The 71303-nt window shown below is 49.7% G+C and overlaps 2 protein-coding genes across 3 annotated transcripts; both read left to right on the top strand.

Annotated features, from left to right (window-relative positions):
* Positions 1-2847: 2847 nt before the first annotated feature.
* LOC134343055 (cyclin-dependent kinases regulatory subunit 1-like) lies at positions 2848-15517 on the top strand. Its single transcript, XM_063041898.1, has 3 exons — positions 2848-2967; positions 7902-8029; positions 10942-15517. The coding sequence occupies exons 1-3, from the start codon at positions 2909-2911 to the stop codon at positions 10998-11000; spliced, it is 246 nt and encodes an 81-aa protein (XP_062897968.1). The 5' UTR covers positions 2848-2908; the 3' UTR covers positions 11001-15517.
* A 1392-nt stretch (positions 15518-16909) lies between these two features.
* Positions 16910-57756, top strand: flad1 (flavin adenine dinucleotide synthetase 1). 2 transcript variants are annotated; one of them, XM_063041900.1, is made up of 9 exons: positions 16910-17145; positions 32086-32380; positions 34801-35581; positions 37083-37230; positions 39176-39274; positions 40117-40306; positions 43361-43434; positions 43874-44005; positions 57571-57756. In XM_063041900.1, the coding sequence occupies exons 2-9, from the start codon at positions 32216-32218 to the stop codon at positions 57623-57625; spliced, it is 1644 nt and encodes a 547-aa protein (XP_062897970.1). In that variant the 5' UTR covers positions 16910-17145; positions 32086-32215; the 3' UTR covers positions 57626-57756. The 2 variants fall into 2 exon arrangements, 1 of the variants encoding a protein (XP_062897970.1); XR_010017147.1 differs by lacking the exon at positions 16910-17145 and adding an exon at positions 23018-23079 and having other exon boundaries at positions 43874-49036; positions 57571-57697.
* The last annotated feature ends 13547 nt before the right edge of the window (positions 57757-71303 follow it).

The following is a 71303-nucleotide window of genomic DNA, read 5'->3' on the forward strand; positions in this document are numbered from 1 at the left end:
TTGCTGGTGAATGCAGCAGGCCAGGCAGCATCTCTAGGGAGAGGTACAGTCGACGTTTCGGGCTGAGACTCCGGGAAAGCTCTCACACATCGCTTTACACTGGTAGCACAACAGTGGAAATTACAAGCAGTTTCAAACTCCTGGGGAGCGCACATCTCATGGTCCCAGAACACATCCTACACAATCAGGAAAGCTCACCAATGCCTCTATATTCTGGACTATGTCATTCTACAGATGTGAAGGAGAGCGCCTTCTACTGCATGGTATAGTGCTGGAAAAAGGCCAGAAATATCCATGAAGGATTGCACACACCTTGCTCATGGACTGTTTGTCCCACTCCCTTCAGGGAAGGACCATGTAGCACCCACACCAGACTCAAAAACAGTTACTTTCCCCAAGCAGTAAGGCTGATCAACACCTCCACCCACTAACCCAGGGGTCGGCAGCCTCTTTGCCTCTGTGGGCCGGATCGCATATTAATGAGTGAATGGTGGGCCAGATAAATGCCATAAAAATCTTGAAATATGGGAATTATCCATTTAAATACATCTAGTTATGTTTTGCCTCAGATTAATGAATAACGCATGCTAGAAAATCATTTGTGCTTAACCAATTAGTAATCAAAGAACTCAGTTTAGTTGCAATTTATTTCAATCAAGGCATCTTTTGAATCTATTAAAAGGACACAAAGAATCTTTAAACATAAAACGTATGAACATGATGCATTGAATGGTGGTAAATTAAGTATAATAAAAAAAGAAAATTTTAATGCAAACAGTGGATAAATCACTGTGAAACTTGATGCTGTTTGTTGCTTGAAAGCTTCTCAATGTTGGGTGTCAGACTTGTTGATGCCAAGAGCAAGATGGGCATCAGTCAATCTTGTTCTCAAATGGTTCTTGGTGTGCTTCATTTTGAAAATAATTGCTCACACAGATAAGTGCTGCCAAATAATGATGCCATTACATGTAAATACCTGGATATTTAAAGTGGATTTCTTGTTAAAACACAGTAACGCTGTTTCTGTTTACACATTTGAACGATCCCATCTGAAAACCTGCACGTGCACGGAGACTAATCTAATACATATTAATAAGGTAGTCTGCCTTCCCGTTTGGAACAAAACGGAACCTGGGGCCAGTGTAGCAAGACACCATGCATGTCCATCAGAGTGGTCGCGTGAAACACTCAGAATAAGGAAAAATCACTCGCGGGCCGGATAAGCATCATCATCATCAGGTGCTTTGTTTGAGCTCAGTTTGAACTTTGACTGCCATGGTCCACACACTCCTGTTTCGGGTCAAGTGGATCAATTCATTGGTATTCATTTCCAGTTCTCTGGCTGCTGTCTCCATCATCATTTGTCTTTGTCTTCCTCTTGCTTTCTTCCCTTCAATCTTTCCCATAATTATAAGCATAGTATCCCAATATTTGCTCCTGGGCCGGTCAAAATACCTTTGCGGGCCAGATCTGGCCCACGGGCCATAGGTTGCCTACCCCTGCACAAACCCACTCTACAACACACCTCAACAATCTTCCGTCCGTTGACTCACTTTACACCGCACGCTGTCAGAGCAGTGCTGCCAGGATAATCAAGGACACGACCCACCCAGCCAATACACTTTTCATCCCTCTTCCCTCCTGGAGCTTGAAGACTCATATGGCCAGATTTGAGAATAGCTTCTTTCCAACTGTGACAAGACTGCTGAACGGATCCTGACCTGGATCTGGGCCATACCCTCCAAATATCTGGACCTACCTCTCTGTTTCTTTGCACTACCTTACTTTCCCTTTTCTATTTTCTATTTATGATTTATAATTTAAATTTTTAATATTTACTATCGATTTGTACTCCAGGGAGCGGGAAGCACAGAATCAAATATCACTGTGATGATTGTACGCTCTAGTATCATTTGTTTGGTGACAATAAAGTAAAGTATAAAGTATAACTACCACTAATTTATCATTTCCTGTCAGTCACCCTATGAACAGAAACCCCTGTACTAGATGTCAATTTAAGTACATACAATCAGTCTATGGATATAAACTATCTTCTGTATTTATATTTGTGTTTTATTGTGTGCTGCATAAGAGTAAACATTATTTTGTTCTCCTTTATACTTGTCTACTGGAAATAACATGAAACAATCTTGAATCTCATCCCAACATATTTTCAAAAATTTCTCTATAAACTTGGAGGCCAAACTTCCTCTGCCCAATGAGAGTGCCCAAATAATGGTCAGCTGATCTCTGGCCATTGACCAATGAGGAAGTAACGGGTACCTTTCTTAGGCCAATGACATGCCAGAAATAAAGAGCGCGGGCAAGGCGGGAAAATAGCGCAGTTGACCAATCAGAAGTAAGGGGTGTGAAAAGCGCTAACTTGATTGGCAGGTGAATTCGGGGGCCGCCAATGGCAAATCAGCTGACAGGAAAACGCCAATCGGAGAGAATTTACCCATAATAACAAATTAGCTGTCGTTTACGACCCATAGGTGTAGTCTCTCCTGCTCGTGATGGTCACCTGGAGGAACTCTGTGATTTGGAGCAGGCGGGCTCGATGAAGGGACTCCAGGCCACTAGGAGTCGCCGCCTTGGCAACGTGTAGAGGCGGATATATGGGCGAGGAATTCCAACCATCCGACCAATGGAAATGGTAGGGCGGGGGGGGGGAAGAGAAGCGGAAGGTTGTGTTTGACCAATGGTTGTGCGCCGCCAGTCAACCGCCTTGCCATCGGGAAGCCAATGGGAATGGGAGGAGGGCGGGTCCACATTGCGGAGGTGCCGGTGAGCCAATGAGAACGGGAAAGAGGCCAGGTCAGCTGACGGGCCGCGGGCCAATGAGGGGAGAGCGCGCGCTCGTTTGGTACCGCCGGAGCCGAGAGTGAGCGCGGGGCTGTTGGAAGTGATGGATCGCAGTGAGATCTATTACTCGGACCGATACAACGACGGCGAGTACGAGTACCGGTGAGCGTGCGGCAGTGCGGGGATTCTGGCCTAACCTATCTGACTGGCCGATTGCTTTCCGGTTCGTTTGTGATCCAGGTCCCTCACCCTCCTGGTGGCTCGATAATCGGAACTACCCCCCGTCAACTCGCCAACTTCCGGTCTTACACCGGAAACCAAAGCTTGCATAGAGCGGTTTCTGGGGCGCATTGTTTTCTGGGAGATTGGGTGAAGAGGCGGCCCTGTCCCTCTACGACAAAAATGTGTGTTGGCGTTCGCTCGTTCTTGGGATGACCAATGTCCCAGATAGGGCATCCTTCCCCTACCACCTTGTTTCGGAGCTTGGTTATTTTGAGTGTGTACCCTGTCCTACTCCCTTCCCTCCCCCCACTATTTGTTAAGCTAACTCCGGCTGATCGTTGCTCAACGTCCAGCCTAGAGGATCTGAATGCAAAATCTTCTTGCCCTGCTCTGAGAGAAGGCTGCGCTGACTTGAGGTCGTGTCTGACTCTTGAGGATGTAAATGGTGACCTAGTTGGATATCGAGCCGTGAAGCTCTGTTTCAGATTAACGATGTGGTCTCTGCAGCCTTATCAGAATCAGGATTATTGTCACAGTATATCATGAAATTTATTGTTTGGCGGCAGCTGTACAGTACAATACATTTCAAAAAGTTGCAGTAAGAGAAGTAAGTAAGTAGTGCACAAAGAGAACAAAGTAGCAAGTTAGTGTTCATGGACCATTCAGAAATCTTATGGTGGAGGAAGGGAAGCTGTTCTTAAAATGTTGGTCTTGGGCTCATGTATAGGAATGAGAAGAGGGTGTGTCCTTTGACGCCCTGACTAATCAAAAACCTGTCAACCTCTGCCTTAAGTATACCCAATGGCTTGGCACATTTCCACAGATTTACCACCCTCTACATAAAGAGATATTTCCTCATCTCTGTTCTGAATGGATTTGCCTCAGTTCTGAGGCTGTGTCCTCTAGTCCTAGACTGCCCCGCTATAGGAAACATCCTCTCCTTGTCTGCTGTATCCAGGCCTTAATATTCAATAAGTTACAATGAGATCCCCCCTCATTCTATTAAACTCCAAAAAGTACAGGCCCAGAGCCATCAAACACTCCCCATGTGTTAACTCTTTCATTCCTGAGGTCATTCTGCTGAACTTCCTCCACACCCTCTCCAATGCCTGCTCATCTTCGACAAGCTGCTCACAGTTCTCCAAAGCTGTTTGACCAATACCTTATAAAGCCTCAGCATTACATCCTCGCTTTTGTATTCTAGTCCTCTGGAAATGAATGCTAAAATTGCATTTGCCGCCTTTACCGCTGACTTGACCTGCAAGTTAGCCTTTAGGGAATCCTGCAGTAGGATTCTCAAGTCCCTCTGCATCTTGGATTTTTGAGTTTTCTCCCCATTTAGACCACACCTTTATTCCTTTTGCTGAAGTGCATGACTGTGCAATTCCTTACAACTGCCTTTTCTTTGCCCATCTTTCCAATATAAGACCTATCGCAGGCACCCTGCTTCCTCAACACTACCTGCCCCTCCAGCATCTGCAAATTTGGTCACAAAGACGTCAATCCCTTCATCCAAATCACTGACATATAACGTGAAAAGAAGCGGTCCTAGCACTGACCCCTGCCGTACACCGCTAATCACCGGCAGCCAAAAAAGCCTTTTTTATCCCAGTCTTTCCCTCCTACCAGTCAGCTAATCTTCTATCCATGCTACGGCCTTTCCCATGGACTCTTGTTAAGCAGCCTCATGTGGACTTCTGAAAAGCCAAATAAACAATATCCACTGCCTCTCCTTTGTCTTTCATGCTTGTTATTTTCTCTCAGAATTCTCATCAGATTTGTCAGGCAAGATTTCCCCTTAAGGAAATTATTCTGACTGACTGTGGCCTACTTTATCATGTGCCTTCAAATACCCCCAAACCTCATCCTTAACAATCGACTCCAACATCTTTCCAGCTACTAAAGTCAGACTGACTAATTTCCTTTCTTCTGCCATCCTCCCTTCTTAAAGTGTGGAGTGACATTTGTAATTTACCATTCCAGAATCTAGTGATGCTTGAAATATCATTACGAATGCTTCCAAAGTCTCTTCAGCCACCTCTTTCAGAACCCTTAATGCATGCGTTACTAAATGACAATAAAAGAGGACTGCGTGTCCTCGTATTCTAATCTAATCCTGGTGTGTCATCCAACTGGTCCGGGTGACTTATCGACCTTCAGACGTTTAAGCTTCCCAAATACCTTCTTAGTAATAGCAACAACACTCCCGCCTTCCCCCTGACACTGTTGCATACTTATCAAGTTCACCCGCAATTTCTTTGTCCTGTATTGCTGCCTCTCCAGCGTCCTTTTCTAGTGGTCTGATAGCCACACTCGTCGTTCTTTTTCTCTACATATCTGAAAAAAAATTGTATTCTCTTTTATATTGTTGGCCAGCTCATATCTCATCTTTATGGGTTTTTTTAGTTGCCTTCTGTTGAAGATTTCCCAATCTTCTGCCTTCCCACTAATTTTTGCTATATTATATGCTCTCTCTTTAGCTTTTATGTTGTCTTTGACTTTCCTTATTGAATTGAATTGACTTTATTTCTTTCAACCTTCACATATATGAAGAGTAAAAATTTTTACATTACATCTCCATCTAAATATGCAATGAGCAATCATAGTAATTTATAATAAATGGAACAGTCAATATAAGTACACTCAAATCAGCGTGAGTTCATCAGTCTAATGGCCTGGTGGAAGAAGCTGTCCTGGAACCTGTTGGTCCTGGCTTTTATGCTGCGGTACCGTTTCCTGGATGGTAGCAGCTGGAATAGATTGTGGTCGGGACGGTTTGGGTCCCCAGTGATCCTACGGGCCCTTTTTACACACCTGTTCTTGTAAATGTCCTGAATCATGGGAAGCTCTCAACTACAGATGCGCTGGGCTGTCCTTACCACTTTCTGCAGAGTCCTGCGATTAAGGGAGGTGCAGTTCCCATACCATTTATCTCATCTTCCTTTTAGAATGCTTCTTCATTCGATTTAGAAATAAACTTGGTTGCTTAAGTTTGTCATAATGTCTGTCTCATACAGCCTCTAACAACCAAGTACACTCCTGGAATTCACTTGTCACTTAGCTGCTAAGCCCAGCCAAACCAGTTCTGACAGAAGGGGGTCTCTGGCGCTGTAAAACCAGTCGCTTTGGGCATATTGCTCTCGTGAGCGGTGGTTGGCAGCTCATCTAGGAGAAGGAAAACTCTGATCTCAATCCTCTGCTGCCTTGTGACTGTACCCACTCCTGGGGAGGGCTTCGGGAGTAAACCCTGAGCAAAAATCTGAGTTCAATGCTGACTGGCAACTTCCGTGATGCCGCTGGTGCCAAACTGTATCGGTCTCTGCCGTTCTTTTAGATTCATCAGCCGTGTGGAGAGGGGCAGCCTGCTGCGTGGGCAACAGCTTGCTCTCCGTATCAGACAGCCCTGGTTTTTGTATTGACCTCAACGGCTACTACACAACATTCATGATGAGCAGATGACTGGCAGTGCAAAAGGGGAAAAATCATATCGTAATCTGCTCATTAAGTTTGTAAGTCAGGTTACCGTCGTGAAAGTATGGTTTGTGATGGTTGACTGTCACTGTTGTGTTCTATATTCTTTTTGAAGTTTAGAAGTGGAGGAGGTTGAGAGCGCACAATGAAACATACAAGTTCCAGAAAGGACATGCAGGTGAATGTTTCCACCAGGGAAGGGTGTTGCTTCAAGAGTCGGGCAGCCATTGAACACGGGTGTGTGAGGTGGGTCATTGTGTGCATTCAGTGAGGAAGTAGATAACTATCTCCACCAGCTCCATCGAGAGCACTAGCCTCTCTACCATTGAGGACATCTTCAAACAGCAATGCCTCAAAAAGATGGCATCCATTATTGAGGAGCCTGAAGGCATACATTTATCATTTTAGTATCAGCTTGTTCTCCTCCACCATCGTGTTTCTGAATGGGCCATGAACTCGCGTACACTACCTCACTATATTTCCACTATTTATTTAATCTAAATCTATATATGTCTTACTGTAATTTAGTTGTTTATGTATTGCTCTGTACTGCTGATATGAAAAAAAAACAATAACTTCCGCCAGTTATATGAATTCTGGTTCTGAGAGGTCAGGGTATTTCAGGCGACGGAGAGCTGCCACAGAAGAGATGAGGAGTGTGGTAGATCAGTCATGGGGCTCAGTAGATTATACCTTTATGATCTGGATGGGAACCTTGAATGCTGAAAGCTGCTGGTTAATCTATACAAAGTTCACCTTCCAATTTTAACACGACTGTCTCCACCCCAGGTTGTTTGGATTCCGTGCAGTCTGATGCACAATATGATTGTTGATTCGAAGCTTCCTGCCAACTCCCTACGCCGATAGAGTGGTAGGGAGCTGGCTGGCTTTGGAGGTGGTGCAGAGAAGGTCCACCATACTGATTCTGGAAAAGTGGGGTCAGCCTATGGGGAGAGATTGAGTTGCCTGTGACTATACTCGCTGGAATTCAGGGGAATGAGATGGGATCTCCCTGTGACTGTGTGCGTTTCCTCCCACATTCCAAAGACGTTCTGGCTAGGATTAGTAAGTTGTGGGTGTAATATGTTGTTACTGGAAGCAACGTTGTCCTTGTGGGCTGCTCCCAGCACACCTTGGAGCTTCTTGGCGCAATCAATTTATTTCCATACAACATTTGACAAATAAAGCTTCTCTGTTGGGGCAGTGACTACCCTGCCCGGGCACTTTACTTTGGTTGTGGGCAGAGGTGAAGAAGACATGGGATGAGAAATCGCATCTTTCGTTGGCTTGCATCTTCTTGGAGCAGCCCCCCCCCCCCCACCCCCACTGTGGTTGGCTTGGTTGTCTTCCAAGTGGCTGTCTCTACCAGGAGATGAGTAACGAAACTGGCTTTCTCTCCCCAGCCACGTCATGCTGCCGAAGAAGATCGCAAAGATGGTGCCGAAGTCTCACCTGATGTCGGAGACGGAATGGAGGAACCTGGGTGTCCAACAGAGCCCGGGCTGGATACATTACATGATCCATGAGCCAGGTAATCACTCACTCACTCACTCACTCCGACTGTTAAACTGCCCCTCCCACCCTTCCACCTGAGTCACGAGCAGCCGGGAAGACTCCAGTCCCCCATGCCCCCACCACCATTACACATTGTTCCTCTTCCTTAGAGTGTTGCAGCAAAGGAACCGACCCTTCAGCACCTCAAGAGCAATTCCAGATAGCTTAATGCCATTTCAGTTCACAGGTGTAAAGGAGAACAAACTAATTGTTACTCTGGATCTGATGCAGCACACGGAAGTAAAAAAGGAACACTAATAATAAAAACAATCAATATAAATGCATAAGATAGCTTATAGGCATCCGTTAGTCTCGTGAGACCATGGATTTGTGCCTTGGAAGGTTTCCAGGGCACAGGCCTGGGCAAGGTTGTATGGAAGACCAGCAGTTGCCCATGCTGCAAGTCTCCCCTCTCCACAACACCGATGTTGTCCAAGGGAAGGGCACTAGGACCCATACAGCTTGGCACCGGTGTCGTCGCAGAGCAATGTGTGCTTAAGTGCCTTGCTCAAGGACACAACACGCTGCCTCGGCTGAGGCTCAAACTCGCGACCTTCAGATCACTAGACCGACGCCTTAACCACCTGGCCACGCGCCGACACAGCTCATACACATAGACTGATTATATGTCCACAAACTGACACCAGGCACTGGCAGGAAATGATAAAGCAGTGGTGGTTAGGGATGCAGAGGGGTGGGTTGGTGGCTGGAGGTGTTGATCAGCTTTTACTGCTTGGGGGAAGTAACTGTTTTTGAGTCTGGTGGTCCTGGTGTGAACACTGCGTAGTTTCACTGATGGGAGTGGGACAGACGGTCCATGGGCAGGGTGGAGGGATGCTTCATGATATTACTAGCCCTTTTCTGGCACCTTCCTGTATTCAGTACGTATAAGAAGTATTCACCCCCTTGGAAGTTTTCATGTTTTATTGTTTTACAAATTTGAATCACAGTGGATTTAATTTGATTTTATTAACACTGACCAACAGAAAAAGACTCTTTTTGTGTCAAGGTGAAAACATCTTTACAAAGTGATCTAAATTAGTTACAAATATAAAACACAAAGTAATTGATTACTGAAGTATTCACTGCCTTGAATATGACACCAAATCATCACTGGTGCAGCCAATTGGTTTTAGAAATCACATAATTAGTTAAAACAGATCTCTGTTTTGGAGACCTATGCAGTCAAGGTACTTCAACTGATTTTATTAAAAATACAATCTGGAAGGTCCAACTGATGGTGAGTCAGTATCCTGGCAAAAGCTATGCTATGAAGACAAAAGAACACTCCAAGCAATTCCACGTAAAGGTTATTGAAAAGCCAATCTCAAAAACTGAGTGATCATGCGAGAAGGGGACTCGTGAGGGGGGCACTAAGAGACCTATGACAACTCTGGAGGAGTTACAAGCTTCAGTGGCTGAGATGGGAGAGACTGTGCAAACAACTGTTGCCTGTTTGCTTCACCAGTCACAGCTTTATGGGAGGAAGGCAAAGAGAAATAAATAAAACTCGTTTGAAATCTTGGCTGGAGTTTGCCAGAAGGCATGTGGGAGACTCTGAAGTCAGCTGGAAGAAGGTTCTATGATCTGATGAAACCAAAATTGAGCTTTCTGGCCTTCAGTCTGAGCGCCATGTTTGGCATAAGCCAAACACCGCACAACATCAAAAACACACCATCCCCACCGTGAAGCATGGTGGTGGCTGCGTCATGCTGTGGGGATGCTTCACTGCAGCAGACTCTGGAAAGCTTGTGAAGGTAGAGGGTTAAATGAATGCAGCAAAATATTACAAGAGAACTGTGACTTGGGAGATTTGTTTTCCAGCAAAATAGTGACCCCAAGCATAAAGCCAGAGTTACAACAAAGTCAATGTCCTGAAGTGACCAAGTCAGAGTCCAGACCTCAATTCAATTGAGAACTTGTGGCTGGACTTGAAAACGGCTGTTCACTCGTGATCCCCATGCAGTCTGTCGAAGACTGAGCTGTTTTGTAAAGAAGAAATGGGGAAAATTGATGGAGACCTATCCACACAGACTCAAGGCTGCAATTGCTGCCAAAGGTGCATCTACTAAATACTGACTTGAAGAAGGTGAGTAGTTATGTAATCAATTATTTTGTGATTAATAATTGTCATAAATTTAGATCACTTTGTAGAGATCTGTCTTTTTCTATAGATTAGTGTAAAAAGACCAAATTAAATCCACTGTGATTCAATGTTGTAAAACAATACAAATGAAAACTTCCGAGGGGGGTGAATACTTTCTATAGGCACTTGATTCTGGGTAGGCTGGTGCCAGTGATGAGTCACCAGCTGCCAGGAAGGGTTCTATCCCCCAAGCCCAACCAACATCATACCTTCCTCTTCCCTCCCACCCCCAAGTTCCTGTTGTCGATTCCTGTAACCCATTGTGTAAAAGGCTCGCTGCGGTTGACTGACCCTTTCTGTAGAGCCGGTGTTTAGAGTGGTGTAGCAAGGGATCAGGCCCTCTGGCCCTTTGAGAGCATTCTGTCAGTCAGTCAAGCTCAGACACTTATATGGATCCCATTTTATTATCTTTCATTATCTCCACGTGTCTGTATGCTCTTTGGGATGTGCAAGGAAGGAGAAATACCTGGGGTGGGGGGAGAGAATTCACATATGGTCACAGGAAGAACGCGCAACAGGTGGGTGAGGGTCAGGACCCGCAAGTCTGTGTCTCTTTCCACTGGGGCACCTTTGCTCTATGGGGATTACAATTGCATTTGGGTAGATGTCTATGAGGTGTGAGTACGTGATCTCTCTGCTTCGTACCTTCCCCACCTCTCCCTCCTTGCTGCGCGGTGCCTCCCCCTGTGTCGTCCCCTGCAGCCCTGGGTGTAAAAATGGCTGTTGTCTCTCTTCTTCCCCAGAGCCTCACATCTTGCTGTTCAGGAGGCCGCTGCCAAAGAAGGAGCCTGAAGGAATCTGACCCACCCCAAGCCCCACCCCTCCCTAACCTACCCGACACCCTCGAACCAGCAGCAAGTCTCCACATTCCTCCCTGAATCCACTGACCCCCCCCCCACCTCCACCCACTCCTTCGTCGCACTTTGTCGCCTCGTATACTTGGAAGTGTTTGCTGCAAAAATGGGATTATGGACATTGTTTCCTCTGTGTTCTACTTCACCCTTGTGGAGGAACTGTTTGCGCAGGTAGCCTTCGAGTCTCACCAACCCATCATTCTGTTTCTAGTCGCGGGAACCATGAACCACCCTTGTCCATCAGAATGTGAACCTGGTGTTCCTCCTAACAGGCAGGCTGCTGGCTGTAGTTTGGTGGGGACAGCACTGTCATAATCAACTCCTAACCCACCACGTTCCTTCACTTTCTCCCACGTCCCTTCTCCCTTTCGCCGTGTCAGCTGTGTTCAAGATGCTCCCTGTAATGTCTTCACAAAGATCTCCCTTCATCTGTCAGAGCTTTTGGAACAGTGCAGATCGAGATGGAGAGGTTAGAAAGGTGGGTGGGTGACAGTCAACTGGAGGCACCTCGCTTCAGTCCTCGCCCTTTGACATTGACCGCAGGGCTTCTCCAAGACCTTTGGCCACATGCGTTTGGACGTGTGGCTGTGCTTGCTCAGGCTGGGCGGCATCTGTGGTACCAGAATCATTTCAGGCTGCTGATGCTTCTGAAGGGCGGGTGGGGGGGGTGGTGCAAGTGGTTTGAAGTAGAGCAAGGAAGGGAAAAGGGCGGGGGATCCAAGATTGGAGATGGATTGGGCAGAAGGGTAGAGTTGATGTTTGAGGTTAATTGTCTTGATTTTTGTTTTTGGGTGGGGGGCAAGAAGAGAAGGGGTGGCAGATATCAACGGTAACTCCATTCCTCCCTCCATAGCTGCTGCCTGACCTACTGCCTGTTTCCATAGTTTTCTGGCTGTGTTTTCGGGTTTTCCAGCGACTGCCTTGCGTTGTTTTCCTGCTGTGATGGGCTGGTTGGTGGGGGATGGGGGTCTGGAATGGAGAGGGAGAAAGAAGTAGACCCCAAAACACTGCTCGTCGCATCGCGCTTCGGAAGCCTCGTGCGTGCATCTCGTAACCAACAGTCTTGTTGTTATATCCTGCAATGTTCTCACTGTTTGGATCAGGATGTTCTGGTGCGGCAGCATTCACTGTCCGGGCAAGCAGAGCTGGAGCAGTGTGACCCTGTCCCTTGGACCTGGGCTTCAGAAAGTCCCAAAGCCAAGCAGGCTGCTCCTCTGTCTATTCCCCTCCACTACTGGGTGGGGAAGAGCATCGGGGGCGGGGGGGAATGCTGGAAGATCAGCTGCAGTGATAAATGGGGAATGACACTAAGAGAAACGTACTGTGGCCCGCACAATCTCTGCACCAGTGCCAAAGGCAATGGAGGAAGATGCAAACAGGAGAGATTTAAAATAATTTTCAAATACTCCTCATGGGAAAACTGTGAAACCCTCCCTAACATAAACACAAGAAATTCTGCAGAGGCTGGAAATCCGGAGTAACACACACGAAATACTGGAGGAACTCAGCAGGTCAGTCAGCGTCCAGAAAGAGGAATAACCAGTCGAGGTGTCGGGCTGCAACCCTTTATCAGGATTGGAAAGGAAGGGGGGTGTGGAGGGGAAGGAGTACAAGCTGGCGGTGGCTACTCGAGACCAGGTGAAGGGGGAGGTGCCGAGGATGAAGTTAGAAGCTGGAGAGTGATAGATAGAAGAGGTAAAGGGGTGAAGAAGGAATCTGATGGGAGAGAAGAGTGGGCTACAGGAGGAGGGGCACCAGAGGGAGGTGAGGAGAGGAGAAAAGGGGTGGGTTGTGAAACAGAATGGGGAATAGAAAAAGAAGGGAGAGGGGAAGAAATTACCGGTAACCAGAAAGACCATCCCTATAAGAGTAACAGATGGTATTACAGTGCTTAGCTAATGGAGCCAGAGGCCATGGGCAGAGAGGGAAGATTATTAAAGTGGCCAGGATCTCATGGGTCTCCGTAGCAGGCCACGTTTCCCAGCGTATGCTTGATCCTCTTGGTCACAGCCTTCTCTCGGCACCACAGCCACCCAGATTGGAAGGCGTGATGCTAGGTGGCTGATCCATTTGGAAGGGGTGTGTGCGGGGAAGGCCACCTCTCCGTTCTCGGCGGGCGAGTTGAGCTGGCAGCAGGTGTATTTTGCACGGGCTTTGCTGAAGGTGCAGTGTCTGTGTGTGTGTGTGTGTATTTGTGAGACGGAAACCCCTTTATCCTACAGCTTGATGGGATCCCTGTGTCAACCTTCCCTTAGAGGACCGGGAGGAATGAGGGAACCGGTAGCTGCTTAGCCAGGAGGCAAAGCATACTGGGGATTGAACAGTTTGCGCTTAGATCAAATTTCTCTTGAAGAACGCGGGGCAGAGAGGTTCCCCGAGTTACTTCCACGCAACCTGTGGCTCACTGTCTCTTGCTCATCAACAAACCCCAGACGGGCCGTTTATCCCCTCGTCTCTGGAAAGGATTGACACCCTGAAGGACTGTTTCCGAACCTCAGTGCTGCTATAACCTGCGCAGCCAGTTCAATCCGCTCTCGTAACCCTGTGGTCTGTTCGCTGGGTGCCAATGGCTCTGTGGGGCTTCGAATGTTGTTACATCATCTTCGTGCTGCCAGTTTATTGAGTCTTGTTGATGAATGGTTGTGCTCAGATGTCTGTCTTACATGTAGAGAAATACTTCATTTTGTTAGACTCCATTATCTGTAGCACGTTCATGCATATTGATCATGTAAACCTTTCTGGCATGTTTATTACAGTTTGTACTTGATTTTAATACACTTTTTTTAATATTATCCATAATGCCTGTGTACTGTTTCTTGTGTAATCATCAGTGAAAATATCTACTTGGTTCTCATCTCACACATGAACACTCAGGGTCCCAAACAGTCCTTTCATGTGAGACAACACTTCACCTGCCAGTCTGTTGGGGTGTCATCTATTGTATGTACTGCTCTACATCAGTGAGACCCAATGTAGGTTGGGAACCACTTTGTCCAGCATTTTTGCTCCATCCGCTGCAAGAGGCAGGAACTCCCAGTGGCCGCCGTTTCAATTCAACTTCCCGTTCCCATTCTGACGTGCCAGACCATGGCCTCCTCTGCCGCTCTGATGAGGCCACACTCCGGTTGGAGGAGCAACACCTCCTATTCTGTCCTGAGTTTGCCTCTAACCTGATGGCATGAACATTGATTCCTCTAAATTGTCATAATTCCTCCCTCCTCTCACCTTTCTATTCCCCATTCTGGTTCCCTTCTCACCCCTCTGATACTTTTCCTCCCTTCCCTTTCTGTCAACTGTCCCCTCCTGTTAGATCCCTTCTTCACCCCTTTACCTCTTACCCCTATCACCTGCCAGTATCTTTCTTCATTCCACTCCTCTCCTCCACCCATACACCTCCCTCACCTGATTACACCTATCACCAGCCAGCTCGTATCCCTTCCACCACCACCCCCCTCCCCAAACACACAGCACATTGAGCTACATTTTCTGAGGAGAAACACAGATGTGAAAAAGCTTCATCCGGAGGTCACTGGGACCAGAGGTCTTGATTTATAGTGAGAGATGGGATGGGCTACAACTGTTTCCCTGGCTGGGAGGTTCAGAAGCAACGCACACAAAGAACACTGAGGCTGTCTACAAGAAGGGTCAGAGCCGTCTCTATTCCCTGAGGAGACTGAGGTCCTTTAACATCTGCTGGACGATGCTGAGGATGTTCTACGAGTCTGTGGTGGCCAGTGCGATCATGTTTGCTGTTGTGTGCTGGGGCAGCAGGCTGAGGGTAGCAGACACCAACAGAATCAACAAACTCATTCTTGAGGCCAGTGATGTTTTGGGGATGGAACTGGACTCTCTGACGGTGGTGTCTGAAAAGAGGATGCTGTCTAAGTTGCATGCCATCTTGGTCAATGTCTCCCATCCACTACATAATGGACTGGTTGGGCACAGGAGTACATTCAGCCAGAGACTCATTCCACCGGGATGCAACACAGAGCGTCATAGGAAGTCATTCCTGCCTGTGGCCATCAAACTTTACAACTCCTCCCTTGGAGGGTCAGACACCCTGAGCCAATAGGCTGGTTCTGGACTTATTTCCTGGCATAATTTACATATTACTATTTACTATTTATGGTTTTATTACTATTTAATTATTTATGGTGCAACTGTAACAAAAACCAATTTCCCCAGCATCAATAAGGTATGATTATGACACAAAAATGCTGGGGGAAGTCAGCAAATCGGCCAGGGTCTATGGAGGGAATAAAACAGTCAATGTTTCTGGTCAGGAAGGGGCAGAAGCCAAAATAAGAAGGTGGGGGTTGAAGGAGTACAAGCAGGTGAGCGGGGGGAGAGTGGGGATAGGCAGAAGAGGGAGAGGGCAGTGGACTGTGGAAGGAGGAGGGGAACCAGTGGGAGGTGATGGGCAGACAAGGGTTAAAGTGGAACTGGAATGGGGAATTGAAAATAAAAAGAGAATGGGAGGGGGGAGAAATTAATGCAGAGAGGTTTATAAAATCACAAGGGGTGTGGATGAGGTGGGTAGCCTTTTCCCAAGGGCTAAAACTAGAGGGTATAGGTACATGGGGGTCCTGAGGAGAGGGTGATAGGCATATGGAATGACATGCGCCTGTCGTGCATGCAGCCTGGTACAGCCGTTCCGATCTAATCTTACTTTCTTCTTACTTTTTAATTTACGTTTTTTTTCTCACGGTAACACGTTGAAGCCGCACCCTCTCTAACATGCTGGTAGAGAGAGTTTTATTTGGGTTTTCTTTAGCGCTGGAAATGGTTACATCCCGACACGCGGGACAGAAGCAAGGTCGCATTGTGTATTTCACGGACCAGCAAATACCGGCCGGTTTAGCGAGCAGAGCAGCAGACACCCCTGCTGAAATCTGGAGGAAAACACACAGAGGATGCAGATGGGGATCACAAAGCCGAGGAAAAAGGACCGGGTCGAGACAACAGAGACTTATGGAGAAGAGGAGTTCGGTGGGTAATACCGTTCCGGCTGACCGGAAGTGCACTGAGAGCGCTAAGCGTAAACGAGTTGGGTGCTTACTGATCTGGCTAACAACGGATGGTGCAATCTGGGGCATATTACGATCGAGGAACGTGTTTGCAGACTGGATATTGCACTTTTTACTGTTGGACTTCGGCCACATTCCACCGTGATACAACACTTGGCGGCACGGGAGGTCGTTCCTGCCTGTGGCCATCGAACGTGCAGCTCCTCCCGTGGAGGGTCAGACACCCTGAGCCAATAGACTGGTCCTGGACTTATTTTCCATCTGGCATAGTTTGCATTTTGTTGTTTGACTGTTGGGGTTTTTTTTGTGTTGCTATATTTACGCTCTATTCTTGGTTGGTGCGGCTGTAACGAAACCAAATTTCCCTCAGGATTAATGAAGTATATCTATCTATCTATCTATCTGAGAAAGTAAAGGCAGCTACAACAAGGTTTAAAAGGACTTTGGGAAGGGTAGACAGCGGCACAGGAGAGTGAGTGCCGGAAATCTGGAGTTCCAATCAAACCCAGTATTCCTCAGCAGGTCAGGCAGTGCAAACACGAGAAAACCTGGAAATCCAGATAAACACACACACGATGCTGGAGGAACTCAGCAGGCCAGGCAGCGTCCATGGAAATGTGTGGACAGTTGACATTTCGGTCTGAGACCCTTCATCGGGACTGGAGAAAAGGTTGAGAAGCCAGAGGAATAGGGTGGGGGGGAGGGGAGGAAGTACAGGGTGGTGGGTGAAAGGTGAAACTGAGGGAGGGGGGTGAAGTACAGTGCTGGGAAGTTGATGGGTGAAAGAGATCAGGGCTGGAGAAGGAGGACAGAAGACCATGGAGGAAAGGGAAGGGGGAGGAACACCAGAGGGAGGTGTTAGGCAGGTAAAGAGATATGGTGAGAGAGGAAACGGGAAATGGTGAAGTGGCGGGGGGCAATAACTGGAAGTTTGAGAGGTTGGAGGCTACCCAGACTGAATATAAGCTGTTGCTCCTCCAATCTAGGTGGCGTCTAGGGAAGGAAATGGACGGTCGAGTCCTGATTTTCCTTTTTATACTGAACACTGAAGGCAGGACTGTAGAAGGTGAAGTGAATTTTATTTGTGTTTATTTGTGATTTTCAGGAAAAGGGCCCATGGCAAATCAACAGAGGGCAATAGGCCATCCAACTCATGAACGACTCTCTTGGTAGTGCTGTCCAGTTATGTTCATAGTGTCATTCTGACAGTAAACAAACCTTTCCGGCCCACTGAGTCCAGGCCGTCCACCCATTTTCTTTACTCACGCTCCCTCCCTCCACCCACCCCACAATACAATCAGAATCAGGTTTATTATCACCGGCATGTGACGTGAAATTAGTCAACTTAGCAGCAGTTCAATGCAATACATAATCCAGCAGAGACAGAGAAAAAAATAATATTAATACATAAAACGAAACATCATAAATAAACAAGTAAATCAATTACGTATATCGAATAGATTTTTTAAAAATGTGCAAAAACAGAAATACTGTATATTAAAAAAAGTGAGGTAGTGTCCAAAGATTCAATGTCCATTCAGGAATCGGATGGCAGAGGGGAAGAAGCTGTTCCTGAATCGCTGAGTGTGTGCCTTCAGGCTTCTGTACCTCCTACCTGATGGTAACAGTGAGAAAAGGGCATGCCCTGGGTGCTGGGGTCCTTAATAATGGACACTGCCTTTTTGAGACACCGCTCCCTAAAGATGTCCTGGGTACTTTGTAGGCTGGTGCCCAAGATGGAGCTGACTAGATTTACAACCTTCTGCAGCTTCTTTCGGTCCTGTGCAGTAGCCCCTCCATACCAGACAGTGATGCAGCCTGTCAGAATGCTCTCCACGGTACAACTATAGAAGCTTTTGAGTGTATTTGTTGACATACCATTGACTTTCCCCCGATTCTACCCCTCACACACACACTCGGGACAATTCAGAGCAGCTGGTTAACCCACTGACTGTACATCTTTCAGGACGTGGAAGGGGACCGGAGTACCTTGGGGAATTCCACTCAGACACAGGGACCAGTGCAAACTCCACACACATCCAGACAGTGCTGGAGGCTGGGACTGAACCGAGCACTCTGGAATCGGCAGCTATGGTAGCTGTGCTGTCCACTGCCCTGACCTCCTACTTCACCCTGTCCTAGGGAGTGTGGATGATTTATAAAGGTTTTGGCAGAGACACAGGGTCAAAAGTAGTCACCCAGGGGAGCTAACTGTCTGAAGAGGAGGTGGAGGCAGAAACCTCCACAATACCTCAAGAACATGCGCAGAGTTTTGATGAGATGTTGCCTACAGGACCAAGGACTGAGATATGGGAGTAGTCCCCAAGCTCTATTTTTGGACATTGTGAACCAAGTAAATTTGTTATCAAAGTACATACACAGCCCTGAGATTCATTTTCTTGTAGGCATACTCAATAAATCCAATAACCATTATAGAATCGATGACGAACTGTGCAAAAGACAAGAAACTGGGCAAATAGAAAAATGAAGAAAAAACAACTAACTGCTCGCAGCGGCCACTCCAGTGGTGATGTCTGTTATCTGTCAAGTAGGGTGCCGTGCACAATCCTGGGTTGATGGAGACAGACGCGAGAGCACGGAGGAACATCTGGTGAAACTTCTGAAATGCCCGCTTCGCTGCCGCTGCCTCTGTGTGGTCCAGAATCTCCGGAGGGGAAGGCCCCGAGTCCTCGGCTTTGCTTGTTGCTCGGCGGCCGGGGCGGGGTTGAAGCGCTCGGCAGAGGATGGTGCTCGGTGCTCGGTGTCGAAGGGCTGGTCGGAGGCTCGAATTTTTCGGACGGACTCAGAGTCCGCTGTGGTCGGGTGCTTCCAATGCATCGGCGAGTTGGCGGCGCTTGAAGGTTCATGGCAGGGAGAGTTTCTTCCTTCTACCGTCTGAGTGAGATGGTGGGGCTATCGGGACTTTGAGACTTTTGTTTACCGTGCCCATGGTCTGCTCTTCATCAAATTATGGTATTGCTTTGTACTGTTGTAACTATATGTTACAATTATGTGGTTTTAAGCAACACACATCAAAGTTGCTGATGAACGCAGCAGGCCAAGCAGCATCTATAGGAAGAGGCTCAGTCGACGTTTCAGGCCGAGACCCTTCGTCAGGACTAACTGAAGGAAGAGTTAGTAAGAGATTTGAAAGTGGGACGGGGAGGGGGAGGGATGGAACCAAGAGCTGGACAGTTGATTGGCAAAAGGGATATGAGAGGATCATGGGACAGGAGGCTCAGGGAGAAGGAAAAGGAGGAGGGGGGAAAAAACCCAGAGGATGGGCAAGGGGTATAGTCAGAGGGACAGAGGCAGAAAAAGGAGAGAGAGAGAGAAAGAATGTGTGTATATAAATAAATAACGGATGGGGTACGAGGGGGAGCTGGGGCATTAGCGGAAGTTAGAGAAGTCAATGTTCATTAGCGGAAGTTAGAGACCCTACTATTATGTGGTTTTATCAGTTTTAGTCCTATGTTTCTTGTGATATCATTGTGGAGGAACATTGTATCATTTTTTAATACATGCATTTCTAAATGACAATAAACGAGGACTGAGTGTCCTCATAATCTAATCTAATAATAAATAAATAAGCAATAAATATTGAGAACAGGAGGTGAAGAGTCCTTGAAACTGAATCCATAGGTTGTGGGAACTGTTCAGTGATGGGGCGAGTGAAGTTAAGTCCCTTTGGTTCAAGAGCCTGATGGTTGAGGGGTAATAACTTCCTAAACCTGGTGGTGTGAGTCCTGAGGCTCCTGTACCACCTTCCAGGTGGTGGGGGTCCCTGATGATGGATGTTACTTACCTGCGACAATGCTCCGTGTAGATGTATTCAGTGGTGGGGAGGGCTTTACCCAGGATGGACTGGGCCGAATCGACTACTTTTTGTAGGATTTTCCAGTCAAGGGCATTGGTGTTTCCATACCAGGCCATGTCGCATTGTACTCTGCACCACACATCATTAGGAGTTTGTCAGAGTTTTACACGTCAGCTGAATCTTTGCAAACTTCTAAGGAAGTAGAGGCACTGCTGTGCTTATTTCGTGATTTCTGTGCTGGGCCCAGGACAAATCCTCTGAAGTGAAAGTACTGAGGAATTTAAAGTTGCTGCCACTCTCCTCTGATACCCCAATGAGGACTGGTTCATGGACCTCCGGTTTCCTCCCCGTGAAGTCACCTCCTTGGTCTTGCTGGCACCACTCAGCCAGATTTTCAACCCTCCCTCAGATATGCTGATTCCTCGCCACCTTTGATTCGGCCGACGACAGTGGTGCCATCAGCAAGCTTGAAATTGGCATTGGAGTTGGGCTTAGCCTCACAGTCATAAGTATAAAGCGTGTAGAGCAGGGGGCAAAGCACGCAGTTCTGTGGTGCACCTGTGCTGAGGGAGATGGTGGAGGAGATACTGTTACCAATCCGAACTGACTGGGGTCTGCAAGTGAGGAAATTGAAGACCAAATTGTATAAGGTGGTATTGAGGCCAAGGTCTTGGAAGCTTATTGATTAGTTTTGAGGGGATGATAGTATTAAATGCCAAGCTGTAGTATGCTTCTGTGCTGTCAAGCTGTTCCAGAGTTGAATGGAGAGCCAACAAAATGGCATCTGCTGTGGTCCTGTTCTGCCGTTAGGCAAATTGGAGCGGATCCAAGCCGCTTCTGAGGCAGGAGTTGATAAGTTTCATCTCCAGCCTCTCGAAATACCTCATCCCGGTGGATGTCAGTGCTACTGGACAATGTCATCGAGGTAGGTTAAACCCTGCTTAAAGCAGGCGGGAACCTCAGACTGCCAAAGCGAGAAGTTAAAGATCTCAGTGAACACTCCAGCCAGTTGATCAGCCAGGCGTCCCATCTGGGCCGGATGCTTTCTGTGGGTTCACACTCCTGAAGGGTGCTCTCACACAGGCCTCGGAGACTGAAATCACAGGATCATCAAGGGCCTTGGGAGTTTGTGATGGTTCCTCCACGTGCAGACAGTAAAAGCGAGCTTAGTAGACATTGAGCTCAATTGGAAGTGAGGCCTTGTTATCACCTATGTTGCCTGAGATGATAGCATTTAAGTCCTGTCACACCTTTCGATCATCCTTCATTGATTCAGGCTTGTTGTGGAATTGCCACCACCCGTGAGGTAGCTTTCCCGAGATCATACCTGTGGTAACAACTGGTTTGAGATTTAATATGATTTAAAGTTTAAAGTAAATTTATTATCAAAGTACGTATAGTACCCTCAGATTCATTTTCTTACAGGCATTCACAGTAGAACAAAAAGTGCAATAGAATTTATGAAAAACTACATACAAAGATTAACAGAATGACAAAAATGTCACATCTTCTCTATATGTGAGAACACACCAAACTCATCGTGGCTATCCCTCGAGGTCGAAGATGATAGTCTTCGTTCTGTTGATCTGCTTATGGGCTCTCAATTGGCTCATGAGTCCAATCTTGGCTTTGAAAGTTCTTCTGCATTCAGGACAAGTAGTTCCAGATGGCAGATCGGGCTTTGGTTGTTGCTGCCTCTCTTTCCAGTTTCTTCTCTTTTCTTCTAATTCTACACATCTGTTGGCTTCGAAAGTTGCTGTTCCTTCTCGGATGACGGCTTGCCAGAGTTTCCTGTCCTTGACATTGGTTTCCCAATTGTTGATGTCGATGATACATTTCTTCATGTTGGCTTTTTTAAGATGTCTTTGAATCTCTTCTGTTGTCTGCCTCTTTTACGTTTGCCTTCTTTAAGCTGGGAGTAGAAGATTTGTTTCGGCAGACGCTTGTCTTTCATCTGAACAACATGACTGCTCCATCTTAGTTGGTTCTTGATGACGTAGGCTTTAATACTTGTTGTTTTTGCTTCATTTAGCACACTGGCGTTGGTTCTTCTATCTTCCCAGCTGATATTTAAGATGTTTCGAAGACAGCATTGATGGAACTTTTCAAGTGCCTTCAGATGTCGTCAGTATGTTGTCCAGGTTTCTGATGCATACAGGAGCGTTGGGATTACCACTGCTTTGTACACTAACATTTTGGTGTCTGTTCGGATGTCACGATCATGAATGACTCTTGTTTGGAGATGTCCAAAAACTGTTCCAGCGCATTTAAGACGATATTGGATCTCGTCGTTAAGGTCGACATTGGAGGAGAGGTGACTTCCAAGATACGGAAAGTGGTCCACGTTTTCCAGGGTTGTTTCGCCAAGTTGAATTGTCGGTTCTATCTGATTTTTCTCAATTGGTGACGGTTGATAGATGATCTAAGTCTTCTTGGAAGTGATGGTAAGTCCAAGTTTCGTGTATGCACGGTTGAAGGCAGTCAGAATCTGTTGTGGGTGGTTTTCTGAAAGAGCTGCGACACTGTTATCATCTGCGTATTGGAACTCGATGAGGGAACCCGTGGATGTCTTATTTTTGGATTTGAGACGGGCAAGATTGAAAAGTCTGCCATCTGTTCTGTAGACAATTTCGATTCCTGGGGGTAGGTCGTCCTTGATAATGTGGATGATTGTCGCCATGAAGATGGTGAACAAAGATGGGGTAATCACGCATCCCTGTTTTACTCCTGATCTAACTTGAAAAGGCTCACAGTAACTGTTGCTGACCGTGACTGTGGCAAGCATGCCACCAAACTATGAGGTACACTGATAGGTACTGCATCGTAAATTCCATCTTTGAAAGATAACACAAATGTTCAGCGTTCTTCTTCGCAGAAAAAAACGAAAAGAAAAACATTTCTTTGGGTCTTTCTCTAAATAACAAATTTGGGACTCCCAGGTTGGCTCTCGGAACTAGAAGCAAACGCGCCGCGGATCCACACGGCGCACTTTCAGCGTAACACTGCTCGTCGGATGAATGGGGGTCGTCATCTAAACTGCTGGTCGCCGCTGCGGTGACGTCAGACCAATCGCGCAGCGGCAGAGGGCGAATTGACTGGCGGATCGGCCAATGGCGGTAGAGAAGGTGGCCCTGGTGGGAGGGGAGAGGAAGGAGCAAGTTAGAGTGAGGGGCAGCTCTGCAGGTGAGTGGAGGCACTGGAGGGGAATGGTGGGTGTGAGGCGGTGCATGCGTCCACAGTATTTATTACAAATAGGCAAACCTGGTAACAGGCTGCAATATAGTACAGCACATTTAAAATGGAGAAGAGTCCAAAGATGCTTTCAGAAAGAATTAGAAAAGTAAATCTCTTTAAATAGGGTAGTGAAGGTCTGAGGAGTATTTCCGATGAGAGAGAGGGTCAGGGAAGTTTGCGGGATTCGGGGTCGGGTCATCTGAAGACGGATCAGAGTGTAGAGAGATATTTGAGGCTAGAGACACGGAAGGGTGTAGGGATCGGAGGGCTGTGGGGGAGGGGGAGGGGCTGGAGAGAGTCACAGACGGGAGAAGGATGGAGGGACCGGAGGGAGGAACAGAGACGGGGAGAGATGGAGGTGGGTCACAGAGAATGGGAGGGGTGTAGGACCCAGAGGGGGTCACAGAGATGGGGAGGGGTGTAGGGCCCAGAGGGGGTCACAGAGATGGGGAGGGGTGTAGGAGCCAGAGGGGGTCACAGAGATGGGGAGGGGTGTAGGAGCCAGAGGGGGTCACAGAGATGGGGAGGGGTGTAGGAGCCAGAGGGGGTCACAGAGATGGGGAGGGGTGTAGGAGCCAGAGGGGGTCACAGAGATGGGGAGGGGTGTAGGAGCCAGAGGGGGTCACAGAGAATGGGAGGGGTGTAGGACCCAGAGGGGGTCACAGAGATGGGGAGGGGTGTAGGGCCCAGAGGGGGTCACAGAGATGGGGAGGGGTGTAGGAGCCAGAGGGGGTCACAGAGATGGGGAGGGGTGTAGGAGCCAGAGGGGGTCACAGAGATGGGGAGGGGTGTAGGAGCCAAAGGGCTGTAGAGGCTGGTCGAGTCACAGAGGTGAGGATGGTAGATTTACATTCACAGGAATTCGTGAGTTCACTTTACTGGAGTATAAACGATGCCCAGCTTTTGCCACAGGGTGGCTCTGTAGGTGAGCTGTGCACTTGTCAGGGATTCCATTTTCTCTAACAGCAGTAGAAAGCAGCTATTTGGTCCATCTAGTTGAAACAATCCTACCCTGCACTAGTTTTCCCTGTAAACTGTTCCCATGTGTGTCTCAGAGAGAGAGAGAAACAGACATACAGATACACACACACACACACACACACACACAGACACAAGGAGCTGGATGAACAGGGTCTCTGGGGCTGTGAGGCATCACTTTACCCACTGTGCTACCCCATTGGTTATCAATGGTGGTGCTGCCGAACCTGTGAGAGAACAAGTACGTACAGTGTTATCTGTACAGGCAACAAGGCCTGGTGAGGAATGCAGAGCAACAGGCCCTTCAGCCAGTGAGCTTTGCGCTGACCCTCCTGCCAGTCCTAATGAATCCCATTGGCTTGCACGTTGTCCATATCCCTCTGCTCCCCACCTGGTCATCTGTATCGGGAAATTATGTGATCACAGTGAAAATATGCAAACCTCAGAGACAGTCACACACACACACACACAGTTATGGAGATTCATTTGGAGGCTTCCGGAGTCTGGCACTACACAACACATACCTTGTAATCACACAAAACGCTGGAGGAGCTCAGCAGGTCAGGAAGGGAATGAACCCATCAACTTCCACAGATGTTGCCTGACCTGCTGAGTTCTTTAGAGCATCGTGTATGTGACTTGCTCTAGACTCTCAGCATCTGCAGAATCTCTTGTGTTTACATATCTTGTCATCATCTCAAAAGTTTCAGAGTCATACAGCACGGAAACAAGCCACGTGGCCCACAAAGTTGTACTGAACTAATTAAACTAGTAGTCAAATGTCCAACTGAACAAATCCCTTCTATCTACACAATACACATATCCTTCAATTTGCTGCGCATTAATGTTCTCTCTAAGACCCCCTTGAACGCCTCTGTCATATTTGCCTGTACCACCATCCCTGACAGCACATTCCAGCACCCACCACTCTATGTGGAAAAAGCTTGCCACTCACATCGCCTTTAAACTTGCCACTTCTCACCTTAAACGCATGCCCTCTGGTGTTTGACATTTCAACCCTGGGTAAAAGGCAAAGGCTGTTTACTTGTAATCTTACAAACCTCTGTCAGGTCTCCCGTCAGCCTCCACCACGCCAGAAAAAATCAGCCCAAGTTCGTCCAACTTCTCCTAGCTCACGCCCTCTAATCCAGGCAGTGTCCTGGTGACCTGTTCTGCGTCCTCTCCAAAGCCCCCACATCCTTCCTGTGACAGGGAGACCAGAACTGAATGAAACACTCCAGACATGACCTAACCAGAGTTTTATAGAGCTGCAACATAACTTCCAACTGCTGTGCACCTGCTCGTTAATGCAAATATCTAATCAGCCAATCATGTGGCAGCAACTCAATGCATAAAAGCACACAGACATGGTCAAGAGGTTCAGTTGTTGTTCACACCAAACATCAGAATGGGGAAGAAATGTGATCTAATTGACTTTGACTGTGGAATGATTGTTGGTGCCAGACGTGGTGGCTTGAGTATCTGGGACATCTCCTGGGAGTTTCACACTGGAGTTTACTGAGAATGGTGCGAGAAACAAGCATCCAATCAGCAACAGATAGGGTGTTTAAAGGAGGAGGAAGTGTTGGGCCTCCTAATGAATATTAGGTGGATAAGTCCCCATGGCCTGACAGGATTTATCCCAGGTTATTGAGGGAGGCAAGATACGAGATTGCTGAGTCCTTCACCAGTGTCTTTGTGTCCTCGTTAGCTCGGTGAGTGGCTAATGTTACACCTCTATTCAAAAAGGGAACAAGGAAAAATCCTGGAAACTATAGACCGGTGAGTTTCACACCAGTCGTAGGGAAATTGCTGAAGAAGATTCTTAGGGATAGGATATACATGCATTTGGAAACCCATGGCTTTGTGCCTGTGAGTTTTTTGACAAGGTGACGAGTGAGATTGATTAAGGTAGGTTACTGGATGTTGTCTACATGGATTGTAGTAAGGTGTTTGACAAAGACCCTCATGGGAGGCTAATCCAGAAGATTAAGATGCATGGGGTCCACGGCGAATTGGCTGTTAGGGTTCAGAACTGGCTTATGCATAGCAGACAGAGGGTAGTGGTCTGCAATTAATGGGGTTCCACAGGGATCTGTGCTGAGACCTCTGCTGTTTGTGATTTTTAATACAGGATGCTGCCTGGATGAAAACGTAGGTGAGTGGGTTAGTAAATTTGCGGATGATACCAAGATTGGTGGAGTTGTGGATAGAATACAGCACAAAATAGATCAGTTTTAAATATGGGCTGAGAAATGGCAGATGGAGTTTAACCCAGAGAAATGTGAGGTGTTGCACCTTGGCAGGGCAAATGCAAGGAGACAGTACACTCTGAAGGGCAAGATCCTTAACAGTAAACACAAAATACTCTGCAGCTGCTGGCGTCAAAGCAACACTCACAACACGCTGAAGGAACTCAGCAGGTCGGGCAGCGTCCGTGGAAACGATCGATCGACGTTTCGGGCCGGAACCCTTCGTCAGGACTGTAGGGGGAAGGGGCAGAGGCCCTATAAAGAAGGTGGGGGGAGGGTGGGAAGGAGAACCTTAACAGTGTTGCTGAGCAGAGAGATCTTGAGATTGAAGTTCATGGCTCCTTGAAAGCGGCTACACAGATCGATAAGGTGGTTCAGAAGGCTTGTAGAATACTTGCTTTTATTAGTCGAGGCATTGAGTTCAAAAGTCAAGGAGTTATGTTGCAACTTTATAAAACTCAGGTTAGGCCACATCTGGAGTATTGCATACAGTTCTGGTCACCCTGCTGCAGGAAGGATGTTGAGGCTTTGAAGAAGTTCTCCAGGATGCTGTCTAGTTTAGAGCACAAGTGCTATCACAAGAGGCTGGGTAAACCTAGATGGTTTTCTCTGGAGCTGCGTAGGGTGAGGGGAGATCTGATAGAGGTTTACATGATTATGAGGGGCTTAGATAGATTGGACAGGGAGTATCTGTTTCCCAGGGTTGAAATGTCTAACACCAGAGGACAGGCATTGAAGGTGAGAGGGGGCAGGTTCAAGGGGGATGTGAGGGGTAAGTTTTTGCTCAGAGTCACGAATGTCCGGAATGTGCTGCCTGATGTGGTGGTGGAAGCAAATACATTAGAGGTCTTTATAAGAGACGTTTGGATAGACAGATGGACGTCTGGAAGATGGAGAGATATGGACATCGTGTAGGTAGGATGGATTAGAGTTTGGGTGTTTTTGATTTGCTTTTTAGCTGGGTTGGCACAACACTGAGGGCTGAATGGCCTGTCCCTGTGCTGTACTGGTCTATGTTCTGTTTACATCACAAACAGCAGAGGTCCCAGCTCAGATCCCTGTGGAACCCCACTGATCACAGACCTCCAGTGGAATATGTCCCTTTGACCACTACCCTCTGTCTGCTATGCGTAAACCAGTTCTGAATCCAAACAGCCAACACTCCACACCTGGAGTATTGTGTGCAGTTTTGGTCCCCTAATCTGAGGAAAGACATTCTTGCCATAGAGGGAGTACGAAGAAGGTTCACCAGATTGATTCCTGGGATGGCAGGACTTTCATATGATGAAAGACTGGATCGACTAGGCTTGTACTCTCTGGAATTCAGAAGATTGAGGGGGGATCTGATTGAAACGTATAAAATTCTAAAGGGATTGGACAGGCTAGATGCAGGAAGATTGTTCCTGATGTTGGGGAAGTCCAGAACGAGGGGTCACAGTTTGAGGATAAAGGGGAAGCCTTTTAGGACGGAGATTAGGAAAAACCTCTTTACACAGAGAGTGGTGAATCTGTGGAATTCTCTGCCACAGGAAACAGTTGAGGTCAGTTCATTGGCTATATTTAAGAGGGAGTTAGATATGGCCCTTGTGGCTAAAGGGATCAGGGGGTATGGAGAGAAGGCAGGTACAGGGTTCTGAGTTGGATGATCAGCCATGGTCATACTGAATGGCGGTGCAGGCTGGAAGGGCCGAATGGCCTACTCTTGCACCTATATTCTATGTTTCTATTTGCCACAGACCCCATGCATCTTAATCTTCTGGATTAGCCTCCCATGGGGGATTTTGTCACAGGCCTTACTACAATCCACGCAGACAACGTCCAGTAATCTACCTTAATCAATCTCTCTCGTCACCTTGTCAAAAAACTCAGTCAAGTTGCTGGCTCTTCCTAATCAGGCCATGGATTTCCAAATGCTGATATATCCTATCCCTAAGAATTTTCTCCAGCAATTTCCCCACAACTGACGTGAGACTCACCGGTCTACAGTTCCCAGGAATTTCCCTTCTTAAAGAGAGATGTTGAAGAGTGGGTTAGTGACTTTGCAGATGATGCAGCATTGGGCTAAAGGCCTGTTACTGTGCTGTGCTCTTCTGTATTCTGTCGGCAGTTCTGTGGGTGAAAACTCCTTGTTAATGAGAGAGCTCAGTGGAGAAGGCCAGACTGGTTCAAGCTGACAGGAAGGCAGCAACAACTAAAATAACCACACATTACAACAGTGGTGTGCAGAGGAGCATCTCTGAATGCACAACATGTCGAACCTTGAATTGGATGGGCTACAGCAGCAGAAGACCACGACACATGCAGAGGCCACTTTATTAGGTATTGGAAGTACCAGTAAAGTGGCCACTTAGTGTAATTCACGTTATGAATAAAACAATGTGTTTGATCGCACACAGATGCTCCCTGCAATGTTTTTTCTCAGTCCCTGGACCATGTTAATCGAGAACTAGGGCGGAAACGAGGTAAACTTTTTTTTTGCTCTGCCTGTGAGACTTTGGACTGCTTTTCCTTCATGGCAGCAGCGTTTTGAAGGACGAAGGGGTGAAATGTTGCAAATCATGCCGTTATCTTATGGGATAGCAGGACAGGGGAGGGGCCGAGTGTCCTGCTGTTCTTCATTGGCAGTGTGGTGGTGCAGTGAGGGAGCAGTGGGATAGAACGAAGCAAGTGGCCTGAGTTAGATACATTTGATATATCCCTCTAAACCTTTCCTATCCGTGTACCTGTCCGTATCCCTCTAAACCTTTCCTATCCTTGTACCTGTCCGTATCCCTCTAAACCTTTCCTATCCGTGTACCTGTCCGTATCCCTCTAAACCTTTCCTATCCGTGTACCTGTCCGTATCCCTCTAAACCTTTCCTATCCGTGTACCTGTCCGTATCCCTCTAAACCTTTCCTATCCGTGTACCTGTCCGTATCCCTCTAAACCTTTCCTATCCGTGTACCTGTCCGTATCCCTCTAAACCTTTCCTGTCCGTGTACCTGTCCGTATCCCTCTAAACCTTTCCTATCCGTGTACCTGTCCGTATCCCTCTAAACCTTTCCTATCCGTGTACCTGTCCGTATCCCTCTAAACCTTTCCTATCAGTGCACCTGTCCGTATCCCTCTAAACCTTTCCTATCCGTGTACCTGTCCGTATCCCTCTAAACCTTTCCTATCCGTGTACCTGTCCGTATCCCTCTAAACCTTTCCTATCCGTGTACCTGTCCGTATCCCTCTAAACCTTTCCTATCCGTGTACCCGTCCATATCCCTCTGAACCTTCCCTATCCGTGTCCCTGTCCAAGAGCCTTTAAACATTGTTAAAGTATTTGCCTCAACCACTTTGTCCGGCAGCTCGCTCCACGGACCGACCACCCTCTGGGTGTAAAAAGGTTGCCCCTCAGATTCGTATGAAACCTCTCCCCTTTCACCTTCCAGATTACTTGCAGGCTTTTTCCCTCAGATTGGGTGAGGCTAGAAGCAGAAGTCAGTGGTTTAAGGGGAACGGTGAAATGATTCAGGGGGACCAACGGAGAACTTACTTTCTCAGAAGGTGGTGTAAGTCTGGAACTAGGAGTTTGCATAGGTGCAGGAAGATGGGACTACAGGCTGGCATGGACTAGATGGGCTGAAGGGCCTGTTTTGGGGCTGTTGTATTTCATGAGTCCATATGACAGAGTTGTTGAAGACTTGAATATGCAGGAAATGAAAGGATTAGACAGAAGATCATGCCAACACGGACAAGATGGGCCAAATGGCTTGTTTTTTTCCTGTGGCTGTAGTGTTCTATGACACTGTAGGATAGAGGTATTAAAGGCCATTCGGCCCACGTAGTCTGCTCCACCATTTTATCGTGGCTGATCCATTTTCCCTCTCAACCCCATTCTCCTGCTTTTTCCCCGTAACCTTTCACACGCTGACTAATCAAGAACCTATCAACCTCTGCTTTAAATGCACCCAATGACCTGGCCTGCACAGCCGCCTGTGGCAAAGAATTCCACAGATTCACCACTCTCTGGCTGAAGAAATTCCTCCTCATCTCACTTCTAACTGGATGTCCCTCTACCTTGAGTCTGTTGGGGTCACCTACTGTATCCGATGCTCCCAGTGTGGCCTCCTGTATATCGGTGAGACCCAAAGCAGGAGGAGAGACCACTTTGCCAAGCACCTATGCTCCGTCTGCCAGAAGAACTGGGATCTCCCAGTGGCCATCCATTTTAATTCCACTCCCCAATCCCGTTCTGATATGTTGTTCCACGGCCTCCTCTACCGTCGTGATGAGGCCACACTCAGGTTGGAGGAGCGACACCTTATATTCTGTCCGGGTAGCTTCCAACCTGATGGCATGAATATCGATTTCTCAAACTTCCAGTAATGCCCCCCCCCCCAAGTGTTCCCCATTCCCATTTCCCTCTCACCTTGTCTCCTTACCTCCCTCCTTTCAGTGCTCTTCCCCCTTTTCTTTCTTCCATGGCCTTCCATTCTCTCCTATTAGATTCCCCTTCTCCAGCCCCATATCTCTCACCAATCAACTTCCCAGCTCTTTCCTTCACCCCTCTCCCCCCTCCCAGTTTCACTGTGTGTTTCTTCCTCCCCTCCCCCTGCCTTCTTACTCTGACTCTTCATCTTCTCCTCCAGCCCTGATGAAGGGTCGACTGTGCTCTTTTCCGTAGCTGCTGCCCGTCCTGCTGAATTTCTCCAGCGATTTGTGTGTGTTGCCTGACTCTGGCCTATTTCACCATGTGTCTCCAACTACCCTGAAGCCTCATCCTTAACAATCAACTCCAACGTCTTCCCAGCCACTGAGGTCAGGCTAACTGGCCTATAATTTCCTTTCTTCTGCCTCCCTCTCTTCTTGAAAAGTAGAGTTAACACTTGCAATTTTCCAGTCCTCCGGAACCATTCCAGAATCTATTGATTCTGAAAGATCAGTACTCATGCCTCCACAATCTCTCCAGCCACTTCTTTCAGACCTGCGGTGTGGTCCATGTGACTTATCCACCTTCAGATCTTCCAGCTTCCCAAACACCTTCTCCTTTATAGTAGCAACTTCACTCACTTCTGCCCTCTGACACTCTCGAACTTCTGACACACTGCTAGTGTCTTCCACGGTGAAGACTGATGCAAAATATTTATTCAGTTCGTCCGCCATTTCCTTGAACCCATTGCTATCTCACCAGTGTTATTTTCCAGCGATCTGATATCTATTCTCGCCTCTCTTTTACTCTTTTATTAAATAGGCTCTTTGATAGGAACGTGAATGTGCAGGGTATGGAAGGATATGGACGTTGTGCAGGCAGAAGGGATTCATTTCGTTAAAAGTTAAAGATCTTAAAGGTTAGCTTTATTTGTCACACATACATCCAAACATGAAAACATACAGTGAAAGGCATGTGCCAACAACCAGCACAGTTTGAGGTTGTGCTGGGGGCAGCCTGCAAGTGTTCAGGTGTCAGTGTAGCAGGCCCACAACTCCCTGACCCTAACCCGGACGTCTTTGGAATGTGGGAGGAAACCAGAGCACCTGGAGAAAATCCATACGGTCACAGAGAGAACGCGCAGGCTCCTTGCTGACCGTGGCGGGAATTGAATCTGAGGGGCGATGGCTGGCTCTGTCGAGCATTATACTAACCACTACATCACAGTGCTGTCCAGCAGTACTTCTACTGGTTGGATAGCATAGTGTTGTGGGCCGAAGGGCCTGTTCCTGTGCTGTACTCTGTTCTGTTCAACCCCTCTGTAGACTTTGCAGTTACGCAGCAGACGGTGCAGACGGACACCGGCGGACAGTCCCTCGCTGGCCAGCGCGGTGACCCCCACGCCAGAGGCCAAAGTGAATCCCAGCAGACCTGCCCCACCTCCCCCCGGGATTGATGCATCGTGGTTCCAGGGTGCTGCGGAACGTCGTCCGACTGGAGAGACTGCGTCATCACCTGCTGGCAATGGAGGGCAGCACTGCGGCCGCTGACACCTTGGGAGACCGGGAACGCCGCACCGTCACAGCCGGGATCATCATCATTGGAGATGAGATCTTAAAGGTACAGATGCTGCCCCCACCCCATCCCCACCCTCTGCTCCACCTTCCTCCTCTTCTTCCCTCCTCTCCTCCCTCTGCCCCTCCCTCCAGGGAGATGTCATGGGATGATTAACATCTCCTGGAGAGCCTCCTCCTCCCCTACCTGTTCCCACATTCATCTCCCCATCTTCATCACACTTCCCCACTATCCTCCCCTCCCAGTATCCCCTTCCCCTAGCTCTCCCAGGACCCATCCACATCCTCCCCCTCTCAATCCCTCTCCCTGCCCTCCAACCAATCCTTCCTTCCAGCCCCTTCACCCCTCCCTGTCTCTGTGACCCCCTCCAACCCCTACACCCCTCCCTGTCTCTCTAACCCCCTCCAGTCCCTACATCCCTCCCTGTCTCTGTAAACCCCTCCATCCCCTACACCCCTCCCTGTCTCTGTAACCCCCTCCAGCCCCTACACCCCTCGCTGTCTCTGTAACCCCCTCCAGCCCCTACACCCCCCTGTCTCTGCGACCCCCTCCAGACCCCACACCCCTCCCTGTCTCTGTGACCCCCTCCAACCCCTACACCCCTCCCTGTCTCTGTGACCCCCTCCAGACCCCACACCCCTCCCCATCTCTGTGACCCTCCATCTGGGCACAACATATTTCTCTGTTGCTGTAACTTTCCCCCACATCCCAACTTGAAGGGAGGTCACTGTTCCCGAACCTGGTGGTGTGGGACTTCAGGCTTCTGTACCTCCTGCCCGATGGGAGCTGTGAGAAGATGGCCTGGCCCAGGTGGTGGTAATCTCTGATGATGGACGTTGCCTTCCTGAGACAGCGGCTCCTGTAGATACGACCGATGGTGGGGAGGGAGCTCGTGATGTGTTGAGCTGAATCCACATGGTGGCCAGAACCATCCCGGACATTCTCTCCCATCGGGCAGTAAAAGGCTGAAAGCACAATCCCACAGGCTCAGGGCATCTTCCCTCGCACTGTTATCAGAGTCTTCAGCTGTCTCTAGTGCGACAAGATAGACTGCTGACCTCACAATCTCCCTTGTTGTGGCCCCTGCACATTTTGGTCTGCCTGCACTGCACCTTCTCTAGCTGTGACACTTTATCCTGCAGTCTTTTATTGTTTTCCCTTGTACTACCTCAAAACACTGAAGGACAGTTTCTACCGTGTTGTTATCTGAATGGCTCCCGAGTCCGATCAGATAGACTCTTGACCTCACAATCTACCTTGCACCTTTTCGTCTGCCTGCACTCTCTGTAGCTGTGACACGGATTCCTCATTCTGTTATTGTTTTCCCTCGATGTACCGGTGTGATGAAATGATCTGTACAGGTGGCATGCAGAGAAATTCTCCTCTGTAGCTCTATACATGTGAGAATGGGGCTCCGCAGTCACGTGGCGGTTAATGCAACGCTATTACAGCTCGGGGCGTCGGAGTTCACTCAGTCCCAACGCCCTCGATAAGGAGTTTGTACGTTCTCCCTGTGCAATGCCTGGGTTTCCTCCCACAGTCCAAAGACGTATGGGTTAGTAGGTTAATTGGTCATTTTTCATTACCTCTTAATTTTGTGTCATCCACCGCCAAGATTCACCAACAGATTTCAGATTTATTTGCTGGTCGTGTCTACGTTGAAACTTACAGTGAAATGCATGGTTTGCGTCTGTGACTGACACAGCCAAGGGTGTGGTGGGGGCAGCCCATAGAGCCATGGAATAACATGACCGGATCTGTAAATCACCAATCTGACTGGCGATGCAGAGTTAACGATTAGCCCTGTTATATTTAAAATATATTATTGCAACCAGGACTGCCTCACAGATTTGGTCTTTTCAATTTTTGAGCACCATTCCCTTATTGAATTGTTTGTTATTGTCACATGTACTGTGATACAGTGAAAAGCTTCTCTTGCACACGGTTCACACAGATCAGATCATCACACAGAGCATCGAGATAGAACAAGGGAAAACAATAACTACACAGAATAAAGTGCAGCAGCTACAGAGAAAGTGCAGTGCAGGCAGACAATAAGGTTCAGGATCGTAACGAGGTGGATTGTGAAGTCAGGACGTCTTGTATTAGGGAGCAGTAGGGCTGCAGCCACAGTGCAGTACATACAGACAATAAGGTGCAAGTTTATACCAGGTAGATTGAGTGGTCGACAATCCATCTTACTGTACTGGGGATCCATTTAATAGTCTTATATCATGCCATACAGGCCCTTCGGCCCAACGAGTCTGCCGATCTTGTACTATCATGGGTCGTTGTTGTGCTGAATGATTTATGACTGAACAGGACTGTTTATGCACTGTGCATTGGTACACAAGACGCTAATAAACCGGTTTAGGAAGTTACGGGGTGAGGGAGGAGAGCTATCTCTTTGTTTCCCCCCCACCAATGGTCTCTCTCTCTCTCTCTCTCTCTCTCCCCCACGGCAGGGCTACACCCAGGACACCAACTCGTTCTTCCTCTGCCGGAGGTTACGGTCGCTAGGGGTGAAGGTGGAACGGGTATCGGTGGTGCCCGATGAGGTGGAGTCCATCGCTGGCGAGGTGTCTGCCTTCTCTGGCCGCTTCCGCTACGTGCTGACCTCGGGCGGCATTGGGCCCACCCACGACGACGTCACCTTTGAGGGGGTGGCCCGAGCCTTCGGCGAGACCACCTACCCCCACCCGGAGCTGGTGGCCCTGGTGAGGCGGCTGTCCGGCGAGGACGAGGAGGGGGGCGCAGAGACGGAAAGCGCGGCGCCCCGGATGAAGCTGGCCCTTGTCCCCCGCTCCTCCCGGCTCCACTACGGCGCAGACCGCTCGACGGGAGCCCCCCTCCGCTACCCGCTGGTCAGCGTGCGCAACGTCTACCTCTTTCCCGGCGTGCCCGAGCTGCTGGAGCGAGCCATGGGTGGCCTGGAGGACCTGTTCCGTAACCACGCGCTGCGGTACGCCACCCGGGAGCTCTTCGTGGACGCCGAGGAGACCCGGATCGCACCCGTGCTGCAGGAGGCGCACCAGCAATTTGGCCACCAGGTCGGGCTGGGCTCCTACCCCGCCTGGGGCAGCAACTTCTACCGGGTGAAGGTGACCCTGGACTCGGACCGTGAGGAGCCACTGGAGGAGGCGCATCGCTTCCTGGCCGCGCACCTGCCCCCTGGCTCCATCGTCCCCCTGGAGAAGGACCCCGTGGCCGTGTCGGCTCACAACGTCTATCAGCTGGCTCAGTCAGGTACCCGTCCCACTGCAGGTGGGGGGCAGTGGGGCAACATCCCATCACCTACCGTCACTTCCACTCCCCCTTTGCGCGAGTGTGAGGGGTGAGATCCAGAGGGATTTGGGGAACGTGAGGGGCTGGGGAATAAAAAGTGAATGGCAGGGCCTCGGTTGTCGAAGGGCGCTTGCTGGCCGGCTCTGAGACTCTCTTCAGTACATTTGGTGTCTCTTCTCCTTGAGCTGTATTTGAAATAGACTGTAGACTGTTAGCTAACTTTCTCAGGGTTTTATTTTGAAACGGACCCTAGACTGTTGGCTTTTTGTCTCATTTATGTAAAATAGACTCTGTAGATGGTTTGATATTTTTCTCCAAGGTTGTATTTTAAAATAGATTTCTGTAGACTGCTTGGAATTTTTCTCGTTAGCTATAAATAACATAGTCTCTGTAGTAGGCTCTGAAATAGGCTCTGCTGTTTCTCTTAGAGGCTTTATTTAAAATAGACTTTAGACTGCTGTTGTTGGTTCCAATGGCGATATTTAAAATAGACTCTGTAGAGCACTTGGTATATTTCTCATCAAGTTTACTTGAATTGTAGATTGGTTGGAACATTTCTTAATGGGTCTGTTTGAAATAGACTCTTTTCTTCAGAGGATCTATTTCAAGTAAACTGGAGATTTTTCTCATAGGGTTGCATTTTAAAGTAGATTCTGTGGACTACTTGCTAATTCTCTCAGGGGCTCAGTTCACAGTGAACTGTGCACTCTACTTGGCCTTCATTAGTTGGGGTGTTGAGTTGGAGAGCAGCTCTATAAAGCCCTGGTCAGACAATGTTGGAGTACAATGTTCAGTTCTGGTCGCCTCACTATAGGAAGGATGTGGAAGCTTTAGAGAGAGTGCAGAGGAGGTTTACCAGGATGCTGCCTGGATTAGAGGGAATACCTTCTTTGAGGAAAAATTGAGCAAGCTAGAGCAAAGGAGCGAAGGAGGACGAGAGGCAGCTTGATGGAGGTGTGTAAGATGATAAGAGGTATAGATCGAGGGGACAAGTGCCTCTTTCCCAGGGTGGAGTTGGCTAATATGAGGGGGAAAGTGATTGTGGAGGAAAGTACAGGGAGCTGTCAGAGGTAGGTTCTTTATGAAGAAAGCAGTGGGTGTGTGGAAGGTGCTACCAGAGCTGCTGTAGAGGCAGATCCATGAAGCCATTTTAAAGAATCCTACTGTACATTAGCACGTCTCTGATAGAAAAATAGAGGGAAAGGCTCGATTGATCTCAGAGTAGGTTAAAATGTCGGCACAACATCGTGGGTCAACTGGCCTGTTCTGTGCTGTGTTTTGTTGTAAGTAGATCGGGCAGACTTTTCTCTGTTGTTGGTAAAAGTAGATTCTGTGGACTGGTTGCTATAATTGGTGGAATTGATCTCTTCACATGGACGAGATGCGGAGGTTGTTGAGATTTCGGTGGTGGTTACATCGGTGAACTGACAGCCAACCAATCCTGTCACTGTGTTTTCCACAGAATCGCGGCTCGGACGGAAGGTGTCAGCGGCACTGAGGACACTGGAGAATGCCTTAGCCCAGTACAGTCTGTCCGAGCTCTGTGTGGGATTTAACGGCGGAAAGGACTGCACGGTACTTGTGCATCTGTTTCACGCAGCTGTCAGCAGGTGCGAGATACGCAGGGATGATTCAGATTGCACTCAGAGTCAAGCTCCGTCTACACTGTCCCATCACACACTCCCGGGGTCAGACACAGAGTGAAACTCCCTCTACACCGTCCCATCACACTCTCCCGGGGTCAGACACAGAGTGAAGCTCCCTCTACACCGTCCCATCACACACTCCCGGGGTCAGACACAGAGTGAAACTCCCTCTACACCGTCCCATCACACACTCCCGGGGTCAGACACAGAGTGAAACTCCCTCTACACCGTCCCATCACACACTCCCGGGGTCAGACACAGAGTGAAGCTCCCTCCACACTGTCACATCACACACTCCCGGGGTCAGGCACAGAGTGAAACTCCCTCTACACTGTCCCATCACACACTCCCGGCGTCAGACACAGAGTGAAGCTCCCTCTACACCGTCCCATCACACACTCCCGGGGTCAGACACAGAGTGAAGCTCCCTCTACACCGTCCCATCACACACTCCCGGGGTCAGACACAGAGTGAAACTCCCTCCACACTGTCACATCACACACTCCCGGGGTCAGACACAGAGTGAAACTCCCTCTACACTGTCCCATCACACACTCCCGGGGTCAGACACAGAGTGAAGCTCCCTCTACACCGTCCCATCACACACTCCCGGGGTCAGACACAGAGTGAATCTCCCTCTACACCATCCTGGGGTCAGACACAGAGTGAAACTCCCTCTACACCGTCCCATCACACACTCCCGGGGTCAGACACAGAGTGAAACTCCCTCTACACTGTCCCATCACACACTCCCAGCGTCAGACACAGAGTGAAGCTCCCTCTACACTGTCCCATCACACACTCCCGGGGTCAGACACAGAGTGAAGCTCCCTCTACACCGTCCCATCACACACTCCCGGGGTCAGACACAGAGTGAAGCTCCCTCTACACCGTCCCATCACACACTCCCGGGGTCAGACACAGAGTGAAACCCCCTCTACACCGTCCCATCACACACTCCCGGGGTCAGACACAGAGTGAAACTCCCTCTACACTGTCCCATCACACACTCCTGGGGTCAGATACAGAGTGAAACTCCCTCCACACCGTCCCATCACACACTCCCGGGGTCAGACACAGAGTGAAGCTCCCTCTACACCGTCCCATCACACACTCCCGGGGTCAGACACAGAGTGAAACTCCCTCCACACCGTCCCATCACACACTCCCGGGGTCAGACACAGAGTGAAGCTCCCTCTACACCGTCCCATCACACACTCCCGGGGTCAGACACAGAGTGAAGCTCCCTCTACACCGTCCCATCACACACTCCCAGCGTCAGACACAGAGTGAAGCTCCCTCTACACTGTCCCATCACACACTCCCGGGGTCAGACACAGAGTGAAGCTCCCTCTACACCGTCCCATCACACACTCCCGGGGTCAGACACAGAGTGAAACCCCCTCTACACCGTCCCATCACACACTCCCGGGGTCAGACACAGAGTGAAACTCCCTCTACACTGTCCCATCACACACTCCTGGGGTCAGATACAGAGTGAAACTCCCTCCACACCGTCCCATCACACACTCCCGGGGTCAGACACAGAGTGAAGCTCCCTCTACACCGTCCCATCACACACTCCCGGGGTCAGACACAGAGTGAAACCCCCTCTACACTGTCCCATCACACACTCCCGGGGTCAGACACAGAGTGAAACTCCCTCTACACTGTCCAGTGAACCCAGAGTTCTGGTGCCCCTGCTCCCTCTGCCCGCCCACTCATACATTGGCTCCTCCTCTCCCCCACTATCCCGACTCACTGCTGTCATCCAGTGGCTGGGCAGCGTACTCCTGTAACTGCTTGTGGGTTTGGGTGAGGCTGGTTCCCCTGGGGGTGGGGAGTGGAGGGGAAGCCCCAGGCAACTCTGACCTATGCTAGTGACTGAAGTCTGCTGTGTTTTGTGAAGGGCGGGGACCGGGTGCAAGCACCAGCTGCAGGCTCTCTACATCCGGATAGTGTCACCCTTCCCAGAGCTGGAGCAGTTCATTCAGGACACCTGCAAGAGGTGAGTTGGTCACCATCGTCAGACCCCTACCCCCATCCTGATCCCAGCCTGTAGTCCACTCCCAGGGATCTCTTATTCTATGTATAACCGCGCCCCCCCCCCCGACATCCCTACCCCCAGATTAAATCCCAGACTGTAGTCCACTCCCAGGGATCTCTTATTCTATATATAAATGCTACTCCGACCACGGGATTAGATCCCAGCCTGTAATTTACTCCCAGGGATCTGTTATTCTATATATCAACCCCCTGAACCCCTGGATTAGATCCCAGAGTGTAACCCACTCCAGGAGATAGTTATTCTATATATAAATGCCACTCTGACCCCAGGATTAGATCCCAGCCTGTATCTCACTCCCAGGGAACTGCTATTCTATATATAACCCCCCACCCCAACTGCTGGATTAGATCCCAGCCTGTAACCCACTCCCAGGGATCTGTCATTCTGTGTATGAACCCCCTGAACCCCTGGATTAGATCCCAACCTGTAACCCACTCCCAGGGATCTGTCATTCTGTGTATGAACCCCCTGAACCCCTGGATTAGATCCCAACCTGTAACCCACTCCTGGGGATCTGTTATTCTATCTATAAGCTCCCCGAACCTCTGGATCAGATCCCAGTCTGTAACTCGCTCGCAGGGAAGTGTTATTCTGTGTATGAACCTTTGGATTAGATCCCAGTCTGTGACCCACTCCCAGGGATCCGATGTTCCATATATAAACCTCCGGAACCCCTGGATTAGATCCCAGTCTGTAACTCGCTCAGGTGGTCTACTGATTTGTATATAAACTCCCGGACCCTTGCAGGATTGTGGAAGGTGATAACTCCATTTCTGCCCCAGGTACAACCTGCAGCTCTTCACCGTGTGCGGAAACATCAAGGAGGCGCTGACGGACTTGAAGGCGCGCCACCCTCACATCAAGGCCGTCCTGATGGGCACCCGGCGCGCTGACCCCTACTCCCGGACCCTGAATTCTATGTGTCCGACTGACCCAGGCTGGCCTGAGTACATGAGGGTGAACCCGCTGCTGGTGAGTGTGAGGTGCAGGGGATGGTTCTGTGTTTCCTAATGTGAGGGAGGGAGGGAGACCATTCAGCCCATCGAGTCTCTGCTGACCGATACACCTGTCAAAGCTAGTCCCATTTGCACGGTATCAGATTGATTCACCGCATCGTGTCGGGTTGATTGCGAGACTGTGGGAGTGCACACGCAGCCGATGGATCGCGCTGTGAATCGATTGTGCCTCAGACGAGCAGGAGGCACTGTCTTTTGGGAGTGTGCTTTCGAGAGCGCGTTTTTGTCTCAGCAGGCCCGGAACGTAGCTCCAGCACTGTGAGCTCCCAGGGTGTGCCATTACTAGTACAGCTCACTCACTCCTTTCGTAATTCTTGTTCCACGCAATACTTAACCCCATTTGCCCACACACACACGAGAAAAATCTGCAAGAAATGCACACAAAATGCATCTACGGAAAAGAGTAAACAGTCGACGTTTCGGGCAGAGACCCTTCATGAGGACTGGAAAAGACGATTAGATTATGAAGACACGCAGTCCTCTTTTATTGTCATTTAGTAATGCATGCATTAAGAAATGATACAATATTCCTCCGGTGTGATATCACAAAACACAGGACAGACCAAGACTGAAAAACTGACAAAACCACATAATTATAACATATAGTTACAACAGTGCAACAATACCATAACTTGATGAAGAAGTCCATGAGCACAATAAAAAGTTCAAAGTCTCTCAAATGTCCCACATCTCACGCAGACGGGAGAAGGAAGAAAAACTCTCCCTACCATGCCCGACCACAGTCCGACTCTGAGTCATCCGAAAACTTCGAGCCTCTGAATCAGCTCTCCGACACCGAGTACTGAGCGCCATCTCTGTCCGAACGATTCAACCTCAATCTCAGTCGCCAACAGCAGGCAAAGCCGGGGATTTTGAGGCCTACCCTCCGGAAGATTCCCAACCGCGCAGTAACGACAGCAGCGAACGAGCATTTCAGAAATTTCTCCAGATGTTCCTCTGTGCTTTCACGTCCATTCTCCATCAAATCAGAATTGTCCACGGCCCCTATTTAACAGATACAATATCATTTTTCACCGGAGAGCTGTGCACGCACGGCGCGCTGCTATCTTCTCCTCGCGCCGAGAAGTCAGAGTAAGAATGAGGGGGGGAGTACAAGGTGGTAGGTGAAACCGGAAGAGGGGGAGGGGTGAAGTAAAGAAAGAGATAAGGGGCTGGAGAAGGGGGAATCTGATAAGAGAGGGTAGAAGACCATGGAAGAAAGGGAAGGGGGAGGATCACCTGGGGAATGGTGAAAGTGGGTGGGCAATAACCGGAAGTTTGAGAAATCTATGTTCATGCCACCAGGTTGGAGGCTACCCAAATGGAATACAAGGTGTTTGTTGCTCTTCCAGCCTGCGTGTGGCAGTACAGGAGGTCCTGGACTGACGTGTCCGAATGGGAATGGGAAGTAGAATTGAAATGGGTGGCCACTGGGAGATCCCACATTTTCTGGCAGACAGAGCCTAGGTGCTTGGCAAGGCAGTGTTCCAATCTGCTCGGTCTCACCGATAAACGAGATGCCACACCGGGAATACCGGATGCAGTAAGTGACCCCAACAGACTCACAGGTGAAGCGTTGCCTCACCTGGAAGGACTGTTTGGAGCACTGAATGGTAGTGAGCGAGGAGGTGTAGGGGCAGGTGTAGCACTTGTTCCACTTGCTAGGATAAGTACCAGGAGGGAGATCAGTGGGGAGGGACGAATGGACAAGGGAGTCGCGTAGGCAGCGATCCCTGCAGAAAGTGGGGGTGGGGGGAGATGTGTTTGGTGGTGGGATTCCGTTGGAAGTGGCAGAAGTTACGGAGAATTATGTACTGGATGCGGCGGCTAGTGAGGAGAAGAGGAACCCTATCCCTGGTAGGGTGACTGACAGCCACTGTGTACAACTTCCCCACGGATTGACAGACACTGTGTACGACTTCCCCAGGGTCTGACAGCCACCGTGTACGACTTCCCCACAGATTGACAGACACAGTGTACGACTTCCCCACGGACTGACAGCCACTGTGTACGACTTTCCCAGGGACTGACAGACACTGTGTACGACTTCCCCACGGATTGACAGACACTGTGTACGACTTCCCCAGGGATTGAGAGACACTGTGTACGATTTTCCCACGGACTGACAGACACTGTGTACGACTTCCCCACGGACTGACAGCCACTGTGTACGACTTCCCCAGGGATTGACAGACACTGTGTACGACTTCCCCAGGGACTGACAGACACTGTGTACGACTTCCCCACGGATTGACAGACACTGTGTACGACTTCTCCAGGGACTGACAGCCACTGTGTACGACTTTCCCAGCGGACTGACTAACACTGGGCTTCGACCTCCCGGAGGACTTGCAGATCTCCACAGACTTGCGGTTCCTGCATACAATCCTCGACCTCTGGATTTCCAATCTACCCTCGGCCCTGGGTGTTGATCACACCACCCACCGATAGCCAGACACTAGGCCTCGAACTCTAGACTCCCGGGACGTTTGGACTCGGTGAGTATTGGCCACATCCTCTCTGCACTCTTTTCCAGCCATGGGGAGTAGCGGTCAGCACAATGCTGTTACAGATCGGGACATTCCAGAGTTTGGAGTTTAATTCCGGCCAGGTCCGTAAGAAGTCTCTACGCATTCCCGTGGAATGCGTGAGGTTTTCCCTGGTGCTTCGCTTACCCCCCCTCGGTGCACAGTGTTTGTAGGCTAACTGGTCATTGTAAATTGTCCTGTGACTGTGTTAACCGGGGCTGTGGGGTCGCTGGGACGGTGCAACTCGGAGGGCTGGAAGGGCCAACTCCGCATTCTACCGATATATAAGTAAACTCTTCCCTTATTTGATCAATCTCTTCCGTGTTCCTGTTGCTTGGGGGACCCAGCACCAGTGATGCCTCTGTGGTGGAATAGCCAAGGCTACACTCAGTCCTGGTTTGGGTGTTCTATTTGCCCGTGGGTTGGAAGGAGGGATTTTGTGACGAAATGAGCGACTCTGACCGCCTGTATCCTGTCCCCAGGACTGGAGTTACCACGACATCTGGGAGTTCCTACGCACCCTCTACATCCCGTACTGCATCCTCTACGACAAAGGGTAGGTGCTCTTTCTCCGCCCAGAGAACCCCCCTTCTCCCGGTCCCGCTCAGGGGAGCTCAGTCCCACACTTTCCTTCGCAAGCTCCCGGGAATTCCCAAGGCTCACGCTCCCTCCCCCCCCCCCCACTTCCCCTGCAACGCCGCAGCGAACTTCTGCAGAGCAAGATCCCAGAAACAGCGACGGGGCAGCTGTGGGTGTCATGTCTGTTGTGTCCTGGTGGACAGTGGCAGTGCAGTGCCCCATACTCCCGCAGCCCCTCCCTCACTCTTCCTCCCACAGCCCCGAGCTCCCTCCTCATTTCCCCTCCCTCAGTGTGGCGCTGCCTCCCTTTATTCAGGGAGCTGGTGGGAGGGGAGGCAGGGAACTGCGGCGATGTGTCCCAACTCTCTCTCTCTCTCTCTCTCTGCTCCCTGGCCCCCCCCACACCCCACCCCCAGGTACACCTCCCTGGGCAGCATGGACAACACCGGCAAGAACCCCAACCTGCGCTACGTGACGGGGCTGGGCCAGGAGCGCTACCGTCCTGCGTACCAGCTGGAGAAGGAGACCGAGGAGCGAATGTCGCGAACGTAACTCAATGCAGATCCTCACTGGGTGGTCGCTGTCCTCCACGTTGGATTTCCCACCGGCTCCCCTCCCTCACACCTCCTCCTCTCCGCCCTCTAACTCTGCCCCTTCCCTCCTCCCTCACCTCCAACTCTTTCTCCTCCAAATCTGCCCCTTCCCTCCTCCCTCACCTCCACCTCCTCACATCTTCCTCTTCCTCCTCCAACTCTGCCCTTTCCCTCCTCCCACACTCTTCCACCTCCACCTCTTCCCCTCCAAATCTGCCCCTTCTCTCCTCCTTCACCTCCCCTCCCTACCTCCTCCTCTCCACCCTCCAACTCTGCCCTTTCGCTCCTCCCTCACCTCCACCTCCCCACCTCCTCCTCTCCACCCTCCAACTCTGCCCTTTCGCTCCTCCCTCACCTCCACCTCCCCACCTCCTCCTCTCCACCCTCCAAATCTGCCCCTTCCCTCCTCCCTCACCTCCTCTTCCCCTCCAACTCTGCCCTTTCCCTCCTCCCTCACCTCCACCTCCCCACCTCCTCCTCTCCACCCTCCAACTCTGCCCTTTCCCTCCTCCCTCACCTCCTCCTCTCCACCCTCCAAATCTGCCCCTTCCCTCCTCCCTCACCTCCACCTCCTCACCTCCTCCTCTTCCCCTCCAACTCTGCCCCTTCCCATCTTCCCTCACCTCCACCTCCTCTCCACCCTCCAAATCTGCCCCTTCCCTCCTCCCACACACCTCCACCTCCTCCTCTCCCCCTCCAACTCTTCCCCTCACCTCCTCCTCTTTCCCCTCCAATTCTGCCCCTTCCTTCCTCCCTCACACCTCCATCTCCTCTCTTCCTCATCTTCTCCCTCCAACACTGCCCATTCCCTCCCCTTCCTTTTCCTCACCTCTCACTCACTGCTCTCACTACCTTCCCCTCCCTTTGCCTTACCTTTGCTCTCCCTGGCCCCCACCTCGTCTTCCTCCATGCTTACTCCCCTCTCCCCTCTCTCCCAGGTTTCCGCTGTCTCCCCCTCACTCGTCACGCAACCTCCCTTCCCCATTCCGTGTTCAAGGGGATACTGACTAAACCCAATAACCCTGCCCCAACATTTGCAGCTTGGGGTCTGGCAATGTCCCACACTGGAGCCCCATGCCATGGGGAGATGGGATGCTGGGTGACTTGGGGCTGTTGAACTGTAGTGGGCATCACCTCAGGCCATTCCTGGCCCAGACAGGACACTACAGCACAGGCCCTTTGGCCCATCTAGTCCTTGCTAAACCAGTGATCTGCCAAGTCCCATCAACCTGCCCTCCAAACCCCTCTCATCCATACACTGATCCAAATTTCTCTTAAATGTTGAAATTGACGCCGTATCCACCGCCTGTGCTGGCAGCTCATTCCACACTCTGAGTGAAGAAATTCCCTTTCATTTTCCCCTTAAGCACTTCACCTTTCACCCTTAGCCTATGATCCCTTATTGTAGTCTCACCCAACCTCTGTGGAAAAATCCTGCTTTCATTTACCCTATCTATACCCCTTATAATTTTGTGTCTCAAATCTCCCCTCAATCTTCTACGTTCCAGGGAATAAAGTCTTAACCTTTTCAATCTTTCCCTAAAATCGACGCTCTCAAGTCCTTGTAAGTTTTCTCTGTACTCTTTCAAACTTACTTGCATCTTTCCTGTACGTAGGTGACCAAAACAGCACACAATACTCCAAATTAAACCTCATCGATTTCTACATAACATCCCAATTTCTGTACTCAATACATTTTTGAAGGCCAATGTGCCAAAAGCTTTCGTTACGACCCTATCCGCCTGTGGTGCTATTTTCAAGGAATAATAGATCTGTATTCCCAGATCTCTCTGTTCCATCACACTCCGCAGTGCCCTACCACTCCTCCCAAAGTGCAACACCCCAAACCTGTCTGCATCCAATTCCATCTGCCATTTTTCCAGATCCCACTGCGAGCTTTGATAATCTTCCTCACTATCTATCAACTATCTATTATTATCCAGATCGTTGACGTAGATGTCAAACAACAATGGACCCAGCACCGATCCCTGTGGCACACCACTAGTCACAGGCCTCCAGTGAGAGAGGCAACCATCTGCTCTGGCTTCTTCTGTGAAGCGAATGTTGAATCCAATTTACTACCTCATCTTGAATGCTGAACAACTGAACCTTCTTGACCAGCCTCCGACACAGGACCCTGTCACAGGCCGTGCTAAAGTCCATGTAGACAACATCCACTGCCTTGCCTTCATCAGCTTCCCTGCTAATTTCCTCAAAAAGCTCTTAAGTTTGGTCAGACATGATCTACCACACACAAAGCCACGTTGACTATCCTGAGTCAGTCCCTGTCTATCCACATATTTACATATCCAGTCCCCTGGAACACCTTCCAGTAACTTTCCCACTCCTGATGTATGGGTTCACTGGTCTATATTTCTGCTAGGTTACTCATATAGCCTTTCCTAAACCACGCAACAACTTTAACTATCCTCCAATCCTCCAGCACCTCACCTGTTGCTAAGGATGTTTTAAATATCTCTGCTCGGCCCTCCAATTTCTGCACCCGCCTCCCACAGGGTCTGAGAGAACATCTTGTCAGAACCTGGGGATTTATCCACCCTAATTAGCCTCAAGACAGCAAACCCCTCCTCTTCTGTCATCTCTACAGGATCCATGACTTCACTGCTGCTTTGCCTCACTTCCATAGACTCTGTGTCCATCTCCTGAGCAAATACAGATGCAAAAAAAAGCCATTTAAGATCTCTCACATTCCTTTTAACTCCACAAGTAGATTACCACTCTGATTTTCCAAAGGACCAATTTTGTCCCTCATTGTCCTTTTGTTCTTAATATATTTGTAGAAGCCTTCGGGATTTTGCTTCACCTTGTCTACCAGAGCAACCTCATGTCTTCTTTTAGCCCTTCTGATTTCCTCCCTAAGTGTTCTCTTGCACTTGTTACACTCTTTAAGCACCTCGCGTTTTTCTACCCGCCCAGACCTGCTATGCACCTTTTACTTCAATAACTCTGGAAAATCAAGGTTCCCTAAATCTGTTGTCTTTGCCTTTTATTCTGACAGGAACACACAAACTCTGTACTGTCAAAAATTCACTTTTGAACTTGTCCCAAACCAGATCCCTTCTGATACCATCAAGAATGTCCTTCCTCCAATTTAGAATCTCAACCTGAGGACCGGACCCATCTTTTTCCATAATTACCTGGAAACTAATGGCATTGTGGTCACTAGATGCAGAGTGTTCCCCTACACAAATCTCTGTCACCTGAGCTGCCTTATTCCCAAAAGGAGATCTAGTATCACACACTCAATGGTTGGGATTTCTATGTACTTATTAAGGTAACTTTCCTCAACACATTTGACAAACTCTTTCCCATCCAGCCTTTTTTACAGTATGGGAGTCCCGGTCAATATGGGGAAAGTTAAAATCACCTGCTATCTCAACCTTATGTGTTTTTTTGCAACAGTCTGCGGTCTCTCTACAAATTTGCTGTTCTAAACCCTGCGGACTGTTGGGTGGTCAATAACACAATCCCATTAACGTGGTCATACCTTCCTTCTTCCTCAGTTCTACTCTTACAGCCCCACTAGACCAGCTCTCCAGTCTGTCCTGGCTGAGCATGTGACACTTTCCCTGACTAGTGATGCCACCCCTCCTGCTCTGTCACGTCTAAAACCACAGAACCCCGGAATATTGAGCTGCCAGTCCTGTCCCTCCTGCAACCAAGTCTCTCGAATGGCTACAATGTCATAATTCCATGTCCAGACTCTGGGCAGGTCAATCTGAGACCCCGGGGATCCTCAGCCTGGGGTTCCAATTCTGGGGCCAGGGAGAAATGTAGACACTCCCTCATGGCTGGAGAAAGCAAGGAGGAACTTGAGGTTACTCTCTTCCCGACTCTGGGCAAATCCCCTCACTGCCCCTCGAGAGGGTGGGGTCTCACCCCCAGTTTGAACCACTGCAGTCCGTGTAGGGAGGGGGCTGCCGGGAGGGAGTTCCAAGTTCCCGATCTGACGACGGTGAAGGAACTGCTGATACGATGCCGAGTCGGGATGGCAGAGGACGATCCTGCAGATGGTGGTGTTTCCCTCAGCAGGAAATATGGCTGGTTCAGGAGAGACAAGTGACCGTGTGTTTTGTAGGGGTCATCTGGGGTCGGGGGGGGGAGGAGGGTGGTGGTTGGCCCAGGAGGTGTCAAACCTCTGAGAGCCACACACACCCAGGAAGTGGAGAGTGTCCTGTCACACTCCTCACCGATGCCTTATAAACAGGGGAAAGACCCTTGGGCCTCAGGAGGTGAATCACTCACCCAGGGACAACACACGTGGTAAGTCCTTTGATATTAGGAGGGGAGCCCCAGGAATTTAATGGTTAATGTCAAAAATTCACTCATTAATTCCCAAATTCTATTGAAAATCCCTGTGAACATAAGAAGAACCAACTTTAGCAGAGGTGGTTCGACTAGTGGTATAGTTTGTCTATGTTATGTGCGCTCAGTGGCCACTTTATTAGGTACACCTGCTCGTTAATGCAAATATCAAATCAACCAATCATGTGGCAGTAACTCAATGCATGAAAGCATGCAGACACGGTCAAGAGGTTCAGATGTCGATCAGACCAAACATCAGAGCGGAGAAGAAATGTGATCTATGTGGCTTTGACTGTGGAATGATTGTTGGTGCCAGATGGGATGGTTTGAGTATCTCAGAAGCTGCTGATCTCCTGGGATTTTCACACACAAAGTGTCTACAGTTTACAGAGAATGATGCGAAAAACAGCAAAAGAAAACATCCGGTGAGTGGCAATTCTGTGGGTGAAAACAAGTTGTTAGTGAGAGGTCAGACTGGTTCAAGCTGACAGGAAGGCGACAGTAACTCAGATAACCACAGGTTATGACAGTGGTGTGTAGAAGAGCATCTCTGAATGCACAACATGTTGAACATTGATGTGGATGGACGACAACACAGAAGACCACACCGGATTTCTCTCCTGTGCCAAATAAAGTGGCCATTGAATGTATGTCCAGAAGGTACATTTGAGACGTGTTTAAATGTTCAGCATTGATTCATGACAATGTCCATTTTATAATTGTATTTAATCAATGTCCACTTTATAATTGTATTTAATACGATCATAGTATATTCAGTTAAAGACTGCTGTAATCTTATGTTTGTCTTTCTGTCTGTAAATACCGTTGGTACATGCCCCTGGTGCCAAAGGTAGTCAGGTTGTCAGAAATTCCCTCTGCAGTTTTATCCCTGCTCCAAGTTCAATTTCATGGCTCCACTCATCCCCAATTCTTAGTCAAAGAGTTATGTGTTTCACTCCCTTTGCAGAGATTTGAGCCTTGTAGAGGGAGTTTCACTCTGTGTCTGACCCCGGGAGTGTGTGATGGGACAGTGTAGAGGGAGTTTCACTCTGTGTCTGACCCCGGGAGTGTGTGATGGGACTGTGTGGAGGGAGTTTCACTCTGTGTCTGACCCCGGGAGTGTGTGATGGGACGGTGTAGAGGGAGTTTCACTCTGTGTCTGACCCCGGGTGTGTGTGTGATGGGACGGTGTAGAGGGAGCTTCACTCTGTGTCTGACCCCGGGAGTGTGTGATGGGACGGTGTAGAGGGAGCTTCACTCTGTGTCTGACCCCGGGAGTGTGTGATGGGATGGTGTAGAGGGAGCTTCACTCTGTGTCTGACCCCGGGAGTGTGTGATGGGACGGTGTAGAGGGAGCTTCACTCTGTGTCTGACCCCGGGAGTGTGTGATGGGACGGTGTAGAGGGAGCTTCACTCTGTGTCTGACCCCGGGAGTGTGTGATGGGACGGTGTAGAGGGAGCTTCACTCTGTGTCTGACCCCGGGAGTGTGTGATGGGACGGTGTAGAGGGAGTTTTACTCTGCGTCTGACCCCGGGAGTGTGTGATGGGACGGTGTAGAGGGAGTTTTACTCTGCGTCTGACCCCAGGAGGATAAAGCAGACCAGGATATTTGATTGTGATAACTTCTGCAGTCTCACAACCAGATGAACAACAGGTATGTGTTGGGGAACTAAAAATCTCCCAGTTGGGTCGACTTCAGTGAGGTCAATTGAATGCAGCAGACCACAGTCATCAACGTTTCTGGCGTTTGTTCCTAGTTCACAAATTGTGTGTGTGTGTGAGTATTCCTTTGGGAAGTCATTCACTGTGACGGCTCTTACAGACAAGCACAAAATGAGTGTAATGGCAAAGCAGTGTGGAAATTGTGTGCCTATGCAGTGATAGTCAGTCTCTTCTCAGCGGGTGCCTTGGGTTCAAGAGGCAGATTTGGCGCCGGTTGTAAATTAATGGTGAGTAACGTAAACTGAGGGGAGATATTCTTAGAGCAATATCCCCTGGCCTCTGTTACCCCGTCTTTCCCCCGGCAACCTGCCCATCACCCATACAATCTCTCCGTGTGTGTGTGTACGCGCACTCTGCCTGCCCCAGGACCTAATCCCCTGCATTGTTCACTGTGTTCTGTCGGAGCCAGGCTGGCTGGCGTTTCAGCTGCTGACTCGGCCTCGCTGGTGCTGTATCAGCTCGGCGGAGATTGTTCTGCGGCTTTCTCTGTCTGGGCTGGTGGCTGGAACGGGTACCGGGAATTGTCTACAAACTTCTTGACTCTTTCTCTCTCCTCCTCCCCCACCTCTCTCTCTCTCTCTCTCTCTCCTCCTCCCCTCCCCCCTCTTACTCTCACACCCCTCTCCCTCTCACCTCCCCACCACCCTCTCCCTCACTCCCCCTCCCTCGCTTCTCTCCCCTCCCTACCACCCCTCTCCCTCTTCCCGACTCTTTCTCCTCCTCCCTATCACCCTCCCCTCTCCCCCTCCCTACCACCCTCCCCTCTCCCCCTCCCTACCACCCCTCTCCCTCTTCCCGACTCTCTCTCCTCCTCCCTATCACCCTCTCCCTCACTGCCCTCTGCCTCACTCCCCTCTCCCTTGCTCCCCTCTCCCTCTCTCTCCTCTCCCCTGCTCCCCTCTCCTTCTCCCCCGCCCACCACCCTCCCCTCTCCCTCTCCCCTTCTCTCTCTCTGCCTCTCCCTCGCCCCCTCCCTCACTGCCCTCTGCCTCACTCCCCTCTCCCCTCTCCCTCCCCCCCTGCCCATCACCCTCCCCTCTGCCTCCCTCTCCCCCTCTCCCCCTCCCCTGGCCCTCGCGGTACGGTGGTTGTGGGGCGACGGTGCTGATGTCGCTTTATCACTGTCTCACGCACGGAGACAGAGTGAAAAACTTGTCTTGCCCACTGTCGGTACAGATCAGACCATTACACAGAGCACTGAGGTGAGACAGTAACAGTGTGGTGCTGTGGTCACAGTGCAGGCTGACGAGAAGGTAGGTGGAAAATCACCACAGGTTACTTATTGAGTTCACCTTATCGAAAGAACATTCGAGGGCGGGGTGGAATCTGTCCCCGAGCCCGGCGGTACGAGCTTTCCTGCCTTTGTACGTTCTGAACGATAAGATGTACTCTTGGCCGCTCAATCCCCCTGGTTATGATCTTGCACTTAGTAGTTTTTACACAGAGTCCCGATGAAGGGTCTCGGCCCGAAACGTCGACTGTTGACTCGTTTCCATCGATGCTGCCTGACCTGCTGAGTTCCTCCGGCATTTTGTGTGTTTTGCTCTGGATTTCCAGCAACTGCAGATTTTCTCTTGTTTGTGGCCTTGCAGTTTATCGTTCACTTGCACTGTAGTTTTTTAACGCTTTATTCTGCATTCTGTTATTGTTTTACTTTGTTCTACCTCAATGCACAATGATGTGAAAGTCCGCAAGAAAATTAATCTCAGGATGACATATGAAACACAGAACATAGAATAGTACAGCGCATTACAGGCCCTTCGGCCCACAATGTTGTGCCGACCCTCAAACCCTGCCTCCCATATAACCCCCCACCTTAAATTCCTCCATATACCGCTCCGATGGTAGTGGGTTGTCGTTGATATTTGTTTACGCAGTCAGTTAGACATTGTATGTACTTTGATAATAAATTTACTTTGAAATGTCTCTGTGACCTTAAAAGACCAATTCCAATACCGGTGGGAGCGGGGAGAAGAAAGTTTATCCAGCGTGGGTAGGGGTCTTTGATTCCGTTGGCTGTTTACCGAAGCACCGGGAGCTGTGACACACCCACAGAGAGAGTACAGAGGAGATTATTACTAGAGTGTTGGCTGGGTTTCAGCTCCTAAGTTACAGAGAAAGGTTGAACAAGTTAGGTCTTTATTCTTTGGAGCGTAGAAGGTTGAGGGGGGACTTGATAGAGGTGTTTAAAATTATGAGGGGAATTGATGGAGTTGACGTGGATAGGCTTTTTCCATTGAGAGTGGGGAAGGTTCAAACAAGAGGACACGAGTTGAGAGTTAAAGGACAAAAGTTTAGGGGTAACATGAGGGGGAACTTCTTTACTCAGAGAGTGGTAGCTGTGTGGAACGAGCTTCCAGCAGAAGTGGATGAGGCAGGTTCGATGTTGTCGTTTAAAGTTAAATTGGATAGCTATATGGACAGGAAAGGAATGGAGAGTTATGGGCTGAGTGCAGGTCGGTGGGACTAGGTGAGAGTAAGAGTTCAGCACGGACTAGAAGGGCCGAGATGGCCTGTTTCCGGCTGTAATTGTTGTATGGTTATATCCAGTGGAGAGGAGACTGGTGAACAGGGGCGACCGGGAGTTGGGGAGGTCGGATCTCGGCTCCCCCGCGCTCGCCACTGGAGAGGTTGTGTGGTGCTGATCAGTGGGGGGGGGGGGGGAGGAGTGATTGACCAATGGAGGGGGCCGAAGGGCGGATCCCAATCCCCGGTAAGGGAGGGACCCAATTCCCAGTAAGGGAGGATGCTCTGTGCAGACAGTGGCCGGACAGCGGATCCCGCCGGGGCCATGGCTTTTAGATTTCCCGTCCAGAGTTACCTGAGCTGGTTGGGCACCTCGACTCTGATGCAGGCCCTCCGGGACTGCCTCTACATTCTCCTGTGCTGCTGGTGTATCAAGAAAATAATCGACTGATGTCAGCCCCTCGCTGACCCGGAGAGAGGAGGGGAGGGCGCCCACCCTGTCCCCACTCCCGTTCCAAAGCCGCTCGGCCGCCGGGACGCAGAGCCTGAAGGTGAGAGACCGTGAAGGAACTCGGAGGTGCTCGGCGGAGTTTCCCTCCCTTCCCCGGGTGACCGGGATGGTCGCGGGCATGCGCAGGGTCGGGCTGTGTGTGCGCGCGTCTGAGTGTATATGTGTGTGCGTGTCTGAGTGTGGATATGTGTGTTTGGGGAGAGTCCCGGATTCGACCTCGACCGCTGGCGCTTAGTGTCCGTGTCTGTCTGTGGTGTTTGTACGTTCTCCCTCGGACCGTCTGGTTTCCCCGGGTGCCCCGGTTCGGGGTGGTGGGACACGCTTCTACCAAAGGAGGTGTAAGGAGCTCTTTCCCGCTGTTAGCCTGCGGGTCACCCTTGGGCAAGGTGTAGCACCTGCTTAGACTCCGATCACGGTCACGTGAAACCATGGGAGCAGGAGGTGGATGGTCGTATGAGCAGCCGGTGCAGATCACAAGTCCTGGTTACGCGACCACTGACACCAGGCAGACAATCTCTGAAGAGTATTTATAATGGCTGGGGTCACCCGTTTTGTAAAGACACTGCCCAGAAAGCGGCAATGGTGAACCACTTCTGTAGAAAAAATTGCCAAGTACAATCACGGTCAAGACCATGATCGCTCACGTCATACGACTCGGCACATCAGGAACGAACGAGCTCCGGTCGCTGTAATTCACACCCCTGCTGTGTGAGTGAGGGGCAGAATATTGAGGGAAGCTGTTGGAAATGAGGGGAGAATGAAATGGATGGTTGGTAGCCGGCACGGACTCGAAGGGCCATCGTGAGTAAGATTGGCAAAGACGGTCTTTGCCCAGTGGGTCAAGTTCCAGTGGTTTCCGTCTCGTGTGTCAGGTGAGCCCAATGCGAGTTCAGGGACCAGGTGGGGTTGCAGGCGGCCTTCGAGAGAGCGCTTGGGAGTGGAAGTTGCAGATAGTTCCGGAAATAAGAGGCTTCGACAGAGCGCCAATGGAATAGGGTTGTCATCGAGGCGAGACAGAATCACAGACGCAAACACAAGAGATTGTGCAGATGCTTAAAATTTTGATCAGTCCGAAACGTCGATACTCCCCAAGACTTGCTGAGTTCCTCCAGAATTTTGTGTGTGTTGCACAGAATCTCAGAAACAGGCCCTTCGGCCCACCTTGTCCGTACTGTGCGTGATTCCCGTCTAGCTGGTGGGGTTTGCCCGCATTTGGCCCATATCCCCTACACCTTTCCTATCCATGTCCCTGTCCAAGTGCCTTGTTGACCTTGTAATTGTACCCGGCTCAATCAATTCCTTTGGCAGATCATTCCATACACGGACCACCCTCTCTGTTAAGGAATTACCTCAAGATCAGCTTGATTTTTTTTCCCTGTCACCTTATAAACTTGCTCTCTAGTTCTAGACGCCCCTGTCCTGGGGAAAATACGGAGCATGTGCCATCTGTGTCACTCCGTATGGAGAGTGGCACTGTAACGTAGTACTGACACTTTACAGCGCCGGCTTCGACTCCCTTCGCTTTCCAAAGGGCCCGTTTCGTGCTGTGCGACTCTAAGATGTGTGACGTGCTGAGGATACAGTACTTGAGATCGGTTTGAAGGGAAGTTGGACTAACTTACGAGAGGCGGGGAAGCGAGAACAGGAATTATAGTACAATGCAGAGAGATCATTGTTTGTTGTGGGGATGGAACTGGACTCTCTGACAGTGGTGTCTGAAAAGAGGATGCTGTCCAAGTTGCATGCCATCTTGGACAATGTCTCCCATCCACTACATAATGTACTGGTTGGGCACAGGAGTACATTCGGCCAGAGACTCATTCCACCGAGATGCAACACAGAGCGTCATAGGAAGTCATTCCTGCCTGTGGCCATCAAACTTTACAACTCCTCCCTTGGAGGGTCAGACACCCTGAGCCAATAGGCTGGTCCTGGACTTATTTCCTGGCATAATTTACATATTACTATTTAACTATTTATGGTTTTATTACTATTTAATTATTTATGGTGCAACTGTAACGAAAACCAGTTTCCCCCGGGATCAATAAAGTATGACGATCAAGCGGCTCACCGGAGCAGTGCTGACACCCAGTGGCCAGCGACTGCACTGCACCCGACGCCAGCGATCGGCGCCCGGGATGTCCTGGGATGGAGACACGAGGTGAGATTCTACCCACCTGGAATTGGAAACGGCCAGGACGATCCCAGCCCGGTGGCAAGTTGGTGATGAGACTAGCACTCCACACCAAACCCTCCCCATGCGAAGTACAAGCGAGCAGTGTGATATACACAAAATGCTGGAGAAACTCAGCGGGCCAGGCGGCATCGGAGGGAAAAAGGAGGAAGACTCCGGGGTCACGTTCAAACTGCGACCAACCCCACTTCTAATACGTTGCAAATTGAGAGACAAGGCTAATCCGCCCGCGGAGCTCTGCCTGTCCATTCGTTAAATTCGCGGCTGTTCTCCCATTTCCATACCCCTACCATCGATTTTCCTCAATATCCAAAGATCCGTCCACCTCTTCATTCAGAGACGGAACCTCCCCGGTGGGGGCGGGAGGATTTCAAAGGTTCCTCACCAGCTGGGTGAAGAAATCAACACCCCCAGCCCCCAGGAACCTCGTACACCGGTCGTTCCTACACCCCAGCCCCCAGGAACCTCGTACACCGGTCGTTCCTACACCCCAGCCCTCGGGAACCTCTTACACCTGGTCGTTCTCTGGATCTCTGTTCCTGCAGCGTCGCCGACACTGAATCCCGGAACTGCCACCCCGGCAGCACCGTTGGAGCCCCCTCCCCACACGGATTGCGGCGGCTCACCCACTCCTGCCCCCCACCCCTTCCGGGGCAGTCGATGGATGTTGGCACTGTCCGAATGTATCACAGCTCGGGACGGCAACCGCTCCGGAGGTGCACGCAAGAAGCTGTGAAGGTGTATCTCTGCTCCACTTTCAACGACCCTTCATCTCATGTTCTCGAGATTTATTGCCTATTTATTATAATTTTTCTCTTTAGTGTTTGCACAGTTAGTTGTTCTTACACACGGTGTTTTATTGATTCTGTTATCGCTTTTCTTCGGTTTACCGTGCATACCGGCAAGTAAACGAACCTCGGGGTTGTATATAGCGGCCTATATGCACCGTGACAATAAATTTACTTTGAACTTTGAATATCACAAACCAGCCTTCCCTCCACGGACTCCGTCTACACTACCTCGGTAAATTAGACACAATAATCAAAGACCCCACCCACCCATCCCAGACTTTCTCCCTTTCCCCCTTCCATCGGGCAGAAGATACAAAAGGCTGAAAGCTCGCACCACCGGGCTCAGGGACAGTTTCTGTCCCACTGTTACCGGATACTGGAATGGACCTCCCACGATAAGATGGGCGATCTTGCACCTTATTGTCTGCCTGCACTTTCTCGGTTGTTGTTAAATTTTATTCTGCGTTGTTATAGTTTTACCCTATTCTACCTCCGTGTAATGATTTGATCTGTGCGAACAGTATGCAAGACGAACTTGTGACAACAATAAACCAACACCAACCCTGACAAACTAGTGGTCGAGCTGGAGAAAGGATCACAGGCTGACTATTGAACGGCCCCTTTGTAACATTGGCCACCTTCGCCCTTTAGTGGTGATTGGTCAGCGCTCTGCACCCTCGGGAGCCGATTGGATGAGGGTCCAGCATCAATGAACCATACTTCAATCAAGTGGAGGCTCCGCCGCGGCATCCCGGGTGGGCGGGGCGGCGACAAAGGCCGGTCTTCATCAGCCGGGGTCCCGGTACCGGAGTTGGGACGTTGTAGAAGGTGTTGGTGAGGCCACGTTTAGAGTATAGTGTCCGGTTTTGGTCTCTCCGTTATCTGAAAGAGTGCAGAAAGATTTACCAGGACGTTGCATAGACTAGGGGGTCTGTTCCCTGACTAGTAGGAGATTAAGGGGCACTGATAGGGTGAAAGCACACAGTCTATTTTTTTCCCCAGGGGTTTCAAATCAGAGATGAGAGATTTAAAAGGAACATTTTGGGCAACTTCACACTAAGACTGGTGCGTACTCTATTCCTGGTTGGTGCAACTGTAACGAAACCCAATTTCCCTCGGGATCAATAAGGTATGACTGTGACTAATTGGAATGAGCTGCCAGGAATCGCGAGTCAGGGGGACACATTCGCAACATTTAAAAGCCGCCTAGATCAGTACGTGGATAGGAGAGGCTTAGAGGGCGATGGGCAACAGATGGGACTTGCTCGCTGGGCAATGCTGTTGGCAATGGAAGGGCCGGTTTCGATGCTGTATTACTCCAGATCTCTGTGAAGACCACAAGAGCCCCTTACGCCCAGCTCAGTGTGGTCTCACTTCCCTGCTGGAGGCTGATTCCCCGTGTCTTGACCACTTGCGGTTTTCAGTGATGTGTTGTTCTTCCCCCACGCTGCCCCAGGAGCAAACGCTGGACCGCGGTCTCATGCCTTCCCGTTTTGCTTCCCCCAACAGCTGGCTGCAGTCAGGAAAGCCCGGCAGGCCCAACCCTTCCACATCTGATTCTTGACCGGGAGCTGGGGAGCTGAGGAGCCGGAGCAGGGACCCGGGCGCCACCCTTCGACAGCCTGCTGTCAGAGAGCGATGGGGACATTGACCAAACTGTGCCTTCATCCTGACGGCTGGGAAATAAACACCTGAGTGGCCAGACCTCGCGTGTGTGTGAGAATGTTTTCTAGTGGCTGGAGAGGGGCACAGGCCCGGCGAGGTCAGAATGTACTGACCGGAGCAATGAGACCAATACAGGGCTGTGGGGGAGATATCGGGTCAGTGGAATTAGTTTGGGGATTCATACAGCGCTGTGGCACAAATCTAGGGACTGACGCAAGGGCTGTGCGGAATGAGTGGGGGAGAGACAGCGGGCCACTGGAATTAGTTACAGCGGTGTGGGGAGAGAGGGGGGCAGTGGGATTAGTCTGGGGACTGACGCAGGGCTGAGAGTGGAGAGAGTGGGACAGTGGGATTAGTTTGGGACTGATACAGGACTGTGGGGAGAGAGGGGACAGTGGGATTAGTTTGGGGACTGATACAGGACTGTGGGGAGAGAGGGGACAGTGGGATTAGTTTGGGGACTGATACAGGACTGGGGAGAGAGGGGGACAGTGGGATTAGTTTAGGGACTGATACAGGACTGTGGGGAGAGAGGGGAACAGTGGGATTAGTTTGGGGACTGATACAAGACTGTGGGGAGAGAGGGGAACAGTGGGATTAGTTTGGGGACTGATACAGGACTGTGGGGAGAGAGTGGGACAGTGGGATTAGTTTGGGGACTGATACAGGACTGTGGGGAGAGAGTGGGACAGTGGGATTAGTTTGGGGACTGATACAGGACAGTGGGGAGAGAGGGGGACAGTGGGATTAGTTTGGGGACTGATACAGGACTGTGGGGAGAGAGGGGACAGTGGGATTAGTTTGGGGACTGATACAAGACTGTGGGGAGAGAGGGGGACAGTGGGATTAGTTTGGGGACTGACACAGGACTGTGGAGAGAGCGGGGGGGCAGTGGGATTAGTTTGGGGACTGGCGCAGGACTGTGGGGAGATCGTGGGGCAGTGGGATTAGTTTGGGGACTGACGCAGGGGTGTGGGGAAGAGAGAGCGGAGATGTTGAGGGAAGAGAGAGCGGGACTGTGGTGGGGAGAGATGGAGAGAGAGCGGGGCAGTGGGGTTAGTCTGGGGACTGACGCAGGGCTGTGGGGAAGAGAGAACGGGGCAGTTGGATGGATAAAACACAGAACAGCGCAGTCCAATACAGACTCTTCGGCAAACGATTTTGTGCTGTCCTTTTAACCTATTCCAAGATCAATCTAAACATTCCCTCTCACATAAACTAATCCTTTTTTCTTACATCCAACTGCCTATCTAAGACTTGTTTCTTTAACGTCCGTGTGGAATTAGCTTCTTCCATCAACCCGGCAGTGCGTCCCGAACAGCTACCCGTCTGTATCCACAATCTACTTCTGACCACACACACACACAGTGCAGTATATCCTGCGGTGTTAGCCAGTGACGCCCTGTCTCTGACTGTTCACTCTATCCATGCCAGGGACTTGACAGAGGTGTACTTATCCTGACCACCTCTCATCCTCCTTCTCTTCAAAGAGAAAATATATCCTCATAAGACATTTCTGTCCAGGCAGCATCCTGGTAGCCTCCTCTGCACCCTCTCTAAAGCTTCCATATCTTTCCTTTAATGAGGCAGAACACTATTAAAAACGGAACAGATTTCACACGAAACCTTGTAGGGTCACACAGAGCAAGCAGCGCACTCCCTTTGGACTGTGTGTAAACAGCTGAGACCCTTCAACCGGAACTTCTGGTTTGTTCAACGGCAACAGTTTGTTCCCCTTCATCGATGCAGAGTTCCTCCAGCGTTTTGTGTGCGTCGCTCGAAATCTCCAGCCTATAACCATATAACAATGACAGCACGGAAACAGGCCATCTCGGCCCTTCTAGTCCGTGCTGAAATCCTACTCTCACCTAGACCCACCGACCTGCACTCAGCCCATAACCCTCCATTACTTTCCTGTCCATATAGCTGTCCAATTTAAATTTAAACAACATCATCGAACCTGCCTCAACCACTTCTGCTGGAAGCTCGTTCCACACAGCTACCACTCTCTGAGTAAAGAAGTTCCCTCTCATGTTACCCCTAAACTTTTGTCCTCTAATTCTCAACCCATGCCCTCTTGTTTGAATCTTCCCCACTCTCAATGGAAAAAGCCTATCCACGTCAACTCTATCAATCCCCCTAATAATTTTAAACACCTCTATCAAGTCCCCCCTCAACCTTCTACCCTCCAAAGAATAAAGACCTAACTTGTTCAACCTTTCTCTGTAACTTAGGAGATGAAACCCAGGTAACATTTTAGTAAACCTCCTCTGTACTCTCTCAATTTTATTGACATCCTTCCTATAATTCGGTGACCAGAACTGTACACAATACTCCAGATTTGGCCTTACCAATGCCTTATACAAATTCAACATTACATCCCAACTCCTATACTCAATGCTCTGATTTATAAAGGCCAGCAAACCAAAAGCTTTCTCACCACCCTATCCACATGAGATTCCACCTTCAGGGAACTATGCACCATTATTCCTAGATCCCTCTGTTCTACAGCATTCTTCAATGCCCTACCATTTACCATGTATGCAACACACATAAAAGTTGCTGGTGAACGCAGCAGGCCAGGCAGCATCTCTAGGAAGAGGTGCAGTCGACGTTTCAGGCCGAGGGTCTCTTGAATTTCCAGCATCTGCAGAATTCCTATTGTTATTTACCATGTATGTCCTATTTTGATTAGTTTTACCAAAATGTAGCATTTTTCAGCATCTGCAGAATCTCTCGTGTTTTATCAGGGGCAGCTGGCGTAACGCTTCACAGCATCTGCTGTGAGGTCGGGGATGGACCGAGAGTTACATTAACCTCAGGGGGCAGGATCTCGTCAGTGACTGTGGGGCCAGACTCGGAGACACATCGTTGCTGGAACCAGTCCTACATCATCCCATCGCCAGAGGGCGCTGTCCCACCGCGGCTGCGCCAATAGGTCCCCTGATCACCCCGCAGAGTTGTCCGAACCTGTCTCCCTTTCCACCGCCTTCCGCACCCCAGGGTGCGGCAAAGCAGGAGCGCTGTGTCCCATCTGGGAAGAGGAAGATCCTAACAATTAGCTCACGCTTGCCTTTTAATATCTTTAATATTAGCTTTATTTGTCACATGTACAATTTTCAAAGATAATTTAGAATCAGGTTTAGTATCACCGGCGTGAAATTAACTTAGCAGCAGTAGTTCACTGCAATACATGATAATATAGAAAGAAAAAATAAATAAGTAAACCAAATACAGCAAGTACTGAATAGATTAAAATAGTGCAAAAGCAGAGGTAATATATATTTTTGAAAAGTGAGGTAATGTCCATTTAGGAATCGGATGGGAGAGGGGAAGAAGCTGTTCCTGAATCACTGAGTGTGTGCCTTCAGGTTCCTGTACCTCCTCCCTGATGGTAACAGTGAGAAAAGGGCCTGTCCTGGGTGCTGGATGTCCTTAATAATGGACGCTGCCTTTCTGAGACACCGCTCCTTGAAGATGTCCTGTGTACTGCGGAGGCTAGTACCCGAGTTGGAGCTGACTAATTTTACAATTTTAAGTAGCCTATTTCGGTCCTGTGCAGTAGCCGCCTCCCCTCTTCCCCCCTCTCAGCAACCCTCCCCGCCCCGCCGTACCAGACAGTGATGCAGCCTGTCAGAATGCTCTCCATTGTGCTTCTATAGAAGTTTTTGAGTGTCTTAAATGAGAAACCAAATCTCCTCAAACTCCGAATGAAACACAACTGCTGTCGTGCTTTCTTTATAACTACTGTACGTCGATATGTTGGGACCCGGTTAGTTCTCCAGAGATCTTGACACCCAGGAAATGGAAGCTGCTCACTCTCTCCACTTCTGATCCCTCTGTGAGGATTGGTATGTGCTCCTTCGTACCCTTCCTGAAGTCCACAATCAGCTCTTTCATTTTACTGACGTTGTTGCTGTGACACCACTCCACTAGCTGGCATATCTCAATCCTGTACACCCTCTCGTCACCATCTGAGATTCTACCAACAATGATTGTATCATCAGCAAATTTATAGATAGTATTTGAGCTACACCTAGCCACACAGTCATGGGTATAGAGAGAGTAGAGCAGTGGGCTAAGCACACACCCCTGAGGTGTGCCAGTGTTGATCGTCAGCGAGGAGGAGATGTTATCACCAATCCACACAGACTGTGGTTTTCCGGTTAGGAAGTCAAGGATCCAATTGCAGAGGGAGGTACAGAGGCTCAGATTCTGTAGCCTTTTGATCAGGACTATGGGAATGATGATGTTAAATGCTGAGCTATAGTCAACAAACAGTAGGTGCTTGTATTGTCCAGATGATCTAAGGCCGTGTGAGGAGCCATTAAGATTGCATCTGCTGTTGACCTATTGTGGCGATAGGCAAACTGCAATGGGACCAGGTCCTTGCTGAGGTAGGAGTTGATTCTAGCCACGACCAACCGCTCAAAGCATTTCATCACTGTGGATGTGAGTGCAACTGGACAACAGTCATTAAGGCAGCCCACGTTACTCTTCTTGGGCACTGGTATAACTGTTGCCTTTTTGAGGGAGGTGGGACATTCTGACCTGAGACAAGGCACTAGTTGAGAATGCAGCTGCTGGAAACTGGGGCAATGATGCTTACAAGTGTTGAGCACAGAGTCTGCGATCACCACTCGAGGTTCAAATCCCATCACTGTCTGTAAGGTGTTTGCACCTTCTCCCTGTCACTTTGTGGGTTTCCTCCACCCGCTCCCGTTTCCTTCTGCATTCCGAAAGGCTTACAGTTAGTGAGTTGTGGACACCTTTGTTGATGCCAAAAGCTGGCAATACTTGTAGGATAAGTCTGGGATTGATACAGGACTGTGAGGAGAGAGGGGGACAGTGGGATTAGTCTGGGATTGATACAGGACTGTGGGGAGAGAGGGGGACAGTGGGATTAGTTTGGGGACTGACACAGAACTGTGGGGAGAGAGTGGGACAGTGGGATTAGTGTGGGGACTGATACAGGACTGTGGGGAGAGAGGGGGACAGTGGGATTAGTGTGGGGACTGATACAGGACTGTGGGGAGAGAGTGGGACAGTGGGATTAGTGTGGGGACTGATACAGGACTGTGGGGAGAGAGGGGGACAGTGGGATTAGTGTGGGGACTGATACAGGACTGTGGGGAGAGAGGGGACAGTGGGATTAGTGTGGGGACTGATACAGGACTGTGGGGAGAGAGGGGGACAGTGGGATTAGTGTGGGGACTGATACAGGATTGTGGGGAGAGAGTGGGACAGTGGGATTAGTGTGGGGACTGATACAGGACTGTGGGGAGAGAGGGGGACAGTGGGATTAGTGTGGGGACTGACACAGGACTGTGGGGAGAGAGGGGACAGTGGGATTAGTGTGGGGACTGATACAGGACTGTGGGGAGAGAGTGGGACAGTGGGATTAGTGTGGGGATTGATACAGGACTGTGGGGAGAGAGGGGGACAGTGGGATTAGTGTGGGGACTGACACAGGACTGTGGGGAGAGAGGGGGACAGTGGGATTAGTTTGGGGACTGATACAGGACTGTGGGGAGAGAGGGGGACAGTGGGATTAGTGTGGGGACTGACACAGGACTGTGGGGAGAGAGGGGACAGTGGGATTAGTGTGGGGACTGATACAGGACTGTGGGGAGAGAGTGGGACAGTGGGATTAGTGTGGGGATTGATACAGGACTGTGGGGAGAGAGGGGGACAGTGGGATTAGTGTGGGGACTGACACAGGACTGTGGGGAGAGAGGGGGACAGTGGGATTAGTTTGGGGACTGATACAGGACTGTGGGGAGAGAGTGGGACAGTGGGATTAGTTTGGGGATTGATACAGGGCTGTGGGGAGAGAGTGGGACAGTGGGATTAGTGTGGGGACTGATACAGGACTGTGGGGGGAGAGTGGGACAGTGGGATTAGTTTGGGGATTGATACAGGACTGTGGGGAGAGAGTGGGACAGTGGGATTAGTGTGGGGACTGATACAGGACTGTGGGGAGAGAGGGGGACAGTGGGATTAGTGTGGGGACTGATACAGGACTGTGGGGAGACGGGGGGACAGTGGGATTAGTGTGGGGACTGATACAGGACTGTGGGGAGAGAGGGGGACAGTGGGATTAGTGTGGGGACTGATACAGGACTGTGGGGAGAGAGGGGGACAGTGGGATTAGTGTGGGGACTGATACAGGACTGTGGGGAGATGGGGGGACAGTGGGATTAGTTTGGGGACTGATATAGGACTGTGGGGGGAGAGTGGGACAGTGGGATTAGTTTGGGGACTGATATAGGACTGTGGGGAGAGAGTGGGACAGTGGGATTAGTGTGGGGACTGATACAGGACTGTGGGGAGAGAGTGGGACAGTGGGATTAGTTTGGGGACTGATACAGGACTGTGGGGAGAGAGTGGGACAGTGGGATTAGTTTGGGGACTGATACAGGACTGTGGGGAGAGAGAGCAGGGCATTGGGATTAGTTTGGGGACTGATATAGGACTGTGGGGAGAGAGAGCAGGGCATTGGGATTAGTTTGGGGACTGATATAGGACTGTGGGGAGAGAGAGCAGGGCATTGGGATTAGTTTGGGGAAGGATTGAGAATGTGACATTGTTTGATGGAGCTGGTTTAGCATTCCAGCCACACAGGGGGACTGGGGATGTTCACTGACTGACAGCAGGTCCTGCTCGACCACACTGTCCCCAAAATCTGAACCCCCATGACTAAGAGACACAAGAGGTTCTGCAGATGCTGGAAATCTTAAATTACACATACAAAATGCTGGAGGAACTCGCATACAAGCACATGAACACACAGACACAGACACACACACACACACACACACACACACACACACACACACAGACATACACACACTCACACACAGACATACAGACACACACACACACACACACACACACACACACTCTCACACACACAGACACACCCGTACAGAGAGAGAGAGAGAGACACACACACACACACACACACACACACACACACACACACACCCCTCCATCAGATTCAATCCCACGTATCCAGATCATCACAGGGAACTCTCCAAGTCTGTCGTCTTGGGAGGGGCTTTGTGTCTGACTGCTGAATGTCTTTCCTTTCCTAACAGTTGCCCAGTAGACGTGTGGGCTGGTCAGTTAATTGGCCGTTGTAAATCACCCTGCACAGCCTCCACCACCAGACGAGAGGGAGGTGATTGGGAATGGGAATGGCTCAGTACCAGCAGAGACTAAATGGGCCAAACAGCCTCTTTCTCTGTCATAGGATCCATTTTACAATCAGGGAAAAGTATTCTGGGAAGTCCGGAGGTCGGGAGAGTAGAGGACACAATGTCTTCAGGTGACCTTTAATCGGAATCAGGCCACTCGGCCCCTCAGCTTTTATCCATCCTCTTATCCAAATATCTTTTAAATGTTGTTAACGTACCTGTCTCAACCACTTCCTCTGGCAGCTCGTTCCATAGACTGGCCTCCTCTGGGTGAAGAAGTTGCCCCTCAGGTTCCTGTTAAATCTCTCCCCTCTCACCTTAAACCTCTGTCATCTAGTTTCAGTTCCCCTTCCCCTGGGGAAAGGACTGTGTGCATTCACCCTTTCTATGCCACTCATGACTATATATAAAGTCGAGTTTATTGTTCTCTGCACAAGTCCACGTGTGCACGGGTACGATGAAAAACTCACTTACAGCAGCATCACGGTATCAGCTACTCAACATTCACACGAAAAACATAAATCACACAAAATTATGCAAGGAAGAAGACAATTAGAACAAAAACAGTCAATTGTAGTGCAAAGCGGTCACAGTGTTGCTGTACTGAGGTGGTGATTGGGGTTGTGCTGGTTGGTTCAAGAACCGAATGGTTGAAGGGAAGTCGCTGTTCCTGAACCTGGTGGTGTGGGACTTCAGGCTTCTGTACCTCCTGCCCAACGGGAGCTGAGAGATTTCATGGTCCGAATGGTGGGGATCTTTGACAGTACATAGAACATAGAACATAGAATAGTACAGCACAGTACAGACCCTTTGGCCCACAGTGTTGTGCTGACCCTTAAACCCTGCCCCCCGTATAAGCCCCCACCTTAAATTCCTCCATATACCTGTCTAGTAGTCTCTTAAACTTCACTAGTGTATCTGCCTCCACCACTGACTCAGGCAGTGCATTCCATGCACCAACCACTCTCTGAGTAAAAAAACCTTCCTCTAATATCCCCCTTGACCTTCCCACCCCTTACCTTAAAGCCATGTCCTCTTGTATTGAGCAGTGGTGCCCTGGGGAAGAGGCACTGGCTATCCACTCTATCTATTCCTCTTATTATCTTGTATACCTCTATCATGTCTCCTCTCATCCTCCTTCTCTCCAAAGAGTAAAGCCCTAGCTCCCTTAATCTCTGATCATAATGCATACTTCCTAAATCAGGCAGCATCCTGGTACATCTCCTCTGTACCCTTTCCAATGCTTCCACATCCTTCCTATAGTGAGGTAACCAGAACTGGACACAGTACTCCAAGTGTGGCCTAACCAGAGTTTTATAGAGCTGCATCATTACATCGCGACTCTTAAACTCTATCCCTCGACTTATGAAAGCAACACCCCATAAGCTTTCTTAACTACTCTATCCACCTGTGAGGCAACTTTCAGGGATCTGTGGACATGTACCCCGAGATCCCTCTGCTCCTCCACACTACCAAGTATCCTGCCATTTACTTTGTACTCTGCCTTGGAGTTTGTCCTTCCAAAGTGTACCACCTCACACTTTTCTGGGTTGAACTCCATCTGCCACTTCTCAGCCCACTTCTGCATCCTATCAATGTCTCTCTGCAATCTTTGACAATCCTCTACACTATCTACAACTCCAGCAAACTTTGTGTCATCTGCAAACTTGCCAACCCACCCTTCTACCCCCACATCCAGGTCGTTAATAAAAATCATGAAAAGTAGAGGTCCCAGAACAGATCCTTGTGGGACACCACTAGTCACAATCTTCCAATCTGAATGTACTCCCTCCACCACAACCCTCTGCCTTCTGCAGGCAAGCCAATTCTGAATCCACCTGGCCAAACTTCCCTGGATCCCATGCCTTCTAACTTTCTGAATAAGCCTACCGTGTGGAACCTTGTCAAATGCCTTACTAAAATCCGTATAGATCACATCCACTGCACTACTCTCATCTATATGCCTGGTCACCTCCTCAAAGAACTCTATCAGGCTTGTTAGACACGATCTGCCCTTCACAAAGCCATGCTGACTGTCCCTAATCAGACCATGATTCTCTAAATGCCCAGAGATCCTATCTCTAAGAATATTTTCCAACAGCTTTCCCACCACAGACATAAGGCTCACTGGTCTATAATTACCCGGACTATCCCTACTACCTTTTTCGAACAAGGGGACAACATTCGCCTCCCTCTAATCCTCTGGTACCATTCCTGTAGACAACGAGGAGATAAAGATCCTAGCCAGAGACTCAGCAATCTCTTCCTTCACCTTGTGGAGCAGCCTGGGGAATATTCCATCAGGCCTTGGGGACTTATCCGTCCTAATGTATTTTAACAACTCCAACACCTCCTCTCCCTTAATATCAACATGTTCCAGAACATCAACCTCACTCATATTGTCCTCACCATGATCAAGTTCCCTGTCATTGGTGAATACCAAGAGAAGTATTCATTGAGGTCCTCACTCACTTCCACAGCCTCCAGGCACATCTTCCCACCTTTATCTCTAATCGGTCCTACCTTCACTCCTGTCATCCTTTTTTTCTTCACATAATTGAAGAATGCCTTGGGGTTTTCCTTTACCCTACTCGCCAAGGCCTTCTCATGCCCCCTTCTTGCTCTTCTCAGCCCCTTCTTAAGCTCCTTTCTTGCTTCCCTATATTCCTCAATAGACCCATCTGATCCTTGCTTCCTAAACCTCATGTATGCTGCCTTCTTCCACCTGACTAGATTTTCCATCTCACTTGTCACCCATGGTTCCTTCACCCTACCATTCTTTATCTTCCTCACCGGGACAAATTTATCTCTTACATCCCGCAAGAGATCTCTAAACATTGACCACATGTCCATAGTACATTTCCCTGCAAAAACATCATCCCAATTCACACCTGCAAGTTCCAGCCTTATAGCCTCATAATTTGCCCTTCCCCAATTAAAAATTTTCCTGTCCTCTCTGATTCTATCCTTTTCCATGATAATGCTAAAGGCCAGGGAGCGGTGGTCACTGTCCCCCAGATGCCCACCCACTGAGAGGTCTGTGACCTGACCCAGTTCATTACCTAGTACTAGATCTAGTATGGCATTCCCCCTAGTCAGCCTGTCCACATACTGTGACAGGAATCCATCCTGGACACACTTAACAAACTCTGCCCCATCTAAACCCTTGGAACTAATTAGGTTCCAATCAATATTAGGGAAGTTAAAGTCACCCATGATAACACCCCTGTTATCTTTGCACCTTTCCAAAATCTGCCTCCCAATCTGCTCCTCTATATCTCTGCTGCTACCAGGGGGCCTATAGAATACCCCCAATAGAGTAACTGCTCCCTTCCTGTTCCTGACTTCCACCCATACTGACTCAAAAGAGGATCCCGCTACATTACCCACCCTTTCTGTAGCTGTAATAGTATCCCTGCCCAGTAATGCCACCCCTCCTCCCCTTTTTCCGCCCTCTCTATCCCTTTTAAAGTACTGAAATCCAGGAATATTGAGAATCCATTCCTGCCCTGGTGCCAGCCAAGTCTCTGTAATGGCCACTACATCATAATTCCATGTATGTATCCAAGCTCTCAGTTCATCACCTTTGTTCCTGATGTTTCTTGCATTGAGGTACACACATTTCAGCCCTTCTACCTTACTGTCTTTACACCGTTTATTCTGCTTCTCTTTCCTCAAAGCCTCTCTGTATGTTAGATCTGGCTTTACTCCATGCACTTCTTTCACTGCTCTATCGCTCTGGGTCCCATCCCCCTCGCAAATTAGTTTAAACCCTCCCAAACCATGCTAGCAAACCTACCTGCAAGGATATTGCTCCCCCTCGAGTTCAGGTGCAACCCATCCAATCTGTACAGGTCCCACCTTCCCCAGAAGAGATCCCAATGATCCAAAAATCTAAAACCCTGCTCCCTGCACCAACTCCTCAGCCACACATTCAACTGCCATCTCCTCCAATTCTTACCATCACTGTCATGTAGCACTGCCAGCAATCCTGAGAACGCCACCCTTGAGGTCCTGTTCTTCAGCCTTCTGCCTAGTTCCTGAAACTCACACTTCAGGACCTTATCCCTCTTCCTGCCTATGTCATTGGTCCCAACATGTATCACGACTTCTGGTTGCTTTCCCTCTCGTACCAGGATGTCGTGCACCCCGTCAGAGACATCCCGGACCCTGGCACCCGGGAGGCAACAAACCATGCGGGTGTCCTTCTCACGTCCACAAAATCTCCTGTCTGCTCCCCTGACTATAGAGTCTCCAATGACGACAGCTCTCCTCTTCTCCGTTCCACCCTTCTGCACCACAGGGTCAGACTCAGTGCCGGAGGCCCTGCCACCGTGGCTCACACCTGGTCGGTCGTCCCCGCCAGCAGTATCCAGGACGGTAAACTTATTATTCAGGGGAATGGCTACAGGGGTGCTCTGCACTACCTGTCCGGTCACCTTCGCTTTCCCCCCTCTGACTGACACCCAACAACCTGCTTCTGACAGCCCAGGTGTGACTACCTCCCTGTCGCTCTCATCCATGCCTCATTCTCCCTTATGAGTCGAAGCTGCTCCAGATTCCTTACACGGTCTTCCAGATCGCACAGCCATATGCACTTCTGTCAGATGTGACTCTGCGGGAGAGGAGAGTTCCCCCAAGACTGCCACAGCTCACATGAGAGGCACATCACAGTAGACATGGCCATCTTGAGGCAGTGGCTCCTGTAGATAAGACCGATGCTGGGGAGGGATGAGCCCCTGATGTATTGGGCTAAGTACACTATTCTCCACAGCCACTTCCATTTACCATTAAGCTGACTCCTACATCTCCACCGCTCCAAGGAATAAAGTCCTAGCCTGCCCTGCCTCTCCCAATAACTCAGACTTTCGAGTACTCACGGGCCACACAGTGACCATTGAACTTTGTCTAACGCTGTACATTGTTTACTCCTCCGGGATCATTAGCGGCTCTACTTTATCGGGAGTTCAAGGAGATTTTGCACGTCACCAAAGACTAGCCAATTTTTACAGATGTACCATGGAGAGCATTCTGGTAGGGAGGGGCCAGTGGAGGGGATTGGAAAAAGCGGCAGAGAGTTGTAAACTCTGCTAGCACCATCACAGGCACAGCCCTCCCATCACTCCCACCACTGAGGGCATCTGTAGGAGGTGGCGTCCATCATTAAGGACCCACACCACCCTGGGCATGCCCTCTTCTCAATGCTACCACCAGAAAGGACATTCAGGAGCCTGAAGACACACATTCAATGATTCAGGAACAGCTTCTCTCCCTCCGCCATCTGATTTCTGAATGGACAATGAACCCATGAACACTACCTCAGTAATTTGCCCTGCTTACAGTATATTTCCCAATGTAATTTGTAGTAATTTTACTGTACTGCTGTGGCAATACTACAAATTTCACAATGTACGTCAGTGACAGTAAACCTGATTTTCATTCTGGGCAGTAGGGAGATTCCCTCCTGCTTGATTGTGCGCGGTCTGTGTGTCAGTGAGTTCTGTCTCTTCTGTTTGCCGATGGTGGGTTAACGGGAAGGATTCTCCCTGTTTAAATTATCGACCTTTAGGGTCTGCACTTCCCCAGACCGTGTCTCCAGAGGGAGAGGCCGTGCTCTGAAGATCAGACCGCCGCTGCCTGTTCTCTGATGTTCCACTGACGCTGCGTTAATTCCAATGTGTTGACGGCTGTCTGTCCAGCGTTTATGCAGGCGAGCCCAACTCCGTGGGCTTGGCCGCGATTCAAAGGGCCAGGAAAGACTTGTACTGTGAGATCTGGCGCCGGGGCTGAGGGGAGTCGGATTTAGTTGTGTAAACCTTGGGAACAACCTCCCACTGGCTCCAGCGAGCTGAGAGAAACAGACGGCAACTTCAAAGGGGGAGTTCCCGGTGGCAGCGTGTGTCTTAGCATGGGTGTGTGCGCGCGTAGTGCGTGTGCGTGTGTGTGTGTGTCTGTGTGCATGTGTGTGTGTGTGTGTGTGTGTGTGTGTGTGTGTGTGTGTGTGTCTGTGTGTGTGTGTGTGTGTGTGTGTGTGTGTGTGTTTGTGTGTGTGTGTGTGTGTGTGTGTGTGTGTGTGTGTGTGTGTTTGTGTGTTTAAGTGTCTGTATGTTTGCCTCGGTGTGTACATATGTGTGGATGTGCACTGTGTCCCTGTGTGGCTTCCTTCGTCACTGCTCATCTATGTGTGTGTGTGTGTGTGTGTGTGCCAGGGTGAATATCTCTGTAGTTTGGGTCAGTGTGTTTTGTCTGTTCCTCTCAGTAACCCTCGCAAGTGTCTGTGTGTGTGGTGTGTGATTGTACGCTTGTGTGTGCGAATGTGTAACTGTGTGATGTGTGTGCATGTTTGTGAGAGAATATGTGTGAGTGTGTGTATGTATG

Source organism: Mobula hypostoma, chromosome 2, assembly GCF_963921235.1.
Source record: "Mobula hypostoma chromosome 2, sMobHyp1.1, whole genome shotgun sequence".
In the NCBI taxonomy this organism is placed as follows: Eukaryota; Metazoa; Chordata; class Chondrichthyes; order Myliobatiformes; family Myliobatidae; genus Mobula; species Mobula hypostoma.

Excerpts from the sequence above, each read along its gene's own strand:
- LOC134343055 (XM_063041898.1), top strand. The coding sequence starts at position 2,909 with ATGGATCGCAGTGAGATCTATTACTCGGACCGATACAACGACGGCGAG. Across the intron at positions 2,968-7,901 it reads GACGGCGAGTACGAGTACCG|CCACGTCATGCTGCCGAAGA; the intron begins GTGAGCGTGCGG and ends TTCTCTCCCCAG. Across the intron at positions 8,030-10,941 it reads TTACATGATCCATGAGCCAG|AGCCTCACATCTTGCTGTTC; the intron begins GTAATCACTCAC and ends CTTCTTCCCCAG.
- flad1 (XM_063041900.1), top strand. The coding sequence starts at position 32,216 with ATGCATCGTGGTTCCAGGGTGCTGCGGAACGTCGTCCGACTGGAGAGA. Across the intron at positions 32,381-34,800 it reads TTGGAGATGAGATCTTAAAG|GGCTACACCCAGGACACCAA; the intron begins GTACAGATGCTG and ends CCCCCACGGCAG. Across the intron at positions 35,582-37,082 it reads CTATCAGCTGGCTCAGTCAG|AATCGCGGCTCGGACGGAAG; the intron begins GTACCCGTCCCA and ends TGTTTTCCACAG.